Genomic DNA, 64,486 nt, shown 5'->3' with positions numbered 1-64,486 from the left:
TGAAAACTAGAGCCAATCAACAATTTTAAGCATCATTTTCGTTCTCAGTGACTCAGAATTAGTAAAGTTTGACTACATTTATTTCAGAAGCATTTTGGCTGTAGAGCAGTGATCATTTTAAATTTTGTATGTTTTTCAGGATATAAAATCCTGACTTTGAAATCCACATTCTACTAAACAGATAATTGTCCTCCCTCTGCAAAATTCCCTCTCTGGACTCAGTGACACCAAGACACGCTTTTCTCCTGCAACATATTGCTGTAGTTCTTGAGGTCACTCACTCACATCTAAATATTCAAAGTGAGGATATAAAAGGGCTCAAGGTCACAAGCACACTTAATTCCTTTCCTTATTCTCTCATTACTATGCCTTTTCCCTGTTGGTAGTTTTAGCTTAATTTTTTAATGATTTAGTCTATTTTTAACAAAAATATTTTATTGGCAATTTGCTTAGTGTAACTGTGTAGTTTAACTGAGTATCATCATAGTTTAACTTACGGATCTGAAACATGGTGGATCACAACTGAAATTGCCTCAAAGACCTTCCAATCTAATCTGAAATGAGGTAAGACAAGGCCGGTAACAAACAGTAGGAGGAAAACGCGGAGGGCACACTTTAAAGTTACATAGGTGACTCATATAAACATGTAGGTATTTTGTTGCACAACCACAAACATCACCGTTTGGTTGATTTCTTGTAGATGCCATATGTATTCAAGCATTATGCCTCCTGTCCAGTGGAAAAAAGTTGATGAATGCACATTTACTGTCTGAAATGTCTGGGACAAGAGCATTCACCAAGAGACTTTTCAGAATAGGCTAGCTTTATCCTGTGGGCCCACCTGGGACAAACATATAGGCTAATGATCTTGAAAGCCCACTCTCTTGCCTCTGAATCTGAGACTAATCATGCTTGGTTTGAAAACAAGACATTTGAAAATCTAAGGAGTCCGGTCCCTGTGGATTTGTGTTAGATTATACTGCCCAAATAATTGTATCCCCAAATAGGAAACCGTTGTAGAGCTGTTTCCTCTGCCATCCTGGAGAAGCGAAGGCAGTGTACCATGGCCAGGGACTCCAATGATGCATCATAAGAGATGTAGGCTGGCTAGGGAATCATGCTTATAGAGGAGAACTGGGGACATGAAGCACTACAGCAGCATTTCCAAATAGAAATATTTTGGTTTTCATTGGAAAATTGAATTTTTTTGCGGAAAGCAGTTTTTTTTCCCCTACAAAAAGAATCATTTGGTTGAAAACCCTGTTTTCCATAGAAGACCAGTTTTAATGGAAAACTTTTGACCCAGCCCTACATATGGACAATATGCTTCTTTTTTGTGTTGGCCTAAGTCAGCCTGTATTGAAAAAAGTGTTTGTGCACATCTACATCTTGATATTCATCTTCATTTGTAAGACCTAGACACTAGTTTTCATCCTCTCTGCAACATAATCTTCCAATTACCCTTTTAAAAGATCAACACCCCTACCTCAAGATGAATGGAAGCTGGTTATCTCAACACGTATCATGGAAGATTGGCCTATCAAGAGGGGGAAAAAAGGCTTATTTTTTTCCCCTTAGTTATTTCTGGAAGGTAGTTCACCATATCATAGCTCATAATTCTATGCTACCAAAGGGGTAGCAAAATCACATATCTCTTCCAGATTTCCAAGCTAGTACTATTTTTACCCTCTTTCTCTATGTTTATCTTTTCTTCTGCTCCACTTTTTACTCTTCTTGCTCCTTTTAGGGACCTGCATAAATAACCTGCCAAATAGCCATAATGAACACAGGTTGAGCAGTGTGTCCATTGTATTAGTGTTGATTATTTGTGATGTAAAGGATATCCTTATCCCTCCAGGATAAGTGAATTTTTGTTTGTTTTTAAATACTTACTTTTTCTGCACTTGTTTACCTTTCTTAAAATTAAGTACATGCAATTTCATATTTTGCCTACACTTGGCCATGTGTAATTTAAAATATGTCATCTAAAGATTACACAGTGCAGTACAATAGAACTGGTTTATTGTGAAGACAAAGGGTAGCCCTGCCTTTTTAATGGATTGCAGTATGAAAATTTCAGTTCTGGTTAAAATGAACCTATGCTTATAGGGAAATTTTGTGGAAGAGAAGTTTTTGCAATACAAAAGAATTCCACTGTAAATGCACTTATTCTCTTCAACTCTTATGGCTGAGACTCCAAACACACAAGTTTGAACATTTCTGATATAGTACTGTATTAGCATAGTTTTTGTATTTAATATGTAGCTTATACTATTTCCCATGGAGCAGTAGCAGAAAATCATATTACTGTTACTATGACATCATATAATCCTGTTACTATTCAGATACACCATTTAATAAATTGTTGCTCTTGGAATGTAGAATTGTAAAGAGAAAATTTGAATAGAAGTTTTTTCAACTTTAAAAGATAACCCTGACATTCCATTAGGAGGGTGATTTATCTTTATTACGCATTTTGCCTTTCTTTCACTCTCAGAAGATGGAAAGAGACAGATTATAAGATGCTGGACAGTGTATGCACACATTCACACAAAGCACATGCTACATGATCAGCACGGAAGACATTTTGTGAGATACAGATACATGAGATGTTAGAGATTATGGCACATCTTTTTCAATTATACAAGGGTAGTCTCCCTAGTACCTGAACAAAATCTGTTTCATTACAGCTCGGAGTTCAGTGAGTTTTTTTAAGAGTAACACAATTTATTTCTCCATAGTTTATTTCTGAATGTTTTATAGCTTTGCCGTACATACTAGAAGACTGAAAATTAGCTAATTAGACACTACATCTTTTGAAAAGGAAGCTGACGCTACCTGTCTTGACACTTTATTTGGTTTTCGTCTACTCTGATTTCATGTGCTTGTGCCACTCTGCTGAAATGCAATCCACAAACTTCTTTCAGTCAGAGGCAGCAGCTTGCTGATGTTGATAGTTATTGGAGGGGGTGAGAAGGGTGGGGAGGAAAGAGTCTCTTCAGAAGATAGAAAATTGTTAACTCATGACTTTAAACTTTAGACTAATCCTTGTACATCACAATGTGCTATTAATAGTTTCCCCTTGTCCATGTATGTTCAGAACAGTAGATAAAGGATTTTACTTCCGTTACTGTTTGGATGAGGAGAGAACTTTTTCCATATGTTTGGTTCCATGTTCAAACAGTTCCTCTAATATAAATTGGACTTTACTCTGAACTAGAACATTAATTTGTATTTTATTTTCATCTATTCCTCTTCTTTGGTTTGCCTCAGCATTTATTTTTATACTGCCAATTTATTTAGTTTGTGGCACACATGATTGCTGTTGTGAAGGTAAATATTTATTCATGCAATAAACTTGTTAGACTTGCTCTTCCCTACTTCTTACTTTGTATCAATTTACTCTATGGCTCCAGTCTTGGCCCTCCCGCTTGCCTTGACTCGTCATTTGGGAACTGTTTGTCTAGCTTGTCGATTAAGAGGTAATATTTTATTGGACCAACTTCTATTGGTGAGAGAGACAAGCTTTCGATCTTACATAGAGCTCTTCTGATTGAGTTTGAAAGCTTGTTTCCCCCACCAACCAAAGTTGGTCCAATAAAAGATATTACCCCACCCACCTTGTGTCTCCAATATCCTGGGACCAACACCGCTACTACACTGCATATGTAGTCCATATCACAGAAGAGGGAGGGGGAATGTAACTTCCTATCGAAGACCTTAAAATCAAAACCTTCCCTTCTTATGCTAATGACTCCTTAAAATGGCCTGTACTGTATATATGTACAATGTAGGATGCTGTTGTATCCTAATTTTCAAAGTGAAATATAATTGACTACAAGTCATAAATAAAGCTTTTATGGTAATTTCATTCAGTGAGCTAACTTCTTACTTTACACTGAATCACTGTGTAATGCAGATGTATAAAGTCTGTTCACAGCTGAAGGAAAATTAAAGATGAACTACTTAATTGGTTCTCTGCCTTGTATGTTTCATGGTGCTGTTGGTAAGAGGGAGAAGTTCGTTATACAAATTGTTTTAAGTAATAAGTTAGAGAGTATGCACCTACACTAAGGGAATCAGGTTCTTTAATGTTGCCTTTACACATGGGTCTCTACTGAAAAATTGGTGTAATTTTTACCTTAAAATATAGATTAATAATGCTGATCCAGATTGGTAGTCGTAATTGGATATTGTGCAGAAATGCATAAATTTTAGTAATATTTCCAAAACACGCATTTATAATACTATAATATTAAGAATCTAAAATAAAATATTAAGTAACCTCAGTATTTTCTACCAATTGGATGCTGCTGTGTAGAATGCGTTCTTTTGAGATAACAAATAGTAAATGCAGATCCACAGCTACAGCTCGTTAGCATTTGTGATGATTTTATAGCATAAAAGTGCAAAGACAATGTATTTTGTCCTTAGCTTAGATATTTAACATGTGAATTTTCAACCTGAATCTTTTCCTACCATTTCTATTAGTTAAGATGGTGCTTTTAAGCCCTCTTTCTTTATGAAAGATTTTGCAGCTCAAGAACTTTAGCTACACGAACCCTCTAAACAAAATATTTGGGATTTGTATTGCTTAACTGTGGGGGAAACCTTAAGGGCTGCGTGTGTCTATGTAAAATAGGCTCATGTGTCTCCAGTGCTATTTTGGGAGTAAACCATAGGGATGTTTGTGGATATTGAAAGACATACAACCTGTTCTGGTATAATAAGTGATTTCATAACTTGTATTTTAATTGATGCCCTAGTTTATTGAAGTGAACATGTTGTTTGTTTCTTAAATTTATTTTTCTTTATTTATATTTTAGTTTCGGACATTTACTCCCAAACATGGTCAGTTTTTCCCAACTGTTTTTTTGTCAAACAATGCTCTGTGCTCACTCTTGGCCAGCATTTAGTTAGAAAAGTGTACCTGGCTTATTCTGAGAAAAATGACAGATTTTCTGATGGCTGAATGTTAACCTTACCTTCCACTTGACTTTCTTCAATTTTCAGATCAGGTTCTTTGTATCTTTGAATTTACACTGGGGACTCCTTACCCAAAGCAGGGAGCCATGAATGTTGAACATTTGAACATAGCCCTTTCTGCTACATAGGAAAATCTTGCCAGTACTTTTGTAGGTGGCAGTTCCTTTTTCTTTTTACTAATATCTTTGTTAATTTTATTTTCACTTAGCACTCTAGTGTAGTTATTTAGCTTACACTATAAACCTGTCAGTGTCTATTAAGAGAAATTCCACAATACCATAACAGAGCTCTTCCTTGATCCCTGTAGTTGAATCAGCCTTACTCTAGTATTGGCTTTAAATACAATGAAACTGATCTTTAATGACCACACAAATTACCAGCAAAAATGAGTTGGATAGTAGTGTGAATATAGTTAAGGTTAAGACGATCTTACTGCTTTCTAGTAAAGGTGAAGCAAAATTGTACTTGGTATGTGTGGGAATATAGTCGCTTTAGACTGAAAGTTGCCCAAGTCCATTTTTTTTTCAAGATAGTGTTTTGCCTAGGTTTCACTCTGACCATAATCCATCTAAAAATGGCACTGATCACCATGAATGGTCAGTTCCTCTAGCATATGACATGTAGGAGGACAGAGTTGGATTCTAGAATGAGCTTGCCTTCTGGCCCTGTTTCCTATGAGAGTTAGATCAAGAGGATCTTATGAAGAGGTAAGAGTCTCTTAGTAGTCAAGGTTGAGACTTGCTTTCCGTTATAAGATCAGTTTTGCTTCTTCCTCTAAAATCCTCAGAAAACATACTTCAGATTTTGTAGCTGTATTACATGGCCAGAGAATAATTTTTTGGTCCACAGTTGTGATTCAGACAAATAATTGTTGAGATATGAAATGAGATATGGAACTTGCCATCTATTTATTTTGCTAATCATGTTTTGAAAATTCTAAGGTTTGTGTTTAGGGTTTTTGGGGTTTTTTTTGTTTGTTTTTTGGCCATGTCTTATCTCAAAAACAGCTTCTCCTAAGGACTTCGAATGAGGCTTATTCAAAAGGTCTCTGCAAGCTCTGAGAGCATGGAAAACTATCTTAAGTCATGGAAAGACCTATTTAGGAAGTTATTCACTTGTATATTAACATCAGAGTGGCTTGTCAAGAATTCCATAGGCTTTTTAAAAGGTATTAAATGTTTGGTGGAAACACAAGCTTTTTTCTTTTAGTGTGTAATAGCTTGAATCTCTAGTCCTCTTCCTTGCAAGAGAGCCTTCAAGTAAACCTGATTGCTAGGGAGGTCCTCTCACGTTTTTTCCCAAAGGAGGAGGAAAAAAATGAGAGCCCCAGTCATTCTTATCACCGGCAGTCTTGCCCAAAATGGCACCCGCTAGCCTCTGGTCACCCAAAGCTGTTGGTATCTCTTTTTCCTTTTCACCCTTATCCCTAAATCACCTTTAAGGAGGACAGGCACTGTTTGAATCTTCATTGTTGGTTACTCCTTTCTGATACGTGGACTTGGCTTCAGTGGCTGTGCCAGCAGTGGCCTCAGGAGAAACTGTCAATACACTCCTCTTGATAGCTAGAGCAGCTTCTCTCCCTCCTTCCTGCCATTGTACATTCACCCCTCAAAAAAAAATGAAATCCCCACTGAGCGGGATTTTTCCTGAAGACATTTCTGAATGTTTAAAGGACTATAAGAAATGTACTTATCCCATTCCACAATTTAGAGTTGAGTGGGAGATGCAACAGCTCTCTCCTATCTTCCTGTCATTGGGCCTGGTGTGCCCAGCCTTATTTTCTAACAGCAATCTTGTCTCAGTAGGGGGTTTGAAATTTTTTTCCACTTTCTTCCCCCTAAAATTACATCCCCTTCAATGTAAAGGAATAAAATGGTCGTGTATTGTTTATTGTGTGCTATATTTATTTGGAATATTCAGTTGTCACCAGTAGAGTTAATGTCCAGTCTATATTTCTTGTTGCCGTACTAAGGTCACATTGCAAATACTGTGAAATTTTTATCAATAGGGAGACAGCTGGGATTTGGAACAAGAATCAAAGGGAATCTGAGGCAGTATAAAAGAGCTAACTTAAGAGCTAAAACCAATATGAAGACCTTATGGTTCACAGGAGTCCCTGCTTTTTGCCTATTTCAAAACTAGACTGTCTTACTCTTTAATTGTACATTGGTTTTGCTGACTTTTAGGCTTCTCTACAGCTTTATAGGCCACAAAAAGGAACCCTCTTAACAGACTGCTTATTAGATAAATAGTGTTCTGAAAGCAATCATTCCCCCTTTATATTAATGTATTATTTTATTATTTCATGTACTACCAATCATACAAGTGTACTTAAACCTGGAGTGTACATGAACTTCATTGGCCCAGATCAGGTAATCATTATGCATTGGTGTGCTTATGAAGCATTGTGCTTGTTGAAGACCCTACGGGCAAACCATGTGTACAAATAATTAGATGGTAACTGGTTTTGTACAATGTTCATTTTTCAGTAATTTGTCAGCAAGCTAATGCTAGTTCAACATGCTTAAAACAGTAATTGTTCTAAAAAATATCCCTCCTACTTGTAAGTAGGGCAGTGAGCTTTTATAAAGTCATGTTGTTGTGTTTGTATTTAGCTATGTGGCTCAAAGGATAGCTCAGTGGTTTGAGCATTGGCCTGCTAAACCCAGGGTTGTGAGTTCAATCCTTGAGGGGGCCACTTAGGGATCTGGGGCAGAATCAGTACTTGGTCCTGCTAGTGAAGCAGGGGGCTGGACTCTATGACCTTTCGGGGTCCCTTCCAGTTCTATGAGAGAGGTATATTTCCATATATTATTATATTATATTCTTGAGGAAAAGATTTTAAAACAAGCAAGGTACACTGATAAGTTGGAGTAATTTCCCATGACAGTTCTTCTGAGGAGCAGACTGTTCTTCAGACTTGTTTCATAATAGGCAGTTTTGCCTCAGGATTTAGATTTTTCTAATTAAAATGTAGCCTAAATCATCAGGTTTAATATTTTTAAAAATAATTTAATTCTAAAACCCTTTGTTCTGTTTGTTTCAGAAGGAAAAAAACCCACAAAACCTTCTCCACCTCGTTTTTTAAATGTCAAACTGGTTGGTCTTAGAATGTCATGTAAAGCCTTGTAGACTGCTCCAATAAAAACAATTTGTGTAAAGAGACTCTCATTACTCTGGAGAGCAAGCATACCCTGGAAAGATAATGATGAATGAAAACAAATCCTCTCTGCAACTACCATCTTCAGAGGTCTCGTGCCTGGGAAGCAGGAGGGTCCATTGTGTCTCTGAGTGAAGTGAAAAATGTTATTAATCTCAATGTTTTTGTGGCATCTGTACCTTGAGTCGAAGTCTTTCTCACTAAGCATGCGCCAGCCTCAGGGATCCCAGAACATTCCAGCTAATTATTTTCTGTTCACTGTCAGCGAAGGAGCTACCTATAGGAGATATCTAATGATTCTAATTGACACAGTTTTATTGGTTGTAGCTTCTGTGACGCTGGCTGACCAGGTCATGCTAAAGTATATTCAGGTCAATTCGCTTGTGTAGATCAAAGTAATGGTTACATGTATGAGAGTGGTATTGGGCAGGGGTTTTCAAACTGGGTGTCGGGAGGGGAATTGAACTCAGAGGCTTGCTTTGTGAAATGGGTCGCCAGTGCAAAAAGTTTGGGTGTTTAAACTTAATGAAAACTAATGGAACATTCTTTGCATTGTTTTCACTTCTCTGTTCTTGTCATAATGTAATAGCAAACATTTACATTGTAAATACCCCTGTAACTAAATAACTCATCAGACATCAAAGAAGCCTTGGGAATGCTAATGAAGGCCTTTATCAGAAAAGGTGCAAATCCCAAAGAAAATGGGCATTGTGGTGGGGACCTGAGGTCAAAGACTCAAAGTGCATTCCACACTCATCAAAGGAAAAGCCCATGTGGGCAGAGACACTGTCAGTTTGCTTTCTGTGTGAAGATACTGTAAATATGGATTCAAAGAAAGATCCTTTATATCTGGACTGTTTGGATTCTAACAGGGCAAAATATGTGAATGAGAAGATGGAGATTCCCAGATTATTCTGGGTGACCCAGAAAGACTTTGCGAAACTGGCAGTTTTACATCTCTGCCATCATATGAAGTTACAAACTGTGATTTATGTTATATTTTACCTGCTTTAACCTCTCATTAACTCTCTTTTCTTTGCTAATAAATCTTAAGTTAATTATAGATTTGGTTGCCAGCATTGTCTTTGGTGTAAGATCTGGGATAAGTGACTAGTCCCTTGGGAGAAACCTGATGTGGTGTGATTTTTTTTGTTTTAATAACCTTTTATCACAAAGTTCAGTTTGTCTGTGTCAAGGTTCCTTCCCCACTCTGAACTCTAGGGTACAGATGTGGGGACCTGCACGAGAACCTCTAAGCTTAACTACCAGCTTAGATCTGGTTTTGCTGCCACCACCCAAATTATTTGAGTCATTTGGGAAACTTTGTTTACCTCCTCTCCCCTCCCCCTCCCCCCCCCCCCGAATATCTCCCTCCCAAGTACTATAACCCTTCCCTGGGTAGCCTTGAGAGACTTCTCCACCAATTTCCTGGTGAACACCGAACCAAACCCTTGGATCTTAAAACAAGGAGAAATTAACCATTCCCCCTCCTTTCCCTCACCAATTCCTGGTGAATCCAGATCCAACCCCCTTGGATCTAAAAACAAGGAAAAATCAATCAGGTTCTTAAAAAGAAGGCTTTTAATTAAAGAAAGAAAGGTAAAAATCATCTCTGTAAAATCAGGATGGAAAATAACTTTACAGGGTAATCAGATATAGGAACCCCCTCTAGCCTTAGGTTCAAAGTTACAGCAAACAGAGGTAAACCCTCTAGCAAAAGGAACATTTACAATTTGAGAAAACAAAGATAAAACTAACACGCCTTGCCTGGCTTTTACTTACATGTTTGAAATATGAGAGACTTGTTCAGAAAGATTTGGAGAGCATGGATTGATGTCTGATCCCTCTTAGTCCCAAGAGCGAACAACCCCCAAAACAAAGAGCACAAAAAAAACCCTTCCTCCCACCAAGATTTGAAAGGATCTTGTCCGTTTATTGGTCCTTTGGGTCAGGTGTCAGCCAGGTTACCTGAGCTTCTTAACCCTTTACAGGTAAAAGGATTTTGGTGTCTCTGGCCAGGAGGGATTTTATAGTATTGTACACAGGAGGGCTGTTACCCTTCCCTTTATAGTCAGGGCCGGCTCTGGCTTTTTTGCCGCCCCAGGCAAAAAAGCCTCCGGCCGCGCGCCCCCCCCCCCATGGGGGGGGGGGAAGGCAGCCAGAGCCCCGGGGGGGGGGCGGTGAGCCCCGGCGGGGGCTCCGCTCTCCCCCGGCGGCCAGAGCATAGGGGGCAGGGCGGCGAGAGGGGGGAGGGCGCCGGGGGGGGGCGGCCAGAGCCCTGGGAGGAGGGCGGCGAGCCCCGGCCGGGGCTCCGCTCTCCCCCGGCGGCCAGAGCGCAGGGGGCAGGGCGGCGAGAGGGGGGGAGGGCGCCGGGGGGGAGGGCGGCGAGCCTGGCAGTGGCCCCGCTCTCCCCGGCGGCCGGAGCGCTACGAGGCCCCCCTCCAGGTGCCGCCCCAAGCACAAGCTTGGTGGGCTGGTGCCTGGAGCCGGCCCTGTTTATAGTTATGACAGTCTGGGTGGCAAAAAGGATTGGAGGACTGTCTGTGACTCCGTGGTAAGACTGGTATAGTGATCCAGGAGTTCACATTGGTTACTGGCTTGGTGAAATTTAATTACAGAACATACCATCAGTTTGTGGTGTCTACTCTTTTTTCCTGACAATCAGCCCTGAGATAGGCACTCATAGTAATGAGCCACTCCAGACAGCGTGACAGGTTCTGTTCAGGGATCCTTTAGTATCCTTTATCCAGACTTTAGTCAGTCCCAGTGTTCAGTTTCTGTTTTGATAATTTGTCACAAACACCAGTAGTGCATACTGATATGACCCTGAGCAAGCTGTATCAAACTTGAGTTGCTGTGTCTAGGGCTTGTGATAGACTAGGCTAAATGTTTGTGTCTGCAGCAGGCAGATAGATTTACATAGGAGCCCCATCATAAATGGCACAAAATACTCAAAATACTTCAGCTGCATCTACATCTTCTCAGCTATCTGTGTCCTCCAAGCCACAGTTCTGATGGCCTGGTAAAGAGTTTCAATCATCCAATCAATAAGGTTTTACAGCTGCAACACTTTACCCCCCTTCGTCCTTTTAGATGCCACCTCTCTTATTTTTAGGCTGCATGGAAGAACATAACATTGGACAAATAGGTTTGAGAAGCCATAACATCTGGTTATGCTGTCCATTTCAAATCTGTCCCTTCTACCCAATCTCCCTCCCCGTCCCTTTTCAGGGACCCCTTTCATGATCAATAGGAGAAATAGAACCAGTTCCTGTACAGCACAGGGGAAGGGGATTCTATTCACTTAGAAAGAATAGAGGGTGGAGGTCAATTTCAGACCCCAGGTGTCTAAATAGATATGTATTTATAGAGAGCAATCATATCTCCCCTCAGCCTTCTTTTAGTTAGGCTGAACAAGCCAAACTCTGAGTCACCTGCCATAAGGTAGGTTTTTTCCTAGTAGCCCTTCTCTGCACCTGTTCCAGTTTGAATTAATCTTTCTTAAACATGGGAGACCAGAACTTCCCACTGTATTCTAGATGAGGTCTCACCAGTGCCTTGTATAGTGGTACTAACACTTTTTTCGGTCTCTACTGGAAATACCTCCCCTGATGCATCATGGGACTGCATTAGCCTTTTTCACAGCCACATCACATGGCAGCTCGGTCATCCTATGATCAACACCAATGTACCCAGGTCTTTCTCATCTACTGTCACTGATGAGTCCCCAGCTTCTAGCAGAAATTCTTGTTGTTAGTCCCTACCCTGCATGGCCCTCCTATTTTCACTATCAAATTTCATTCCATTTCTATTACTCCAGTTTAGAAGGTCGTGCAGATCATCTTGTATGATGATCTGATCCTCCTCCGTATTGGCAATACCTCCCAACTTTGTGTCATCCGCAAATTTTATTAGCACACTCCTAAATTTTGTGCCAAGTTCAGTAATAAAAACGTTTAATAAGATTGGTCCCAAGACTGATCCTCAGGAACTCCACTGGTAACCGCCCTCCAGCCTACAGTTCACCTCTCAGTATGACCCGTTGTAGTCTCCTCTCTAACCAGTTTATCTACCTTTCAGTTCTCATATTAATCCCCATCTTCTCCAATTTAACTAATAATTTCCCATGTGGAACTGTATCAGATGCCTTACTGAAATCCAGGTAGATTAGAACTACTGCATTTCCTTTGTCTGAAAAAATCAGTTTACTAGAGAGTTGTACTGCTTTAAATATGTCTGTTTCTCTATAGATATAATTCTGGTGATACAAAAGCTGTCTGTAAGACTGTCCCTAATTTTCCCTCACTCCCTAAAACAAACAGCTCCAGTCTGCAAGCAAATACAATCGTGTTTTCCCTCTGACTGGTGAGCAGCAAGGTCTAGAATTTGTTGGTCTGACTGACTTAAGATCATCATTAAGTATATCATAACCTAGGGAAAAGCTCTCCTTAGAACACCGAGAAGTACATTGTCTGTAGTACATTGATGAAGAGGGAACTCATCTTGTGCAGTAACTGGAGTTCAAGATGTGTCCCCCTGTGCATGCTCTACTTCAGGTGCGCCAGAACCCTGCACTTTTGATCAGAGATTTTTGGTAGCAGCGTCCGTTTGGCCTGCACATGTCCCCACACATATTTGTGCACCGCACCAAGGCTGTATAGGGCTGTGCAGGTGAACTGGCCTCAGCTCCTCCACCGCAAAGTCCCACAAGGGAGACACTGAAGCAGAGCAGAAGGAGAGCAGGTAGTGGAGCACCCACAGAGACATGAATATCAAAGAAGTCCAGTTACTGCAGAGGTAAGTAACTGCTCCTTTGAGTAGTGTCGCTGTGGGTGCTTCACATCAGGTGACTCCCGAGTAGTACCCACCTAAGGAGGTGGAAGGTTCGGAGCAGTGTTCAGCAGAGCAGTGTTCAGAAGAGAGAACTGCATTGCCTGCAGCAGCATCTGATCTTGCCACGGCTACCAACGCATAACTAGCAAAAGCATGAACAGAGGACCGAATTGGCACTCTACAGATGTCCGTAATTGATATACCCTTAAGTAAGGTTATAGATGCAGACAGTGCTATTGTAGAATGCTATTACTCTCAAACCCCAAGTTCTGTTGTAACAGATCTAAATACAACTGGACATGCCCTATAACCTTTGTTTCAAAATTACTGAACCCTTGTTTCTGTCTGCAATGGATACAAATAGTCTAGGAGAGCTTCTAAATGGGTTGTTCCTATCTAGGCAAAAGGCTAATGCCCTCTTGACATCTAGGGAATGGAACATGGCTTCTCGACTAGTCCAATGTTGGTTTTTTGGGGGGGGTGGGCAAAGAAGAGAGAAATAGTTTGATTAACATGAAATTCTGGGGACACCTCAGCTAAAAATCTTGGATAGGCCCACAGCAACACTTACCCTGTGGTGAATACTACAAATGCAGGGGTCTGATATTAAAGCCCCCAATTCTCCACTTCTAGCCTCCAGTTCTCCAACCCTTTGGGTAGAAGTGATGCCTGTCCAGAACGCTATCTTCATTGATAAATCTATTAAAGACCATGTAGCTAGTGGCTCAAAAGGAAGTTTCATAAGGCAATTAAGGACTAGGTTCAGGTCCCAGCTAGGAGTAGGGTCTCTGATCTATGGGAAGCGATTTGACAAACCTCTTAGGAATCTTGCCATAGTTGGGCGAGGGAAGAGTGGAAAAACCTCATATGGGTGTGAAGAGCTGTTACTGCCACTAAGTGAACCCTAATGAAATTCATAGAAAGACCCAATGTTTTCAATTCCAATAGGTAACCCAATACCGTAGGAAGAGGAGAGTGAGTCAGCAAAATCTGATAACTGCTACACCAAAGATGATGATGTTTGCATTTCAGGAGATATTTCTTGTAGATTCTTTTCTACTGTTTCATAAAATGTCTTGTACCTCTGACAAACAAGATATCTCTAGTCCTGACAACTGTTGAGGAACCATGCTTGGAGCCTTAGAATATGTAGGTTGGGGTGACATATTCGGCTGGCATCTTGAATCAGTAAAAGAGGACTGATCAGAAGACGTCACAGAGGGCGAGAAGAGAATCCGATTAGATAGGGATACCAAACTCGTCCTGGCCATGTTGGTGCAATCAGTAGTACTCTGGCCAATTCTTGTTTGATCTTGTTGAGAACCTTTAACGGTAATGGTGTCAGTGGATACACATACAAAAGACCCTTCATCCATGAGATGAGAAAAGCAACTCCTAGGGATTGGGGTCAAGACCCCCTTTTGAACAATACCTGATGCATTTTGGTCAGGTCCTTCCATCACTTGAGTGCTGTAGAACCCACTGGAGAACAGACGGTAACCTGCCTACCCTACCTTTGCTAGGTTTGTAAACCGTTCAAAGCTATCCTTGTAGACCTCAGAGATGCAATCTGGCATGCTGTACTACAAAGACAGAAGCTGACATGTGTCCCAGCAGTTGAAGACATCTCTGTTACTTGAGGACTGCCCTGAATATTGGTGATGAGATTTGCTAGTGCAAGAAATCTGCTGGAAGGAAAGCACTCTGCTTCTTCAGACTCATATATCAACAGAAATGGACATGTTCTTTTCCTATTGACTGGAATGGAAGCCTAACAGCATAAAGGAGACTCGATAGGCACACAGTTTATAGAAATGTATTTACCTGAGCAATTTATCTACCTGAGCAATTTATTAGTGATGGGAATGTTTCCAGGTAATGTTTTCTGGGTTGATCACATGTACAAATCCATTTTACAGATTGGGGACAATTTTGCTGTTCCTTATCTTCTCAATATTATTACTGAAATCATTTCTGTAAGTGCAAGGTTGAGAGGATGAGGAAAGGGAAGATGTTTTCATTGTAGATAACATAATTACTATATTGTCAACTGAGTCTTTTGCATCTTGCCTGTAGGTCAGAGTACGCGCGCGCCCGCGCACACACACACCATCCATCCCCCCCCCCAGGATTTTTGACAGGTGGCGATGTGATATTTTTTTTTTTTTTTTTTTAATGAAAGTTTGCAGTTGATCAGAACAAAACACTGTGGTTTACAAAGACAAGCAGAATTCTTTTAGCTTTGAAAGTCATTGTATCTACTCTTTATTTTGTTTCTTCAGGCCACTGAAGAGGTTTCGAAAAATCTGGTTGCCATGAAGGAAATATTATATGGCACAAATGAAAAAGAGCCACAAACAGAAGCTGTGGCACAGCTTGCTCAAGAACTGTACAACAGTGGTCTTCTTAGCACCCTAGTAGCTGACTTACAACTGATTGATTTTGAGGTAAGAAAATACACCTCTATCTCAATATAACGCTGTCCTCGGGAGCCAAAAAATCTTACCGCGTTATAGGTGAAACCGCATTAGCCCCGCCCCCCCCAGAGCACTGCTTTACCGTGTTATATCCGAATTCGTGTTATATTGGGTCGCGTATATCAAGGTAGCAGTGTAGTTACAAAACTTCATGAGCCACACACATGGTAAGTTGCATTCTGACCATCAGAATTCCTATTTAATTGAAGTAAGAGGTTCACTTCCTAGCTACACAATTTTTATTTTTTCAATGCTGCTAATAATAGCAATTGTATTTTAAGATTTAATTAGGAAACATTAATACGAACTACTTGGTAAATTAACCAAATGCGTGAGATTAAATTTCTGAGGAGTTTGGAAGGATAGATCACATAAAAAATGAAAAATAGATGAATAGCTCAAATCTTTATCCCAGAACTCTAACAGAGGTGTTGCTTAATCTTTAATGTAATTTAATTGCTGTGTTCAGAGAGAGATTAAAATCCTAGATTGTATTAATGCCATAATGCCCATAGTCTTATTTAAATCCCTTTTGAGTTATTACAGTATAATACTGAGTCATCTGACTATTCTCATTAAAAAGTTTTCATTAATGCTGCCACTAATTAGCCATTTTTTAAATCTTTAATACTCTCCCTATAGGAAACAAAAGTATATTTTTTTACATTCTCCCTAATCATTTTTCTGTTTAGACAGGAAAGTCAGATTTTATTGATCACTCCAAAATATGAACATTAATTTTATCTTTCTGTAAGTTTTCATTTGTTGCTCAACAGTATTTATTTGAGTACTTCATACACAGTAATTAATATGTCTTCACAACACCACTCTGAGGTGTGGAAGTATTGTCATCATCCTCATTTTATGGCTAGGGAACTGGGGCACAGTCCGATTTAGGGCTTGTCTATGTGGTAGCGCAGTGCAGACTATGGGATGTGAATTGTAGAGTGCACTAATGTGTTGTGCTCTGACTGCTCCATGTAGACCCTTCTGGTGACACACCCATGCCCCTCTGCTATGTAGACAAGCCCATAGTAACTTTCCTACAAGTTGCATAAGAAGTCTATGGCAGAGCTAGAAACAGAGCCCGGAATTCTAGTGTCTTGACTAGGCTATCCTGCTAATTAAGGTTGCTATAAAATTGTACTGTTCATAAAAAAGTTGGCCATGAAGCAAACACAACAGTCTAAAGGGATGTTGTAGTGTTACATTCCAGAATTAAGTTAACTTTCTTCCCCAACCCCCCAGAATATTGTTTGATTCTGTTACCATTTGGTCCTTTATAGCTGGCATACACTGAATTTCCTATAAGGTACATTCCAGAGTAGATTAATCCAGAGACAAAACTGAACACGTCCTACAGAAACCTGAACCTGAGTTTTCAAGCTATAAGAGTCTGCAAGTGATTGTTTTAAAAATGACTTGTCAACGTTTCTAAAAAGAAAAGTCTTAACTAGAAATTGTACCCCATAAAAAAGGGTTTTGAAAATAAAAACTGATGGAAAATTTTTTTCTCACCACATACATGTCTTTATATAACAAAAACCCAAGGAAATTCAGAGTGAAAGCAATTGATATGGTCCCTGCTTATTGAGGATAAGATGCTGAGAAATTAAATCTGGATTCTGCTGACTTTCAAGATCTTTATCAGTCCAGTTTTTAGTCTTTCTGGTTATTTGGAAAGCATTCTTCTGGTGATGGAAAATGGTGGTGTACAAATTGATTTTATTACATCTATAATGGCATGGAATTGCGTAGGATTGTTCTGTATTAAAGGTAGCTGTACTTTTCAGTCTGAGGGGGCTGCTGATTGTTGGTAATAGCCTCCTATTTTTGGACTCTCAACTGCTCTGTTACCTGAGAAGGATGTGGCTTTTCCTTGCTGAGATGAATATTAGAGAGACAAGGTGGGTGAGGTAATACCTGTTATTGGACCAACTTTTGTTGGTGAGAGAGACAAGCTTTCCAGAGCTCTTTTTCAGGTCATGTTAAGAGCCATTCATCTTGGACTAAAGCAATGCTCTTTAATGCAGAATGTGGCAATTTGCTTACCTAATGTTGTGGGCTGATGTCAGCACACCTGTGCACCACCACCAACTTCCCATCAGTTACTGAGCACAATTCAAGATCTTGGTTTTAGTCTCTTAAGCCCTGTGTGGCTTGGACGTTACTATTTTTTGAGACAACTATGTCCAGAGCTGAAAACAGATGAGATGCTTTTGCTGATGTTTCTTTGCTCCTTCAAGTGGTATGACAGAACCTGAAGTCGTTTGTGCATGGATCAGTGCACATTTTTGACTAAGTATTTGTTTGACTATGGATCGTTCCTGAGGGAGTTATCTTTATAAATTGGGATGATAGAGAGGGATTTTTTTTCTGACTGTTGCACTCTGTCTGCAATCTATTTGAATCTAAATACCACGGTGATGGGCCCCCTAACGTAAATGAAATTATTTTAGGTCCTCATTAAGAAATTGCCCTGAAACATCCAATCCTTACTCTAATATTAACATTTGTTTGGAATTGTGTCTATATGTAGAAACATTTTTTCATGTAAGGCAATCAACAAAACTGTTCAAAGAGCAATAACTTGTCAATCAGTTTCCTGCTGACTTGTATTAAAGTATCTTTCAGTGGGGGTAATTGCAGCCTTTGAAAAGTTTAAAAAAAAAGACAGAAACACAAAACAAAAAACCTTTTTGCATCAGGGAGGTAGAATCCGACAATGCTGGCACACTTTTACACTTCACCTCTGAGAATCATGACTGTTGGCATGAGAATTTGTGTGTGTCCTTGTTAAATAGACCATTACATCACTTGGAAGTAATAGATGCTTCTAACAATAACTAGATTTGGAATTACTGTGTACCACTACCAGCTCAATTATATGAATAAAGAGGGGGAGCTGTTGCTGTCGGTAAATAGGGGGAATAATGAGATCCTGGGCAAAATTGTCAGTGTTAGTGGATGAGACTTGATGGCTATATTTCTCAAAACACTGCTCTACTCATTACCAGAACAAAGGGTTCTGATGCTGCTTTGGGCAGGCTTTCAATAGAATTATAAATCAGAAAACAAGCATTTACAAAACAAACTAACACTTATATCCTGACAACAATACTGCAGCAAACTCTCCATGCTAATTAACAAACAAAAATGTCATTTTTTAGAGACTATGATCTTCCTGGGATTTTCTAAAAAATTGGTTTATTTTTTACTCATGCAGCATCCATTGTCACAGCGTCAGGAGTCCAATACTATAATTAATACAAATCTAAAATAATAAGCTATCGTTCTGTCATATTTGTTGGAAGTCTCCATAAAGTGTAAGGTCTATTTCTTTACCTTAAAACTTGCTACACACTGATTCAGATGGTGCCAGAATAAGTTCATTCCACAAACAAGGATCATCAATAATAATGGTTTGCTTCTGGTCTCAGATTATAAAATTCAAGTAAAACATTGAAATATTCCATCTTACTCAGGACTGTGGCATTGTTAAAAATGGGCATAGTATTAACATAATTTTGGTACAAAATGAATCCAGAGAAACTCTAGGAATATCAGATAAAATATAAAAGGGTTTTTATTGTTTTAAACATTATCAGTAGGTTATTCAAGCTATCCAAATGTAAGTTGATACAATGATGTATTGAATGTTGTGACAGATTTGAAATAGGTGTAGAGAAACGAAGTATTTGGGGAACTTTTTTGTGAAATGGTCATGTTTAAGTGTATGTATATTAATGTATGTATTAACTCTTGCTATACATTCTGGTACTAAATGTTATATGCTTAATTGGTTACGTTTTTGACAGGGCAAAAAAGATGTCGCTCAAATTTTCAACAACATTCTCAGAAGGCAAATTGGTACAAGAACTCCCACAGTGGAATACATCTGCACTCAACAAAATATATTGTTCATGTTATTAAAAGGGTATGTCCAGTATTCGGTGTAAATAGTTTTATACAAAGTATTGGAATGGTTTTTTCAGGTAAAAGCAGGACAGTGAGAGTGGTGAAATGTCCCTTCTTCCTTTGCAATTTGTTTAAATAATTTTGCCACAGGGCCTGTAACTTCCCTTAAAGTAACTTAAGTCAAATGGATAATTTAAGCAATAGAATATCAAAATATGAATCCTTTAATGTGAAGGGTGACAGGGTGAGAATTGAAAACTAATACTGCGCTAAAAACATTCTTGTTGGGGTAATGTAATGTTCCTTTTCACTGAACTTACTTCATTGTCCAGAATTTAAACTGTTATTCCTGATCTTAGTTATTTACCGAGTGTTCGAATGATTGTTCTAACCTCTGGCTAAATGAACTTGCCGTCCCATCCTCTGAGTTACTGTGCAGCTCCTGCTTCATAGTTATTGGGTAATACAATTACAGAGACATCAAGCAGCTCCAACTTTTCTAGATATGATTGTGTATTCACTGCATGCCAGATTGCTGTTTCCACCTCTATTCTTGTATTACCTGCATTGTTACATCACAGAATCATGCCATATCAATTATGCTGTAGCAAGTCTGCAGCTGCATACCAAAATAGAGGTGCTCGTGAAAACAAATTTAAGTAAAAAGACCTTTGTTTTTTAAATTAGGGAACAAACATCCCCCCAACCTCAAAATGAACTGTTACATTTCTATTATTCTGTGCCATGAATAACAGAAAATATTAGAGGTTGCAATCCCATTTTATCATTTTGGGGTGGGAAAGTTCACTAATGTCTTGCATAAAACCATTTTTAAAATGTTAACATTTCAAACACTAATTTTATATCAGTAGCTGTAGCATGTATACTGATGGATATTGTTCAAATAAGCTCTCATACATCATGATGTACAGTATACTCCTGATTATCCAGATAGACTGAGGGACACTGATTTTATTTGGATAATTGGGAGTTCGGATAATCAGGATAGCAGGAACCATTCAGCCATTGAGCAGTGGGGTTCCCTCCTCCACAACGGGGGGCTCGTCTTGCTCCTCACAGTACTGGCCAGAGGTCTTTGCTCTATTTTACAAATCTCCACGTTAGCCGAATCCCTTCCTTGTCCCCCAGCATGAGATATGTGCCCTCTGCAGCACGTATCTCATGCTCAGGGACAAGAAAGGGATTTAGATAATGAGGTTTGGGTCAATGGGGGTATACTGTAGTTGTACTCAAATGCTACAGTGATTGGCATGGTATAAGATTCTATAGAAATGATAAAGAATTAGATTAAATAGTTAATCCCTTGGAATAGCTGTTTGCCACATCATGACGACAGCAATAAGATGTTAAAATAACAGGTTTTGTTTTCTGGATGTTTAAACAAAAGATCTGCTCTTTAGTTTTTCCTCAAAGTTTTTGCATTACATAGTAATTAGAGATGTTGCCAAGTCTGAAACCTACCAAATGTGAGATATCATGCTTATGTCACATTGTCTCTTCATTCTCTTTATCTGTGCCACTTGTCTGAGCCAGCAGAGTATTGATACATATAGAAAAATTGTTTTACAGCAAGAGCAGGAACTTGCACATTTTAATCCCTGGCTTCCTCATGAACACTAAGAACCCCATAGCAGTCTAGAGGAGCAACAAAATGTATCTTTGCAATTGTAAAGAAATCCAGTGTTCCACAGAGTACTTTTAATTTTTCCTATTCTACAGTCTCATTTTGACAGAACCCAAGATATCTGAAAGATTCAAAGGGCAAGATTATTATTAACCATCGTATAATATAAAAGTAAGAACAAATGAATGATACTAAATTCTTATATGTGCTTTCTCAAAGTGCTTTACAAAGGAAGTCATAGAAACTGAGGCACAGAGAGGTGAAATAACTTGCCCAAACTGTCAGACTGGTCAGTGGCAGAATCTTCTCCTAACTTCAAGTCCAGGATCGTGTTCAGTGGACCACATTGCTGATTTTTAGGACAGCATAACCTAGGACAGCCACCATGAAACATTTTTGTGTGTGCATGAGTAAAAATGTTTGAAATAGGTGTTGGTTTTAATTTATAGAAGTACTTACTGATCTGTTGTATGTCTTACATATGATGCATCTGGTATAACCAAATTTACATAATTTTAAGATATTATGGTGAATGTGAACCAACCATTAGGATCTAGGCTTTGAAAAGGTATATGATTTGCCAGAATCCTGTTGATTTAAATATGTGGAGCTACAAGAGACCCATAGATTTCAGGTGACGTTACTTTCAAATTTTGACCGTGTACTTGCAGTGAAAATGCTTATTCTTTTGACCAAGTGGAACAGTCTGTTTGTTCACTTATGAAGTTAACCTAAAAAGTCATACTCAGTATTCCATATAAAATGAACAAGTTTGGCAGTATACTGGGAGTTGTGAATTGTCCATACCACTAGAGGACAAACTTCTGCTGTCCCAACCTGCAGAGCACCTACTGCACATTTAGAAAAGCCTGCTATGAGTCACGTTCCACCTGCAGTTATGAGAAGAGGGCATTGATTTTGAGTCTGAACATAAAGTTATGTTTCTTATGCTCCCATTTTATACAAGTGATTCATACAAGCAACAGATTGATCATCTGATTTTGGTAGTCTTTCGTAGAACATCTGAAAGTGGAACTTAATATGCAGATAAATGCCTTTTAATTATTAAAATGTTTAAGTTGACTTGATAACATAATACAGCGTATTGTTAATTATATATAAAGTTGCAGTACTACAGTACCACATTTTAAAGGTATTTATATAGACTTCTCATTTTGCAGGTACGAATCTCCAGAAATTGCTCTAAATTGTGGAATAATGTTAAGAGAATGCATTAGACATGAACCACTTGCTAAAATAATCTTGTGGTCAGAACAGTTCTATGATTTCTTCAGATATGTGGAAATGTCAACGTTTGACATTGCTTCAGATGCGTTTGCCACATTCAAGGTAACTTGCATACCATATCTAAATAGTTACAATAGCATACATTTCTCCAGCATCTCAAATATATAATCCCAAATGTCAGGTGTTAGTCACATATGGAGTCAGCATATGGAGACAGAGAACAAAGTTTGTGACATTCTCTGTAAAGGGGCTGGATCAATTGAACATTGCTGCCTTCTAAGCACATGGCGATTAAGATATTGCTTCAGATACATGTGCTATGTTCAGGGTAACATTTATTCCAGAACTAAAATTTAATCCTTTTACTTAGATTGTAAACTCTTCAAGGCAGGGAGGGACTGTCTTATTTGTGTAGTGCCTTGCATGATTGGTGCTGATTCATGATCGGGACCTCTAGGTGCTAACACTGTACAAATAATGAATAGTGTAAGTGGACTCTTTGGTGCTGTAGAGCTCCTCTGGTGATATAGTAGCTTGTGTCATTTCTGTTGCAGAGAGTAGGCCTGGGTTTCCCTGTGCCCCAGTGATCCAAGCAGTTGTATCTTGGAGCTGTTGGAAGCCAACACAAGTTAAAAGAGCCTTCAAGTTGCTCTGATTTCTCTGAGAACCAGTACAGCATATAGCAGACCCCTTCCTAAGTTATGCTATGAGTTTTCACAGCCACAGCCAAGAATCTACACCAATATTCCAACTTTTTTTCTTTATTTCCTTAGTATATCAAAATCCTTCATTAGATTAATTAGACTCTTCAGAGGCATCCAGAATGAATATTTATTATTTTAATAAATACTTTTTTTTAATCTGAAAATATTGCTTAAACATGACATACTTTTTCAGGATTTACTTACGAGACACAAGTTGCTGAGTGCAGAATTTTTGGAACAGCATTATGATAGGGTGAGTAAATATATTTAATTCCTCAGAACTTTTTGATGATTGATACAGAATAATTTTCATTTGACTGAAAAAGTTAAATACTTTTTCATTCTTTGTATCGTATTGCTTGGATTCTTAGTTAAGAATTACCAAGGACAGTTTATGTATTGCATTAATCAAAGTTAGGTTTGCATTTTTTTGTGCCATAGTGTTTTTAAAATAGAAATTTGTTTTAAAATTCTCAGCATTTCAGCATCAAAAACTGAGATTTTGAAAAGATGAAAATCTAGCTTTGTGAAAATGTATTTTCCACTAGAGGGAACCTTTTCCCATTTTTTCTGTTGTCTATATGAGGCCTTAGTCACAAAGGTATGTTTGATAGTTTTGCTCCATCTGCTGGCCAATTCTGATATTAATAAAAGCTTAAATCATTTCATAGTCTACAAAATTTTATTGCTTAAAGAATAACGTCCTTCATTATATGGTAGTCCAAATATTTAAAGTTCCCAAAATAGCAAAGAAATTAAGTTTTTAAAAAGCTTGTTAGAATTTTAAACACCTGTAATGTAATACTGCAAACCTTGTTTCAGTAGAATTCTAAGTTTTTATTTACATACCTATTAAACATCCCCCCAGTTAAATAAGTTGATTCAAAAGCAGGGCTTGTGCCACTTGGAAAGTTCCTGATTTTTCTCTTCATTCTCCATTCAGTTCTTCAGTGAGTATGAGAAGTTACTTCATTCAGAAAATTATGTGACGAAAAGGCAGTCACTTAAGGTAAGGTAGTTTTACTTTGAGTGCCCTTTTTTCCCCCAAGGGGGAGGGATAGCTTTGTGGTTTGAGCATTGGCCTGCTAAACCCAGGGTTGTGAGTTCAATCCTTGAGGGGGCCATTTAGGGAATCGGGGGCAAAAATCTGTCTGGAGATTGGTCCTGCTTTGAGCAGGGGATTGGATTAGATGACCTCCTGAGGTCCCTTCCAACCCTGACATTCTATGATTCTATGATAATTTCAGGGTGAATTGATTTAAATCACAATGACTTAAATAACTGGTTTGAATTCCAATTTAAAACAGTAAAAATAGTTGATTTCAATAATTATTTTAATAAGATTTTATTTGTGGACTTGCCAAAGAGTTTATTTTCATCACTTGGGAGCATGGTTGAATCAAAGCAATCTGGGGCGCACAGCAGCACAGGGGCCCCTGTGCCACACTCTTGCAGCATCGCCCTATCTTCCACTTGGAGTGATGGTGGCCGGGTTAGGGCTGCAGGGGTGGAGCCCAAGGGAAGCAGGGACAACAGGCAGAACCAACGAGGCTGGAGCAGTGGTAGGGGGCCCCCATTTCCCCCCAGATGTGGCAGTAGGGGCTCCCTTACCTATCCCAGAGGCACAGATTTGGTAGCAGTGGGGCTCCCCCAGTACTTACCCCACAAATAGGCATGGATGTATCTGTACAGAGTGATATTTCTTGACTGAAAATTTTGTAGCTAGAGACAGCTGTCAGCCAGGTGTCTCCAACCACGGTTCTCCAGTTTGAGGATGCAAGAGAGATCTTTCATTGGTTTTTATGGCTATTATTCAAGCTGCTTATATTGCAGAAACTCCCAAAGGTCTAAATGGGATGAGGGCCCCATTGTGATAAAGCACTGTACAAACACACACGAAGACCGCGCATGTACCAAAGAGCTTACAGTCAGGGTATTGGGTGAAACTGTCCAAGGAATGATTTAGACTGGTCTGCGCACAGTTTTTAGACTGGTATAATATATATCATCGGGGTGTGATTTTATAAAGATGTAGTACCAGTAAAGCAATGTGGATGCTGTTACACTGATGTGAAGGTGCCTTAAACTGGTACAGTTTATCCCCTTTTCCGTGAGGGAATAGTTGTACCAGCATAAGTACTGATTAGTTTTAGACTTATTTCCGCAAAACTCAGGGCCCAGGTACATAATTTAATAAAATACACTTAAATAGATATAATTGCTAACCACAGCAACATCAGCATAGATATCTATTAAACATCCGTGCTGGTCAGCTGTGGGATGTGTTAATTTTCCATAGGGAAGTATGAGGTTGGAGTGAAGGTATTGCACAGTTGTCAGGAATCAGTTACAAGTGCGTGTTGGAGGTGTATGGGACTTACTTATAGATGGGTGAGTGCAGTGTGTGGGGATTGATATGTTAAAGACAGACACGTTAACTGGACACACATGCTTGCTTCTAAGTGTTTGAGTCGGCATAGGCGTGGGAACTAGGACTGCCGGGGGTGCTGCAGCACCCCCAAGTTTTATGTGGGGTCCCAGCTGCTGGCTCCGTGCCCGGGATTTCACTCCCCAGCCGCCCTCCTGGGGCCCTGCGCCCAGGGCTTGGGTCCCTGTCCCTGTGCCTGGGGCCCCGTCTGCTAGCTCCCTGTTCCTGGGGCCCCATCTGCTGACTCCCAGGCTCCCGCTCCCGTGGCAGGGGCTCTACTCTCGGGGCCCCGGCTGCCAGCCCCACGCCCGGGACTCCACTTCTGGCCCCATATGCGGGGTCCCAGATGCCCTGCTGTGGCCCCAGCCTTGGCCCCTTAGCCCTGCCTGGATCCCCCGCTCCTGGAGACATGGCCCCTGCTCTGGAGGGTGGGGCAGCATGGATAGGAATAAAGGGGGGCATGAGGTAAAAAATAAAAACTTCTTTCAGCACCCCCACTATTAAGTGTTCCAGCACCACTGTGAGTAGGGGGGTTTCCTGTTAAGCAACCATAACTGTTTTTTATTTTTTTCTCTTTTGGAATTTTCTTTTCTTTTGTTATTTTTTAACTGTGTATGGTGTTAGTAGATTATAAGAGACAGGTTCCTTTTCCCCCACAATGTTGTTATAAATGCTTGCATGGTCGGGTGGTAATTTCAGACTTGGAATATGTATAGAAGGTCAAGTCAGTGTTTTCATTTTGTAATAGTTTTACTAGAGAATTTTTAATATTTTTCTGGGTGGTAAAAAGAACAGATGTGGTAGAAAAGATCAATTTCCGAAGATTAAGTGTGCATTGGGAACCTCAAAAGTGTATCAAAGGACTAAAAAGCAGAGCTGGTCCATTTCATCACACACTAATATAATTGTCATAGTGCTAATTACTGTTTATATTGTTTCATTTTCTTTTTATTTTAGGTTAAAGTTTGCTTTTTTAAAAAGCAAACGTAACCTTTTAAATTAAGACGATGCAAAAATAGCCAAAGACTGTAACCACCTGAAAAGTACCTACCCAACATCACGATGCAGGGATGGTAGAGCCATGGGTTGAGCCTGGTTCCTCCTATATTCCAGTTCCAATGCCTTTACCACAAAACCATGACGTACAGTATCAGGTTTTATAATTAAAGACTGTTCTGTCTGTGTCAGTGCTTTGTAGAGATGGTCATGTAGGGATAATCCTGTTTTACAGACGCCAGAGACAAGAACAGAGACAGATTTGGCCTGATCTTTGTGCAAAGTAGCATGGCTACGTGGATGACTCTTCTTTTATAGCTGTTATATTAGAGACTGAGCTTTTATTACCACCTCTGGTAGAAATGGTCTTGTGCAACCTCTCAGATCCTCTCTTACCTCATTTATAAAATTGGGAGGGAGGATGATACCTTGACTGTGGGTAGCTGACTTATGACAACATCGAATTATCCATTTCAGATACCAGACATATTGAGCATAGATATGGTACAGTAGCTAGTTATCACCTAGCAAAGGGCATTCGTTATGGGGGTACTGAGAGCCCCTTCTGCTGACATAGCACTGCCCACATCAGCACTTTTGTCAGTGAAATTTGTGATGGTCAGAGGGTGTGTTTTTTCACTCCCCTGACCGACAAAAGTTTTACCGACAAAAGTGGTAGTGGAGTCACAGGCTAAGGGGAAACAGAAAGGTAGGCAGTTTTTCAGCCATGCTGAGAGAGAGAATGGAAAAATCACATCAAAATACCCTGGACTGGGAGTCAGGAGAACCAAGAGTTTGTTACACCTCTTTTATTGACAGATGTCAATTACTCAATGTGCTTCACAACCCCTATGATAAAAATTGTATTTGAACTCCTAAGATTTCCGTAGTACTTCATTGTTCTGTCACATTTTTCCACCCTTAGTTGCTTGGTGAATTGCTATTGGACAGACACAACTTTACAATTATGACAAAATACATCAGTAAACCTGAAAATCTGAAACTAATGATGAACCTTCTACGAGACAAGAGTCGCAACATTCAGTTTGAGGCCTTTCATGTCTTTAAGGTATCGTACCAAAAATCATAAAACCATTGAATAGCTTCTGTAGTGTGCCTCATTTACACAGGTAATGAGGTTAGTCGATGATGGCAAACCTCAGATCTGTCTGCTCTGAAAAATTACTTGATTCTTTCTTTTGCTGAAAAGTACTTACTCAGGAAATGCTAAATGGTTTTGTATGGTTATTGTTAGCATAACCTTCCTCTTCTAAAATTCTGTATGAACTGAGAATGATGAAGGGGATGAATGCATGCTGTGATTTCTGAGCATAACTCGACGACATTCTGAGGATTCTAAACAGGTCTGTGTCGTGCTACATAGTACTATGGAGGATACGTGTAGTATTTTAAATCAACTAATCAGTTTTGAAAAATCTAAATCAGGGTTGTCTGTTAAAACAAGTTACCCTTTTTATTAATAGTAGACATAAACTAATGATTAGTAATAGGTTGGGGACTTAGCTCCATTCAGGAATAACCCTGCAGAAAGGTTTTAAACCATCTCTAGTCTCTCTAACGATGATGCTAGATACATAAAATCGTGCACTTGCTACAGGACTCAATCCTATGAGCTGCTGAGTGCCTCCTGCAGGATGTCATGACCAGGCAGCTCCCATTAACATCAGAATTGGGCCCTCAGTCTCTACCTCAATAACATATAAAACTGGTTTTCATTTCAGATTAATTTTCTCAAATATTCCATTTGTTTTTTCATGTGCAGATATTTAGGAGAGAAAACATTCATAATTTTAAACTTGGGCTGTCAATTAATCACAGTTAACTCAAGTGATGAACACAAAACAAATTAACTAGATTTTAAAAAGTCACAATTAATCAGTTTTAATTGCACTGTTAAATGATAATAGAATACCAATTTAAATTTATTATAAATATTTTTGGATTCTGCATTTTAAACATATTGATTTCAATTACAACACAAATACAAAGTGTACAGTGCTCCCTTTATATTTTTATTACATTTTCACTGTAAAAAAAAATGAACAAAATATAGTATTTTTCAGTTCAACTCATGCAAGTACTGTAGTGCAATCTTTTTATTGTGAAGGTGCAACTTACAAATGTAGAATTATTATTTCTTACGTAATTGCATTAAAAACTAAAATAATATAAAACTTTAGAACCTACAAGTCCACTCAGTCCTACTTCTCGTTCAGCCAATCACTAAGACAAACAAGTTTGTTTATATTTACGGGAGATAATGCTGCCTACTTATTTACAATGTCACCTGAAAGTGAGAACAGGTGTTTGTATGGCGTTGTTGTTGTAGCTGGCTGTGCAAGGTATTTATGTTCCAGATATGCTAAACATTCACATGCTCCTTCATACTTTGACTTGTAGGCTCTAAAGTTTTACATAGTTTTGTTTTTGAGTGCAGGTATATAAAAAACAGCAATAATAATTTTACATTTGGAAGTTGCACCTTCACAATAAAAAGATTGCACTACAGTACTTGTCTGAGGTGAACTGAAAAATACTATTTTTGTCGTCTTACCGTACAAATATTTGTAATAAAAAATAATATAAAATGTGCTGTACACTTTGTATTCTGTTTTGTAATTGAAATCAATATATTTGAAAATGTAGAAAAACATCCAAAAATATTTATAATACATTTAAATTGGTATTCTATTATTGTTTAACAGTGAAATTAAAACTGATTGATTGTGACTATTTTTTAATCTTGTGACTAATTGCAATTAGTTTTTTAATCATTTGACAGCCCTATTTTAAACCATTATCATCTCACTTTTTATTAGCTAAGTATAATTTTAACTGAGCCTTCTGTTTCCTGTATCTGTGCTAAAATCCCTCTTCTTTTGTTGCAGGTGTTTGTAGCCAATCCTAACAAGACACAGCCTATATTAGATATCCTCTTAAAGAACCAGACCAAACTTATTGAGTTCCTCAGCAAGTTTCAGAATGACAGGACCGAGGACGAACAATTTAATGATGAGAAGACCTATTTAGTTAAACAGATCAGGGATTTGAAGAGACCAGCACAGCAAGAAGCTTAATCTCCAATAAACCCCTAAAATATTAAACCCAAATTCCGCATTTGCTGTTAGATATTCAGCATCAGGCACTCTTATCAATTCATGAGGAACATTACTGCTAATCTGCTGTTCAGTGAACGGTTTTTGTTTTCTCTTTTCTTTTTTTAGTCCAAGTTGAAAAACATAGCTGCTGCTTTCTTGCACAATGTGGACTTTCTTGATATTTGTGTCATTTCAGAATTCAAAGACACTGCTTGTTTTAGGAGTCCTGGGGAAAAAAAGATACTAGATTCATGAAAGCAAACATAGATGATAGTTTGGTTTAGGAAAGAAGGTATTAATGTAGTTAAGCAACAGGTTGCATGCTTGCAAATCTGATTAAATCGTATGTTTGCACTTACCTTGTTTGAGATATGAGCACAATGTGACCTGTGCATACATGGCACCATAATATAAAATTGTATGCCTTGATTAAAAAAAAATGTGCAGTGCTTTACTTGTAATCAAAGGGGAAATGTATCTAAGATGTGAGCTTATTGGGATAAACAGTTGTCTTGCAAATAAACTCAATTTAGCAACTTTTAAAAGAGTGAAATCTTGAGGTTCATAAGGAAATGTATATAATATGCCTTTCACTGCTTTATAGATTTTTTTTTGACATATGATTTTCTGAGAATTGAGTTGTAAACTTGGAAATATGTTCTAAGGGTTTTGTTAATTTTACTTTGAAGGTATTTCAAACAGTAGAGCTAGCAGTGACACTTCGCATTTCATTTCAACAATGCTTGCTGGTTTCTTTTGTATATAACTCCTAGGCTGCTCATTTCTTTAAAAATATGATTTAATTTGTACAGCAGAGGAATGTTCTTGTATTAGTCTGTAACTATTACTTAATATTGAGTTCTGCAAAATGAATGCTCATATGTAGCTGAATACTTCAGATCATCTGAGAATGCTGATTTAACATTTCTTAAATACTGCAGCATCAAAAGGAAAAAAAACAATTTATATGTATTCATTTATCTAATGGGGTGCCATCAATTAGGTTAGGCTAAAATATAGAACTGGAATCCTTTAATCTGTATTCTTACTGGTTAATATTGGCCTTATTCACTTAAATTAGTGCTGTGTTCTGTAAATGGTCAAGATTATGATAAACTAATATTGATTCCTTTTTCTTCTGGGGAGTCTACAGAGACCACCTTTGCTTTCTTGCAGTAGATATCTCAGTACAATAGTTGTGAAAGTGAATAATTTCCCCTTGACTTCGAGAAAAATAATTTCATAGATGGCCTACTTGTAACAAAATGATTTAATTTTGTCAAGTCCTGTTCTTAAATGCTGCAAACTATCAGTATTTATAAAAAACAAACAAACTGATTTTGCACCATGTTGGCTTTTGTTACTGTGACCATAACAAAAAACATCTACTAAATATTTGTAAACAATGTTATTAAAATTGTATCTATTCATCTTATAATTATGCTAAAATCACAACCAACTTATGAGTTGGAGTTTGAATGTTCAAATTCTACATGGCTGAACCTGATTGAGAATGCCATAAAATTGCTCATTGCTTCCTGTCCTCTTACTAATTAAAATTATTTTCAGTTAGCAAGATGAAACCCCTGATTGACATTTTAGCTAATTTTGAAGCCATTGTGAGGGAAATCAGGTAATAGCTCCAGAAAATTGGGTGTTTTCACTCTGGTAATATAAAATGTCTCTTAACATTGTCATTGATCTCTTTAAGGTTCTTAATCTGTCCATTGCAAACTGATTCATATTGTCTCCTGGAAAATAGCAAATTAATCTTACTGAAAATGAGAGATCTCTATTTTTAAAATAATTTCGGTAGTCAGGCAAAATTGGCCATTAGATGGTATTATAGTTCAGCACTAGCAGTCTTATATTTTGGTTTATCATAGTTGAGTGGAAGAAAACATTATTTGCCAAGTTATTCTCTATAACACACAAGGCTTCCACTTTAGAAAAATGTAGAAATGCTAAAATTTATATATGTAAAGAAGTGAAGAAATTTGGATTGGGCTATTGGTTTTTCTCTCTCTGACTGGGAAACAGTGGATATGATAACTTTTTTAACATATGAAAGCATTTGAATGTTGGCGTTCAAGAAAAAAGTTGTATTTAAATTTAAGATCATTTGACATGTTATTCATATTTAAAAAATTCTGCTGTACTGGAAGTAGTTTCTTCTCATCTGCGTGAAGGCTTAAAGATATTACTAAAAGTTATTTAATGTGAGGTTGTTGTTTTTTTTAAATATTGATGTATACAGTTGTAATTCTACTTCCATGAAAGTATTTCATTTCTCCTGAGAAAAAATGCATTTCTTACCAGAAAATCTGGCTGGCCCCATAATTTAAATTGAAATAAAATTTTGAAGAAAATCCATTATGTGCTTTATTGTGTTTGAAAATGTCAAGTTACATGTGGACCTGAACACTCACCTCTTTAGTGCCTTAAAGGAGTACATTCTGCATCACTTCTGAATCATAAGTTTACAAATGAAACAGAATTACTGAAGGTAGTTAAATCCAAAGCAGACTGTGAAGAGTTACAAATGGATCTCATAAAACTAGATGACTGGGCAACAAAATGGCAGATGAAATTCAGTGTTGATAAATGCATAGTAATGCACATTGAAAAACATCGTCTCAAATATACATACAAAAGAGGGGGTCTAAATTAGCTATTACCACTCAAGAAAGATCTTGGAGTCATTGTGGATAGTTCTCTGAAAATGTGCTCTCTGTGTGCTGTCAGTCAAAAAAGCAAACAATGTTATGAACCATTAGGAAAGAGAGATAGTAAGACCAAAGATATCATAATGTCGCTATATAAAGCCATGGTATGCCCATGCCTTGAATACTGCCTGCCATGTCCAAAATATATATATATATAGAGAGAGAGAGAGAGATCTATATAAAAAAGAAATGGAAAAGGTACAGAGAAGGGAGTATGGAACAGCTTCCATATGAGGAGAGATTAAAAAGACTGGTACAATTCGGCTTGGAAAAGAGACTAAGGGAGGATATGACAGAGGTCTACAAAATCATGACTGGTGTGAAAAAAGTGAATAAGGAAGTGTTATTTACTCCTTCTCATAACGCAAGAACCAGGCATCACCCAATGAAATTAATAAGCAGCAGGCTTAAAACAAACAGAAGGAAGTATACTTCCCAAAATGTACAGTCAACCTGCTGAACTCGTTACCGGGGATGTTCTGAAGGCCAAAACTGAGTCCAAGTTAAGTTCATGGAGGATAGGTCCATCAAAGGCTGTTAGCTAAGATGGTCAGGGATGTAACCCCAGGCTCTGGATGTCCCTAAGCCTCTGACTGCCATATGCTGGGGCTGGACAGAGAGAGGATGGATCATTTGAAAATTGCCGTTTTGCTCACTCCCTTTTAAGCATCTGGCAATTTGCACTGTCGGAAGACAAGATATTGGGCTAGTTAGACCATTGGTCTGACCCAATATGGCTGTTTTTATGTTGCGTTCTTATAAAAGAATGATCCTAAATGGCACTTTCAAAGCCACTCTTGAGAAAGGTGCAAAGGAGTGCTGTACAAAAGACGCAATAACTGATTTGTATTTGCAAATGGCGGCCTGGTTTCTCTGATCCTTTGATTGTTACAAACTTTGGGCCTGATCTAAAGCCCACTGAAGTCAATGGGGGTCTCAGGCTTTGGACCAAGCCTTTAGTGTTAATTTCAGCATGGAGTTAACAATTATAAGCCATGTTGTTCTGTATATTGTTTGGATATTCCCTGTAGACAATTTAGGGTTTATTTCCACTGAACTCATCACTTCTTATTCCTAGTTGGTTCTTTGGTTTTTGTACTCTCTATTCCTAAACATTTTTTGCTTTTGATTATGTCCATTTTTCATGCCTACCACTAGCAGTTAGAGGACGCTGACTTGCCAGTCTACTAAATCAATGCAATACAAATAAAAACTGCAGGGTTTTTGATGCAGATATATATGGCTATTCTCTTTAATTATTGGAAAATCTATTTTATATTGTTTTTTTCCATGTGCAGCATATTCATGTCACATTAAAAGAATTATTCAACATGTTATAGCTCTTGGTCAACAATCTACACACACTTGATCCTTTTAGATTATATTGGTTCAATTTTAGGATCGAGCTTTTCCCTTAAAATACAGTATCTTATAATGCTTTATAGATTAAGATTACAAATTAAAGGAATGACATTTAAAAATGGACAGGTGTCCTCTTAGGTGCTTGGATGAAAATTTCCATTTAAGTATTTGGATGAGCTAGCTAAGGGGGGCGGGAGAGCACAGGAGTTTGAGGTTTTTGTATTAATTTAAAATGTGTGTTCTCCACAGATTTTTACTGAATGAATTGCCTTACGGATTGGAATCACTAAGAATCAGAATAAAAGTTGCATGAAGCACATCACAAATGTGAAGCTTGTTTCTGATTATTTCATAGGTAAGAAACTTTCTAATATGGATGTCACCCAAGTTTTTGGATACATAGTGGTTTTGTGCATTTGTCATACATAGCCTCGGCCAAACTTCAGTATTTACTACTTCACTGGGGAAAAAAAGGCCCTTTCAACGAAGGCCTAGTTAGACTCACTCAGGATTTTTGTTCTAGTCTCCTGCTTTCCAGTCCTTAGCTGTTCACTATTTTTATTAAAGTTCTAGAGCAGTGGTAGTGGTAGCCAAATGGCAAGTCTTTTCTCCCTCAGTGGTCAGTATGTGCCACCGACTGCCACTGCCTCAGTGACCAAAACCTTTTCATTATGTACATTTGCTCTGAATTTGCAGCCTGTGAAAGAGCTCCAGTGTGGAGATTCATCTGGACTTTCTCCTGCTGCTATTCTGGCTCACAGTCAAGGCCATGTTCTGCTTTCTCTGGGTTGTCCTTTATTGTAGACCAGTGGAACCCAAACTGGGGGTGCACCCCCCACAGGGAGTAGGGAGGGAGCACCACCCAGTCCTGCTATGCCCCCAGCTCTGCCCCGGCCCTGGCCTCAGTTGCGGCCCTGGCTCTGCTCCCAGCCATGGCTCAGCTTCCAGCTGTAGTCTGGTCCCGGTTTGTGACACTATAAAGGGGATATAGGCATGCTATTTTTTTTTTTTTTTGAGCACTTAGGCATATTGTAATTCAAGGTGTTAGTAGCATCCATAGGTAAAATATTTGTAATGTCTATTTGAACAATACCTCTTAAAGCAGTGATCCCCAAAATGTTTCTGTCGCTTCCCTCCTTTCCCATAATGGAATCTGTCTGCGTCCCCCTGGGAGCCAAGGTCAGCAGCTGGGAGCGGAGATGTGGTCAGGAGCCTGGGCCGGAGCTGGGGCTGAGAGCAGAGCTGTGGCAGGGAACAGGGCCCACAGCTGGGGCTGGGATCCGGGGCCGGAGCTGCGGCTGGCGCCAGAGCCAGGGGCTGAGGCCGGAGCAGGACTGGGGGAAGAGCCAGGCTGGCCGGTGCTTCCTCCCTGCCCCAGTGGGGGCTGGCTTGGGCTCCACTGCGCCCCTCTGAACGTTCCTCCTCTCGCCCCCCCCCCCCAGTTTGACTATATCTCTTGCCAAGAGACTGCTGCATCCAACAATGTGACATTGTTCCTATCATAAAACACATCAAACGTCATTAATGAGTTAGCACAGCATACATCTGAAGTATGAGGAAGACCAAGTGAAAGCTCAGCTTGTGAATGACAGGATACTGGGTTTTGCTGCTTTACTAACCATCACAGGGAAAGCTTCAAAGTAGAGAGCCAGAAAATACCCTCATAATTTGTGCCCAGAAGCTTTGGTCAGGAGCAGAATGATTGTTTTTAATCTGCCAACTGCAAAGTTCTTTGAAGCAATGAGATTTTAACTCTGCCAAGGCTTCATATACATCTCTACCCCGATATAACGCTGTCCTCGTGAGCCAAAAAATCTTACCGCGTTATAGGTGAAACTGCGTTATATCGAACTTACTTTGATCCACCGGAGTGCGCAGCCCTGCGCCCCCCGGAGCGCTGCTTTACCGCGTTATATCCGAATTTGTGTTATATCGGGTCGCGTTATATCCGGGTAGAGGTGTACTTATAGTTGGAGGATCAGATCTGTTCTAGCATATCAACCTTTCAAGACAGTGTCCTATGGAAAGCACACCTTAGGATCTATATGCAAGAAATTCAAGAAATAGCTCAGCTGGACTCAGTGAAAAGAGAAACATTATTTTCTCAGGTTCTTGCGCAATATTGTCCTGATTGGAAATGTATTGCATTTAGGTGTCTTTATGCATAGGTAGTCCACAGTGCAAGAATATTCTTCTCATGTTATTCTGCATTGCTAAATGATAACCGCAGGAATGTAAAACCAGGCAATTTGTGTCTATGAAGATTGCTAGAACTGAATGAACTTCCAAGTGAACAAAAACTTTCCTGAAGAAGCCATTCCAGAACATTTAACTGGTTCCAAAATACAGCCAATTTTAATAAAAGCAAGTTATTCACAAATTATACGTAGCCTTTTGAAATAGTTCAAAGTAAAGTTCCCACAAGCTAACATTGTGAGTAGAAGTTCTTTGTGTCTTCTGGTGTGCAATGAAAACATGTCTAGCACCTTATAAAGGATTGTTTGGTTGATAGTGACAATTAAAATCCAGCCTTACTTATCAATCAGAACCTATTGGCTCCTATTAATTCTGATTAATCTTTTCTGAATTTCCTACCACGCAGTTTTTGAATTCTATATCTTTCTGGTATTGTGATACCAAGTTTATACTCCAGGTGTGGTCTTGCCAGAGTAATACTGAGAGAGACTTGGTTCTGTTTTCATATTCTGCCTCTGTGTAGGCAGCTCAAAATTGCCTTGGTCTTTTTGTGCTGCCATGTCACATTGTAGACTTATTAGAAGACCAAAAAAATTGAAATCCTATATTACTTGGCATTACTTTCTTTGATATTGCTCTCTCCCATTCAACATATGTTTCATATTATTTTACCCAATATGTTAATTTGTATCTTTCGAAGTTGAATCTTTTAATATTTGTTTTTTTGGCCACATATTTTGTTTAGTCTTCTTGAGAACTAGGTGGTTTTCCTCTGTCCTAACTGATGTTGACAATGTCTCCAAATGTAATTTTACTAATGTCAATTTACTCCCTTTTCTGGATCATTAGAGAACATTTTAAATATGACAGGACAAAGTACTGTATCCTTGCTGTATCCCACTCGATGCATCCCTCCATTCAGTAGTTTGGTGTTTATCTTTACCCTTTGTTTTTGTTCCTTCAGTCTGTTTTCATTCCATGTGACTGTCCTCTAATCCCAAATTTGAATGAACTTTGTGTATAACCTCTCATGAGAGAGTATATCAAATGCTTTATTAAAATCTGCATTTTAATGTGTGTGTGTATTTCCTAATTGACTTCTAAATGAACATTAATGCTTTAAAACAAATCTATTTATACAGTGTGGCTCTCTGTATTTTTCCCCAGTTCGTTATCAAGGACAAGCAGTAATCATTTATACTAACATTGAAGGAATAAAGATTCAATACACACTTGCAGTATAATTCCATGTATGCGTGTTAATTTGCTCTACAGTAACTGAATGAGAAATAATAGTCTCCTCTTGAAATAAGGCGAATGTTATCTGAGTTTATGTGCACACACGGGAGGTGTGAACATCTGAATCAAGCTGTCTGTTTTCATTTGCCAAATTACCCAAAAGAAAGCTGGAAGTGATCTGATTAATAATTTGTGATGTAAATGTCTGATAATGAAAGGGATGATTCCACACATGACAGAATTCAGCTATTCTCCTAATAATACTTTAGTGGGAGGAATCTGCGTACAGTTTTTTTAAGAGCCACAACAAAATTTCTAAACCCAGAGAAGCTAACTGACAGAGTTTTTTATAATCTTCCTTGGATATAAGTAATAGGTTTTGCAAACTTTTTAATTGGTTCATAACATTTATCACGTGGCTATCACCATGGTTGAATGTTCTTTGATATGGCTCTGCAGCTCATCTAATGTCTATTGTCTCCACATATATAGTACATTATATATTTAAATAAATGTCTAAAAAGTTTAATAAAACATCAGTGGTATGATTTCAGTTAAATGTTTGTCTTCCATTTACCGGGAGCTGTAATGACAAACCTATGCGGTACGTTTGTCAGTCCATAGTATTAAATCACATTAGCTTCTGAGGATGGGTAAGTGGAAATAAAAAAATATACTATTCCAACAATTGCTTGCCTGATCTAGATCACAATGTGTACAAAGACCAATCTCAGCTGATGTGAGCAAGAAGATGGTCTATATATCTCAAAATATTCAGCTTCGGGTATATGAATCAATAACCAGTAAAGTGGTGACTGGATCTCTCAGACTAAACGTACTGCAGATTCTACAGGGAAGATAGATCTACGATATGCCAAGTAAATTAATATTTTAAATATGATGCATGTATAGCATGTAACTTTTGATAGTGGAATGGGAGGGGGAGTTTAGCTAGACTCCAGGATCTGAACTTTCTTCTGAAATAGCATATGTAACTATTCTAAGGGATCAAATCTATTTCTAATTTTTTATATTTTAATTAAAAACACATGAAAAGGGGGACTTTAATAAAAGGAGAAATGGGTTGCTATTATGGGGCTTTAATGAGTTCCCCTGCCATTTCCTTTGTCATCTTCTCCTCTTCCTTATGCGAAAAGTGATGTTAAATGGATAATAGTCAGTAAGGCTGAAATTCTGATACCCATCACGACTCTCCCCAAAGCCCAAGTAAACAGGCTTTGCACAGGGAGGACAAATATTGGGACTGAGATGGAATCCTCCCTTCTCCCAGCCCAGAGGCTGGACTTGAAGCACTTGCCTAGCCAGCCTGTGTCCATTACTATATCCTGTGGTCTAGTAGCAGACATAGCTTTCTACACACTCACTCTGCAGGATTTGTGGCCAGTGGCCACTGACCCCTACCACTTACCCAATCCCCCTACAATAATTTACCCTCTACACGTCTATAGGGAGAGCCACCATGGAGCTTGGCTCCATGGTATGCAGGGGGCTGCTGCAGACTGGATATTTTTGACAGTTTTGATATATCCATGACCATATCGAAAACTCACTGCTTATTTTTTTCTTTTGGCATCACTCACACAGGGCTTTCCATGGCCCCATACTAGACCTGGGGAGTTTCACCTTGGAAGAAAAATTTAGAAGGCAATTAAAAATGTGGATAACTTATTTACTACCTTGCTATTTACTACTACCATCTATGTATTCATTCTCCCCCCTTCCCCACCTTGTCCATCGTCTTGGGGACACCTTCATTGGCATATACCATATTCTCTTGCTGAAGGCCCTATTCATGAATGAGCTATGATTTGTGCTTTTTGGTTTTTAAATTTCACATAACAAACATGTTATTCTTATCCCATTTATCAGTGGGATCACTCAGCACCAGGATTTTATCCCTGTGCATCACTGAGATGAGCACAAATGAACAAAGGAGGAACAACTAGAGCCTTGTCTGGCCACTCTGGAAGAAAGACAGTAGGCAATGGATGTGGTTTAATTAGGCTGCAAGTTTATTCTCTTAAAATATCTGGGAAAACCTGGCAATGAATTTTACAGTGCAGGGCATCATCATTCCTTAATCATTTTTACATAATCTGCAAAACCTGGTCCCAGCCATCCCAATGTGGGTGCCCTGCTGCTCTGCCTTTGTCTGAGCTAAAAAGGGGCTCTAAAAGGAGGGAGTCAGCTTCCCACTGTACCAGATGTAGGGCCCCCAACCTCCCTCAACTCCCTTAAGAAATGCTTTCTTTCAAATCCTTTTCTGATCCACTTTCTCTGATAACTATATCCCTTCTACAAGGAGTACCTGTACTGGACATCTGCCATGGGTTTTAAATACTAAGTTGCAATGCTAGAACCTAACCCCTGAGTCCAAGACGTTCTATGGGGAATGTGAACCTTTCTTTCCCCCCTGGCCTCCACCAATCTGACTGTAAGGGGAAAATGTCCTTCCCGGACCCTCAGGGGAAAGGGGTGACTAGGGTAATGCCCACAGTAGGTCATGAGGAAAGCTGGTCCTTTTGCAAATTTCATGGGTGCAAGCCCAGTCCAGGTAAGAGAGGGTTCTTTGGGGCTGGATGGGATATTACTACCCCCCGCCACTCTTCTGGTCAACAAGAAGGACAGTGTTCCTCTCCCCCAACCTCTTCCAGCTGCTTCCTGCTCTTTCTTAGGTTCATAGATTCCAAGGCCAGAAGAGGGACCATTGTGATCATCTAGTCTGATCTCCTGTACAACACAGGCCATAGAACTTAAGATAATTCCTAAAGCAGATCTTTTAGAAAAATATCCGATCTTTATCTAAAAATGGTCAGTGATGGAGAATCCATCACAACCCCTGGTAAATTGTTCCAATAGTTAATTACTCTCTCTCAAAAAATTACACCTTATTTCCAATCTGAGTATGTCTAGCTTCAGGGGCCAGCCATTTGGCTGTTACATGTTTCACTGCTAGATCGAAGAGCCCATTATTAAACGTTTGTTCCCTATGTAGGTACTTATAAACTGTAATCAAGTTAACTCCTTAACCTTCTCTTTGTTAAGCTAAATAGATTGAGCTCCCTGAGTCTGTCACTATAAGGCATGTTTTCTAATAATTTAATCCTTGTGGTGGCTCTTCTCTGAACCCTTTCCAATTTATCAATATCCTCCTTGAATTGTGGACACCAGAACTAGACATAGTATTCCAGTAGTGGTTGCACCGGTGCCAAGTACAGAGGTAAAATAACCTCTCTCCTATTTGAGATTCGCCTGTTGATGCATCCAAAGGTCACATTAGCCCTTTTGGCCACAGCATCATACTGGGAGCTCATGCTCAGATGATTATCCACCACACCTCCAAATCTTTTTCAGAGTCACTGCTTCCCAGGATAGAGTCCCCCATCCTGTAAGTATGGCCTACATTCTTTCTTCCTAGATATACATTTATATTAGCCCTATTAAAATGCATCTTGTTTGTTTGTACTCAGCGTACCAAGTGATCCATATCACTCTTATAGGTGACCTGTCCCTTTCATGATTTATCACCCCAATTTTTGTGTCATCTGCAAACTTTAGCTGTAACTTTTTTATGTTTTCTTCCAGGTCATTAATAAAAATGTTAGGGTCAAGAACTGATCCTTGCAGGACCCCGCTGGAAACAAATCTGTTCGATGAGGATTCCTTGTTTACAATTAGTTTGTGGCCTATCAGTTAGCCAGCTTTTAATCCAGTTAATGTGCAATGTAAATTTTATATCTTTCTAGTTTTTTAATCAAAGTGTTGTGCAGTACCAAGTCAAATACCTTATAGAAGTCTAAATATATTACATCAACACCATTCCCTTTATCGCACAAACTTGTAATCTCATCAAAAAAAGATTGTTTGACAGGATCTGGTTTCCATCAACCAATGTTGACTGGCATTAATCAATTATCGAGTCCTGTATCAGCTGTTCTATTATCTTGCCCGGATTGATGTCAGACTGATAGGCCTATAACTATAAAGGCCCATTTATCCTTTTAAAATATTGGCACATTAGCTTTCCTCCAGTCATGAGCCTTCTATCAATTCTTATTATCTCAATAACTCAGTGAAAGATTTCACTAAGATGATAATATCTGGATTTACATGTTAAACTTCTTTCCTGTTGTTCTGCTTGCATGGCTTTTGGTCTGCAGGAAAGCTGATTATGATAGACATGTTCCTTTCGGTAGATACCTACATAAAGTTTGCTTTTGGACACAGAGTGCATAGCCTCATGATGAGTGCACAAATTAGACTTTCACTTTAGATAAGTTACATAACCTGGTATGCTGCCAGAAATCCATCCCATATTAACAATGCAAATATGCTGGTGATATGCTAAAAATTCTCACCCAGCCCATTTCTCAATAGACCTCTGTGTTTACTAGAAATGTTGCAGGGTCATTAAGGGATGAATGCTCAAGAAATGCAATCAGTTGCCATCATACAGTGATTCAGTAATAGCAGTTGTATAAAGAAGTACAGCAGTGTTTCTTTCTGTAAGGAATTTACAGATTTTCTGAGGCCTAAAATTTCACTGCATTTCTCCTAGTCCCTCTATGTTGTTTTTGGCTGTAGTATATGGTTTCATGTGGTGCTATTCTTAAACTAAATTTTTCTTGTGGCTGATCTTTAAATTTGGCTTCTTCCTTTCCTAGCAAATCATAATCTAAGTTGTACAATATATTAATAACTCTCATTTAGTTAATGTGAAAGAGGAATAAGCTGACAGTTTGGGATCAAAAGGTCTCATTCCTTTCCCCACATCCTATTTTTAGTAGCTGTCTAGCTATGTATTTCTTCTGTGCCTATCACCTAGACATTTTTAACCTGCTGAAGTATCTGGGCAAAGACTAGAGACAGTTACTCTCTAGTCAGGCACTCAGACACTATGAAGATGGGTGCAACTGAGAACCTAGTTGGAGAGAGAAAGCGTAGCTGATTATTTGTCTCCTCTCCTTCCATTAGTTTGCATCTTTTTCATAGAATCATAGAATATCAGGGTTGGAAGGGACCTCAGGAGGTCCTCTAGTCCAAACCCCTGCTCAAAGCAGGACCAATCCCCAGACAGATTTTAGCCCCAGATCCCTAAATGGCACCCTCAAGGATTGAGCTCACCACCCTGGGTTTAGCAGGCCAATGCTCAAACCACTGATCTATCCCTCCCCCCAATGCTTTTGAATGCTTTAGGGGAAGATATCTTTGGGTGAAGGAAGTTCTCTGGCCACGTTGAGGCTATTTTATTGGGAGATTGTCTGTGCAAAGAGGTGTGCTTTGCATTGCAATGTAAGGTTTTTAGTCAGCGTGGTTCAATTTAGTAGGACTACTTGTTTCCTTAAAATTAGGCATGTGTTTAAGTACCTTGCTTAATCAAGGTCTAATGCAGCGGTTCTTAAACTGTGGGTAAGGACCCCAAAGTGGGTTGCGACCCCGTTTTAATGGGGTCGCCAGGGCTGGCATTAGACTTATTGAGGCCTGGAGCTGAAGCCAAAGCTTGAGCCCTACTACCCAGGGCCAAAGCCCTTGGGCTTTGGTCCCCCCACCGAGGGCAGTGGGGTTTGTGCAGGCTCAGGCTTTGGTCCCCACTCCTGGGGTTGTGTAGTAATTTTTGTCAGAAGGGGATCACGGTGCAATGAAGTTTCAGAACCCCTGGTCTGACAGAATTGAGCCATCCTCATTTCTGGTGGTAGGGAGTGTCACAGTTCAGGACAACTGCAACTGTTTCTCCCACACACACACACCCCCAAGGTTCCCAGCTCCTCAGCTGTCATCTCTCTTGGGCAGAGACCCATGTCTCTTTCCCTTCTGACCAGAGTTTTCCAGGCTGCACAGATCCCTGCCTATACTGTGATATTCTCAGCAAGTCAGACTGCCTAAACAGGCCAGGTCTTCACTTTGCTTTCTCTTCAGAAGGCTACAAACAATGCAATTGCCAATGGTTATGAGTTACCACACAGCTTGTTAAAAGCAAGCACATTTATTCTTAAGGTGACAGCATTACAGCAAAAACATATTGAAACAATAAAGAACCTACAACTTACCAGAGATCACAAAGGCTCTGGTGGGAATCAGTCCTTCAAACCCCATATAGGGTTTTTTCTGTGGTTACTCATTCATACAGTCTTAGCTCAGAATAAGCACACACATTAATAGATCAGTCTTTTCTTTATGCAGTTTGAGCCTTTGATCTTGACCTCATGTGACACGTCATCAGCAGACAAAGTCCCGCTCCTCAGAGTATAGCTTAAAAAGGCTGTTTTTTTGCATAACCTGGGGTGGAGAATTTCCATTCACCACCTCCTCGATATTTCCCAGGAAATCCACTTTATGTGTATTGTCCCAAAAGATCTTGTATACCACATTGTTCAATATAGTCCTTTGATCCACTAACCCATAACCTTTGCATTTAATACAATGGACTCCAAAGATACTTAAACTTAATTCAATAAGGTTTTTCAAGGATATTGTAGGATATTGCCATATCTGTCGCAGGGAGTTCCACCAGAGAATTTTGCCCTGTAGCTGTAGCATCAGCTGTAGGATTGGTGGATTTGATGATCTAATAGTTAATTTATACCTCTAACTTCCATAATATTATCAAAACTTCCTTCTTTCTGTAGGCTATGTCAATTCCAGACAGATGAAAGCACATCCTCGCCCCAAACCTACCACATCTGCAAAAGCTCAGCAGAAACCACCTAATTATACAAGCCACATCAGTAGCTTTTGTGAAGACCACTAATGCTTGTAAGTAAAAATCTGTGCGTGCATGTGTTAAGCATATTAATAGTCCATAAAGTTTTTATTAGGGTATGCAACCGGAATCATGTATACATCTTTTTGTGTAATTTTCTTTTCACATTCTCAGTATGTTCCTATTAATCACTTGACCTTCCTTCCCATTTACCTACCTTCCCTTCTGCATTTTCCATGTGCTTCCTCTGTCCTGGGAACTAAAATTGAGTGATAATCAACAGATGCTGAACTGAGAGTTAAAAAGAGACAGTAGCTTGAAGTATCAATAAACTATAACAATAGTTAGAGAATTTGAAGATAATACAAATTTAGACAACAGTAGGGAAGAACAGCAAGATAAAAACAAATATTTTTAAAAAATTAAAGCCCAAACGTAATTTCTAAGCCCATTACTTCCTCAGTTTTTCTTTGTCTTATGTAATATGTGTATTTCCTCTGATCAAGTCTAGTGTGAGGACTGATTCTGGAAGGTACCAAATAACTTTTGAGAGGTGCTGAGAGCCCTTGATTCTCATTGTAGACCCTCTCATGAAAATGATAAGCTCTTTAATAACCAGAAATAGTCAGGACTGTGGGCTTGCATCTCATCTGCAAGACATCACTTCTAGCATCATAATATTTCTTTATAGTGTGCTTGAGCATTGGACCAGTCCTGATTTAGAAGGGGAATGACACCTTCTAAATTGCCAATACTACTTTCTGCAATAACTTTGGCTTTCCTTGGAGGTCTCCAATAAATATTGACAGGCCTGACTACCATCTAAGATCTAACAAAATCAATCCTAAATGAACAGAATGATTTTGGAAATTCAAGGTAGAAATCAATGTCTTGCTGCGGATAAACAGGTCACTTTCCTTTAAAAATAAGTGGTCATTCTTCAAAGACCCATTCCAAGACAGTGGCTTTAATAAACATCTTTTAAAATGTTTTAAAAAAAAACACATTAGAATATTAAAATGTTTTCCTCAGCCTAACAGTGTGGACCTCAATTGAAGGTCAATGAAATGTAAATAGGTCAGTCAAGAGATCCATAAAACTGTACAAGGGTAGGTTACATGCAAACATAACAGAAATATGCTGGGGATATTTCTGGTTCCACAGATTCTAATTGAAAAATTGAGAGTAAGAGAGTTTCCTGTGCTCATCCAAAGAAGCAGAGAAAATGGCATGTTTTGGTGAGTGTTCTTTCTGCTATGAGCATTATTTACCAAACAGCAATAATCAATGCAGATGATTATAAGGACTGGTTTTAGTGAAGTATTTTTGTTTGATTTTCAGGCAGTTGAGAACATCTGAATAAATCAAATCTGTTTTGTCTACTCATAATGCCCTGGGGGTAGCTCCTTCCAGTTCCTGACCAGTCCAAAGAAAAGTCTGCCCTCAGAAAATCTATTCCTGGTGTTGCATTGAGCCCAGTGAATGATGGGAGAAGAGGTTGGATTGGGTAAGTTGGGTAAGTGCCTGCATCAGCTACTTAGCTGCATATTAAACATGCTGGTGTTGCAGAAATTTGAAATCTCTTTTTATACTGACCACAGATCCAGTCTTTATAACTAAAGGATCTTGTCAGCGCACAATATTTCCTCAAATTCATCAAAGCAATAACTGCTCTGTGTTTTTAGTAAAGTTTGTAGCACTTCAATCTGGTCATTTGAATCTCTATTTTCTAATTTGAACAAATTTGTATTGATGTATCTGCTATATGAATAGCAGAATGGTATTTTAGTAATCTATATTTTTATGAAAATTTTCTATGAAAAGAGAGAATTGGAGAGCTTTTATAAGATTGTTTTTTTAATTAAGTTGGTAGGTAATGAAAAGACACTATTTATTCTGCACACAAAAGAACTTATTCTTATTGGTCTTTAGATGGAGAAATTTGTAGAAGAAATGGGGAATGAAGCCCATCTATGGGTATCTTGAATGACTACTCTGGGGAAGCTTTATAAAATATAAGTAACACAGTGAAGTCTAGTACATTCCTAAGGGAAAAAATTGTTCTTTAGGAACTGTGTCATCATGAAGGCTGTGATACCAGAATGCAGTGTTGTGCAGGAGATTTGAGGGTGTATGGAGCCAAATTTCTGCCCATACGGGGCAAAGCTGTGCAAAAGTCATAGGAAAACTCAGCATATAAAATCTTGTCTCCTATACTTTTCCAGTGTAGAGGACAATCTGGCCTTATGTCTGCAAACCATAGGAAGCACTTAAAAAATGAGAGGTAGTTGGTCACTTTCTTCATGTGTCCTCAAAGTGGCTTCAGTGTGTTCCAGGTTGTGTTTCCATCTTGAAGAGCTAAGTAGAATCAAAATATTTCAGATCTGGAATTCTTCTTCTTCTGAAAGTTGTATTGGATAAAGTGAGGCCGGCTAGTATGGGTTTGGCTGATCCTCATTCCTTCTGACCAGCAGGCTAAGCCCCAGATCTTGTGGCCAGCTAACCCAAAATCTACTTGGTTAAAATTGAGAAATACCTGGTTCCGCTGCCTCAGATTGGAAATAGAGGAGGGGAAATAGACTGTTCCCTTGCATTAAAGTCTCTTCTCGCTTTGCCTGCCAGTGAAACAAACAACAAAAAAATGTTCTTCCCTTTAGTACCTGAATCTGATTTATTTATTTTACTGTTTAGCATGGACGGGAATTAGCTGTCCACTAGAGACTGCATTGTATTTGGTAAGCATTCCTTGTATGTGCATGTTGCTTTGATTTGTTTTTAGGAATAATAAGGGTGAGAGGGACCACTCAGTGTGGTGGCTACTTCCTGATGAACTGTGGTTATGCACCTTCTCAGTTTTCCCATAAAGAGCTTTCTCAGGTTACCCAAGTTTGTTACTGTTTCCACTAGCTTGTGAGGGATGAGTCCTTTTGTAAGTACGTTAAAATAGCTAACTAGTAATAATAAAGCAGAAAGAAAGGAAGTTACCTCCAAGGTAACTAACAATTTCAGAATAAAGGAAATCTTTAGTGTATTATCAAAAATATTCTAGCATCGACATCCTGCTCCCATTGAAGGCAATAGCAGCAGAAATGGGTTCCTAATTTCTGTGTCTAACGACAGAGGAGAGTAAATCACTAAAAATGTTTTTAAAGGTGTCTAAAATAAAATAAAAATGAATAATTACCAATCAGTTTGGAAGGTGTCTGTTTCCTACACAGTTGAATTGAAAGAATTGGCTTCAGTGTTTGAAAATGTTATGTCCTGTCTGATGCTTGTCATGCTGCCTTGCAAACAGTATAAATATACAAGCGTAAAGAAAACTGTGAAGACACTGGACATTAGGAAGCTTCAGAGTTATAAATGAAGATCTATAATTGAAAAGAAAATGGCTGATTTAATAATGATTAAATCAAATTCTAAATTAAACAAATAATTTAGAATTGATTTAAATTGCTTTCTAATGGTGCTACTGTGTCTCAATCCTACTGTACTTTCAATTACATAGAATCCTTGCTTAACAGTAGCATCAAAATGGCATCTCTTCCTGAAAGAGAACAGACTCACTCACATACTGAAATTAGAGATGGACACTGCACCAAAATCCTGAACTGGAACAACCCAAACAAGTTCAGATCCAGATCTAAACTTTGTGGCCCAGGCCCATTGCTAAACAGATATTGGTATGAGTGTTCCTAAGAACTGTGGTGCATATTTCTTTTTAAAACACAAAAGCAAGTAAATGTCATAGTTAAGGTTGCAAACCACTTCCTTGCTAACACAACATTTTCAAAGGCCTTAACTTACTAAAATATTCACCTTTGGGGCATACATTTTCCATGTTTGATCTTTGCACAGAGGTGAATATTTTGGAAAGTTTGAGCAAAAAGACATTTTGACCTTTTAATTATGAAAAGGAGAAAATACATTTCCTGTTCATTATTGTGACTTGTATATGTTTGAAATAACTCAGAACAAATGAATCTTGAAACATGGAATTTGGCATGTGACTAGTATTTAATGTGTAGTATCTGTTCTGGTACATTTTAAAAAAATAGTACTACAGTGACAAAACACTGAACATTTGAAAATTCTCTCATACAAATACAGCAGAAATACCATTAAGTTTTAAGATACAATGTTAATTCCTGGAAGCGCCTCACCTTCTTGTAGCACTATTTGAAGGTAAGATCCAGCTCTCATTGTCTTTTCATTGACTTCAAGCAGAGCAGGATCAACCCCTATCTGCATGATGGGATGCTTAGTCCAATAAACTGCTTCAAATTAGCCAGGAGCTTACAAGTTGGTAGTGAGGTCGGAGGGGAAAAGAAGCTTTGGTTTTCTGGACTGATGTATTCAACCTTCTAGATGGAATAAGTTGAGCAGGGTTTGTGCTGAAGGAGCCTGGTAGAGGTAATATATATATATTGCCAAGGCTTTCCCTTTCTCTCTCTGCTGCTCAGCACTGGTAAAGACCAAGAGCAGATGGGCTTCAGCTGTTTCCTATACTAGTGTAAATAGAAACGAATCTCCACTGGCCTGAGTTTGTGGAGATGTGCTAATTCTGGCCAAAACAAAATTTAGCCCATAATGTATATTTGGAGAGGAGAAGGGAAAAGACTCTTTTTCCACGCCCTTACTTGAAATTTGTGATGAAAGTGTAATTATGATTTCACTTGTGATGTATATTTGTAGCCCCACCTGTGTGTTTGCACCAGTTATCCCTTTTATTTTAGTACAGTAGAACCCCGTTTATCCAAGCCTCTATTATCTGGCTCTCTGTATTAACCGAACCACCGGCGCACAAACAGGAACAGTGTTTCTCATCCTTTTTGTTGTAATTGCCCAGGGCCCCACAGCTTCATGGCCCCCTGTGGCAAGTTACAAGCTGCAGTCCGAGCCCTGCTGCCTGGGAGGGGTCAGCTAGTTTTAAAGCAACTCCACAGCTTAAAATAACCTCTTTGCTCATTCTGCTGATTATCTGAATTTTTGATTATGCGATCTGGCCCCTGTCCCAATTACATCAGATAAACCAAGTTCCACTGTGTTTGCATTATTTACGGCATGCCTTGTGGAAAAACCTGACGTATTCATCCTTATTCTCACCATGATCAGCACCACCAGTGATCATCATCATGGTGTCTCCCCCACCAAGGCATGCGGGCCAGGATACAGCTTTTATAATGTGTTACGCTGACACCAACTGGGGCTCATCCATATTTATGAAGTTTTAACTCCTTTTCCTTATTTGAACCTCCACACCTCACTCCTTTTTGGATGCCCCATTTTTCATAGCCTAGCTTGTTATTTCTCTTCTACTCGTTAACAATTATGTCACCTTATCACCACAGTAACAGACTCTGACATTTCACCCCTGCAACCAATAGTCATGTTGTGGTGTCTACTGATCTCTCATAGACATTATTATCCAAACTTAGCTGATATTTTCAAAACATCAGCATATCACAGACATAGACACAAGCGCAGCAAGTTTAATTATTAATTTACTTATGTTAATTTATCTTTGCAATATAGATAATTTATCCTAAATGCTAATTTGGCTAAGGTAAATATTATACAAGCCTGAGCCCTGTAGGCCCTGTGTTAAAACATTAATTCTTATATTTTACCTCTATAACCTAAATACACTGATACCTTTTATCCTTGGGTACAACACTTAGCTTTTTGATTTTTCAGGGCACAGTTACAATAGCTGTCAAGCTTGAGCCCAGAGGACAGCCAGCAAAGGACACTCTCCAGAATCCATCATCATCATTGCCCAAATGAATCAAGGACTGCAAGGGACACAGTAGGGGATGGCATGGCCCTGAAGGAAGATGCAAGATGGGCTCAGTGCCGGGACACAATGGGTGATGGACCAGTCCTTGTAAGTAGAGGCAGGCTGGGTTAGCACGGGATGGCCTAGTCCCAAAGGAAGAGGTGGGGTGGTCAGCTATGCTGGGGCAGTAGGCGATGGCCTGGTTCTCTGCAGGAAGAGATGTGGTGGTCAGGGTCAGCTCTGCCCTCACACCTCTGCACAGGGCTATCCCCGCTCCCACCCTGGCCCAGGGCCCAGGCATGGAGCCCCTGCCTCATCCCCTAAGGATGTATGGACTCAATGAGGTGGGAAGCGCTAAGGCGGGGGAGTACAGGGCTCACATTTAGGTTGGGGAGAATGGGGTTAACGCTGAGGCAGGAAACACTGAAGCAGATTGGAACAGGGCTAGTGGTGAGGAGGGAGGGGAAGGGGCAGAGGGCCAGATTGAGTCAGGAAGTTCTAAGGTGGGGGAAGGGATGGAGACCCAGGCTGGGGCAGGAAATGCTAACACAACAGCAATGGGGGGATCCCAGGCTGAAGAGGGAAAATGCTGACATAGGAGTTGAATGGGGAACCAGGAAAATTCAGAAAACACTGAAGTGGAGTGGAGGTTCAGGCTGGAAAGCATAAATATTGCTTTAGTCACTGACTTAGTTATAGATGTCAGTTAATTCAAAGTTGCCTTAATCACCTGACCTTTACTAACTTTGTATTAACAATTCAGAGAAGCTTAGTGTTGTAGTTGGCAAAGGAAGATCTGGAGATCTTATCTTTGAAGTAGGACTTTATTAGGTAGTGTTCTCACCAGGGGAGGCTTGGGAGGTGGTGGAATCCCAGTGCAGAGTATGAGGACGCCATGGAACTCTCTTGGAGCCAGATTTCCAGGCTATGTGCAGACTCAGGGAAAACAAGGCCGCCTCGCTCGTTCACACTCAGGTTGTGTTGGGGACACGGAGCCTGCTGATCCCTGTCCCAAGGCGGTCTTAACCTCTCTCTCTCTCTCTCTTTTCAGCACCTCCAAGAAAGAGAAGAAGGAAACCTTTAAGAAGCAGCGAGAAAATAGGAGGAAAGAAAGCAAGTCACTGTAGGTGGAGGAGAAGGAAAGGGACTTCGGATAGAGTGCATTCCCCGTAGTTAAGGCTCGGGTCGTGTGGGGCTATTGAGCCTTTTAATACCTTGAGCAGTGTGACCACCCTGTAGCTAGGGTTCAGCTCTGTGCTCTCATGGCCTCTTGGAATTATGCTCCTTTAACTGGCTAGTGTGAATGATTACCCTGTAATTAGAGTGCAAGGCATGCTCCTGTCGCTTATGTGGGGGATATTGAGCTCTTTGGACCCCTGAGCAGTAATTCAGGGTGAGGTCTCTGCCCTCTTGCCCTTTTGGCATTATGCCTTGTTGGCAGTCTAGTCAGCATGACAACCCTGTAGCCAGGGTGCATTTCATGAGCCTCTTTCTCTTTTATGGGACAGATTGAGGCCTTTGGTACCTTGAGGTGTGTGAACTCCCTGCAATTCAGGAGAAGGTCTGTCTTTGGTCTCTTGGCCTTAGGCCCCTGTAGCCGGCTAATCTGAACGGAGCGCCCGTAATAGAGATGCTGGTCAAATCCCTTTTGTTTATAAGGGATTAGGGATATTTTAGTGCCATTGGTACTGAGACCTGCCTGTAATTTCAGCAGGGCCGGCTCCAGCGTTTTTGCCGCCCCAAGCAGCCAAAAAAAAAAATAAAAAAGCCACGATCGGCACTTAGGCGGCAGCTCTACTGCCGCCGCGTCATTCTTCGGCGGCAATTTGGCGGCAGGTCCTTCCCTCCGAGAGGGACTGAGGGACCTGTCGCCAAAGACCTGGACGTGCCGCCCCTTCCCATTGGCCGCCCCAAGCACCTGCTTGGTGCGCTGGTGCCTGGAGCCAGCCCTGAATTTGAGTTCAGGTCTCCACCTTCTTGCTCTTTTGGCATTGTGCCCCGTTGGCAGTCTAGCCAGCATGACAACCCTGTAACTAGGGTGTAGGTCACATATCCTGGTAATGAGGGCGTAGGGCCTCTTTTGTACCATGTCCTGTGTGACCACCCTGTAACCATGGTTCAGGTCTCTCTCCTTTTGTGTCTTGGAATTATGCTCCTTTGTTCAGCTAGTCACAGTGACTACCCTGTAATTAGGGTCAGAGTTGCCATTCTCTTGCTTAGGCAGGGGACATATCTTTGAGCTGTATGACCGCCCTGTAATGATGGTTCAGGTCGGCACTTTTGGCCTCTTAATATTATGCACTTGTGGCTGGCTAGTGAGAGCAACCAGCATGTAATGAGGGTGCATGTTGCCTCCCCCTCACTTCTGAGGAATATTGAGCTCTTTGGTACCTTGAGCTGTTTGACTGCCCTGTAATGAGGGTTCAGATCGGCCCTTTTGGCCTCTTGATATTAAGGTCTTGTGGCTGGCTAGTGAGAGTGACTATTCTCTAAGGAGGCTGTAAATCACTTGGCTGCGGTTTATGGGGGCTATTGAGCTCTTTAGAACCCTGAGCAGTGTGACCCCCTGTAATTGAGGGCAAGGTCTCTGCCCCTTCTCACTTGGCATTAGTGAACCTTTAGCTGGAAAATTTGACTGATTACCCTGTAACTCTCAGATCTAGGTTGCCTCCCTCCTTGATGTACATGGGGGATTAGGGGCATTTTAGTAATTTGGGCAGAGTGACCTCCCTGAACTAAGACTCAAGTTCCTACCCTTTAGTCTCTTGACATTATGCTACTGTAACCCACTAGTTAAAATGAACACCCTGTAAGTAGGGTACAACTTCAGTCACTATTTGTTGTGCCCCTGAGAAACTCTGTCCAGAGTCCCGGCCCATTGCACTCCCTTCCCGGTCGGTCTGAAATTCCGCAGCCAAGCCTCATGGCTTTTCTCCGCTTTGCTGCTGGAGACTAGACGTTCTGCAGCAGTTGCTGGTAAGTTCCAAATGAGAGTTTCCTTTGGCAGTTTGGAATAAAATTGATTAGAACCAGTATGGGTGTGGTGCATTCCAAAGTCAATGATGTTGATGAATTTCATGCCCCCTCCCCATCCAAATAAACTATGTCCAGAGTCCTGGCCCTTTGCACTCTTTCCCAGCTTGCCTGGGACTGTGCAGCCAAGCTTTGTGATTTCTTCCCCACTTGGAGTTGGAGACAAAATATTTTGCAGCAGCTGCTGGTTATTTTTAAAGAGATTCCTTTGGCAGTTTTGGAATCAATCAATCAGTGTAAGTAATCTTTTTTTGCCATTGATCTTGTAATATATGTCAGTTATTTCACAGTGTCTTTAGTGATCTTGCTAAGTTTTGTATTCATAATTTTGAACTGTGCTGTGTATGAGTTGTGATGGGGAAATTTGGACATCTTATCTTTGAGGTAGCGTTTTTTGGTAATATTGTGTGATTTATCTTTCTTGGTAGTGTGCTAATTTAACTAGCTCGTCAGAGATATTTTCTCTAAATTATATTATAGTCGTCATTTATCATTTGCCTTTTACATCCTGGGCAAAGTCCTGGCTAAGCACTCCTTTGGTGTTGCCTGTGATTTTTATAGCTGCTATGTCATTGCTTTTGCCCCAGTTTTACTTTTCAGTGATTGTGTCCATTTCAGGTCATTTAAACCATCTTGGGTTTATTTGAATGAATGAATCTGTATACAATCCTTTTTTCCTTCGATTTTGTAATTCAGTTCTTACTGCTTTCAATAATTTGTTTCTGGCTTTTGTTTTGAGAATTTTCAGCTGCTTTGGAGTTTAGTTATAACTATCTTGCAAACTCTTTCCAGCATCATAGGGACAACTGGACAAGGTGGAACCCCCAACTAAAAAGTAGGAAAAAAGAATAAAAAGGAACTATGGAAAAGCAGAGGGGAAATACATGCTGAGAGCATAGAGTAATTGGAAATCCCCGTAATTATGAGATACTTCCAGCATAATTCATACAATAATCTCACACAGTGAATAAAACTTAAACTAATTTAATTCCTTAATGGAGTTTCTAAAGCAATATTAAGTATTCCTTATGTACCTTCTAGTAAGTATTGTAACAACCACCCCACACTTTTTTTTTTTTAATTTATTATCTTCAGGTTTATAACTGTAGCATCTAAATGCATTGGAAGGATAAATTCAACAAAGTGACTCATCTCTCTTACCTATTAAATGTTGTTAAAAGGCAGTAGTATATAACAAACTGAATCTCAAGTAATTAGTCATAGTAAAAGAAAAATGTTGATGAACCACAGCACTGATGATTGAAGAGTTTCCTGCTGCATCCTTTCAGTTTCTATAACTACCTGTGCCATGTGAGAGAACACTGATAATACATCTTATCTGATAGCATGTATGGCCTCCCAAGAAAAGGCCTTTGCAATCAGCCTATAAAGCAAGGGTGGGCAAACTACAGCCCGTGAGCCAGATCCGGCCCCTCAGGGCTTTGGATCTGGCCCACGGGATTGCCCCCCTTGGTGCTGTGGGCCCCGCGCCGCTCTCAGCAGCGGCCAGCACCACGTCCCTGTGGCCCCCGGGCCCCTGCCTCCAGGCACCGCCCCCCGCAGCACCCATTGGCCAGGAACGGGGAACCGCGGCCAATGGGAGCTTTGGGGGAGGTACCTGGAGGAGTGGCAAGGGCAGCGTATGCGGAGCCCTCCGCCTCCCCTCCCCTCCCCCAGGGGCCGCAGCGCTTCCTGGAGCGGTGCGGGGCCAGGGACAGGGCAGGCGTGCAGGGAGCCCGAACCCCTCCTGCACCCCAACTGCCTGCCCTAAGCCCCCTGCCTGCACCACGCACCCATCCTGCATCCCAACTCCCTGCCCTGATCTCCCTCGTACACCCCGCAACTCCCTGCCCTGAGCCCCCTGCGGCACCCTGCACCTCTGTGCACCCCAACCCCCTGCCCTGAGCCCCCTCCCGCAGTCCGCACCCCCCCTGCACTCCTGCCCTGAGTCCCCTCCTGCACCCCAACCCCCTGCCCTCAGCCCCCTTATACACCCCGCACCCCTCCTCTGCCCCAATCCCTTGCCCTGAGCCCCTTCCTTACACACCACACCCCCTCACACACCCCGCACTCCCTCCTGCACCCCAACCCCCTGCCCCGGCCCTGCATACAATTTCCCCACCCAGATGTGGCCCTCAGCCCAAAAAGTTTGCCCACCCCTGCTATAAAGCATGCTTTGTGCATCATGTTTTCACATTCTGGTAAAAAAGCAGGACAGAACTTTTGGGTTTAATTTATGAAACGTAACCTTTACCATTCCTTCAGAGCCATCTTAGTCTGTTGGCTAGATCCATTTGGAAAGGATAAGAAAGAACCAAGATGCCTTGTGGCCACCCTAAAGAGGGCCCTGAGGAACCTATATTGCCATTGTGCACACTATTTATACTTCTCTCTTCAGAAAGTGGCAGAGTTTTAACTGTAAGATCAGTAGGGACCCAGGCCTGCCAGGTTACCTCCTCTCTGACTCTTTTGACTAATTCCAAAGTGGGATGAAGAGGACTCTGCAGAATTTATATTCACAGAGACCCTCAAGAGTTGAGCACCTGCACAGGCCCCTGAGCACTTTGTTTACTGTCCACAGACCTCTAGTCAGCTGTAGATTTTCCACTCCTTTGGATCTCCTGAGTTTTGCAGAAGCAGAGACTAATTTCTGCACACTTGGTATGTGAGGCCCCTATGTAAGAATGGCAAAAAACAGGGAAGGCCCCCCTGATTTTCTGTAGCATGCCAGCACAGGAAAATTCAAAAGTAGTTAAGTTAATTAAATATGGGGAATAATACTACATTCATCCCTTCTTAATGTTCAGAAATTAATTTATTTTATGGTATTACATTTTCAATACACTTTAGGTTTTTGTACATAAATGAGAATCTGCATTTGAGTGGGAGAGCTGGAGAAAAAATGTTAAGTATCATACCTTGTTCTAATGCAGTGATCAAAATTTGAATTCATTGTTCACCAAGAAAGTTTTTTTTTTTCTTGCCATTTGATCATTCTTTTATATTGCACCAGATGCTTTTTGTCCTATTGAAATATATGGGGATGTGTTAGCGTGGCACTTCTGTTTTACTATTCTACCCCTATGACTTGATATCAAAAATAAGAAACTTGGAAAGCACATACTCTAATATGAGGTGATAGATCACCTGTATAAAAAGCAGAAGCTGAAGGACACAAATGGAAAATTTATACACACAGTGACTTTGATTTACATGGAGGGAAAGAGGTTTGAAGCATTGTTTTCCCAGTGAAGTTGAATCAGTGTGAACCTCAATGCTTACAGGTCTTAATAGGTCTGCTGTTTGCAGTTTACTTTTATGGACTGGTGCTGTACTGCTGTGTTCAGTAATAGCATGTTTTAGGCCTACTATTGCCAACTTTTGCAAGTGTGGGGCTTTAGCCTGTCTCATGATGCTGCGAGAAGCTCCAGCTTTCAAATTTGCTAAGGGCGGGGTGAGGATGGGAGGGAGAGACCCTCTCTGCTTGGCTGCCTGCACCCTTGAACTGAGCAACCAATCAGAGCTACATGAAGAACTCTCTCACACCACATCACACACCCCAGCAAACCTCAAGCCATTCAGGACGGGAGGAGCTAAAGACTCCGGAGTTTAGGGTGGTTTCCATTGCCACTTATGAGGAATAGCACTACTCCTCCCCACTCTTCCCCAGTTGCACCAAGCCTGGGGCAGAGGGTGGTAAACTGCCCTGTGAAACAGTGTGGAAGGGGGAACCCTGCCACCCACCCAAGCCCTGGAAGGAGGGGGATGAAAAAACCTCAGGAGGAGCAGAGATGAGGCTGACATGGCAGTGTTGACTTGATGGTGCTAGGACTTCTTAAACAGATGCTGAGTTTCTCTCGCTTGCTCGCTCGCTCTCTGCAAGTGTTGCCAAAATGAAAAAAGAGAGAGGCTGCTCTCTGAGAGGTAACTAAAATCTGTCTTTGGCCCCTGCTCTTCTCTCCCACCCCCACACTGACCCCCAGGGTTTTACTCAGAATTTCCTTATGACTTCCTCAGTAATTTTTCATTCCCGCTAACTTCAGTTAATGTATCACATACCTACAGTTTGGACAGGAGAGTACAAATAGTTATTTCATAGTCACGCCTCTATGTTTGGACTGTGCTTTAGATTTCCCAGTTTCCTCTCGTTTATGGTCCCTGTACTTATTCGGTAAGAGTCAGGCTGAGTTTTGCACAGATGTTCTGTCTCTAGAAAGCAACTTTGTGTCATTGGGTGAGTGCTCTGAGGAGTAAAGACACATTTGGTGTGCAGCTCCTATACCACCAAGCTTCCTGTTGCCCTCTTAACAGTGGAGATTGTTCAGGGTAGCTTTTACCTTCCATTTCCAATCCTTGTTTCCAACACTTTGTCATCATGAATTTTATGTGTATGACCCATTAGGGTCTGCTTGTCCTTCTTAAGGCTTATGTAGTGGACCCTGAGGCCTGTTCTAGTCCATTGTTTAACTTCTAAAAACAGGTGTTCTTTTTAAAAATCACTTACTTTTAGCTAACTTTTCAAGATCTGTAAATATCCAACACAGCCCCAAGGAATGTACCTCCCATTATGCACATTGGCTCTCCTGTGCTTGACTTTCATGAAATTAGATGATTAATTGTGCTCTTACTGGAGGTGAGTCAAAGCCCATCAACACCATTGCTTTGGCTTCAAAGGGCTTTGTAGAAAGAAATCCCATCTATAAGAATGGCCATACTGGGTTAGACTAGAGGTCCATCTAGCCCAGTATTCTGTCTTCTGACAGTGGCCAATGCCAGGTGCCCCAGAGGGAATGAACAGAACAGGTAATCATCAAGTGATCCATCCCCTGTAGCCCATTCCCAGCTTCTGGCAAACAGGGATCTATGCATTTATTCAGCAAAACAAGACTCTTAGAATTGAGAACTGTAGTGGTGACTTCAGCTTGTCCTTTCAAAAGACCAAAAGAAAAGAACACCTCTGAAGAGATTTGTAAAAAGACTGATGGGCCAGATTAAGGGTATTTAGGCACCTAACCTGGTCCGGTCTCTCCAAATCCAACCTTTTATTCAATTTCCTATTGGGTTTATCTTTTTTATTTACATTACTAAAACTCATTCTCCTCTAGAAATCTGCATTTTGGACATTGCTTATGGACATGGGGAAAAAACAACCAACACCCTCTTCCCAAAATGCCATCCCCCAGTATCAGTGACTTGTATTTTCATTCCAGATCAACATGTCAGAATGAAACTTCGCTTTACTTTGAAATGTTGCTTTGGAAAATTGAAAAGTTTTCCTACAGGAAAGTTTCAATGAAATATTTTGATAAGATTGCATTCAACGACTTCCTATTAATTCTGATCTGTACATACATTGGTAACAATATTCCCTCTTTGAATTTAGATTACAAGCATTGCTATCATTGTTTATATCCTTAGACTCTAATACTATTGGGCCTGATTCTGATCTCACTTAGTTCAGGTTTATAAAGCTACAATGCCATTGAATTTAATGGGGCTACTCCTGATTTACAAGTGAAATCAGAATCAGGCTCATCATAGACTGTAAGCGCCTGAGGGCAGGGACTGTCTTTGTTCAGTATTTGTACAGCACCTATCCAATGGGTTCCTGGTCAATGAGTAGGGCTCCTAGATGCCATGATAATATAAATATACCATATTCTAAAACTTGATTCCAAACATAGGCCAATCTAGACAGACACAGTAACCAGAACAATCAGTTCAATAGACTAACTACAGATACTTCCTTTGTTTAATAAGTCAGTTAGTTTTAAATGCAAAATGTTTTGATAAGTAAAAAAGGTTTGTAACAAGCACATTTAGGGTAGTATTTTTAAAGATGAAAACTAATGCTGTTTGTGTATTTGAATTGAATTTCCGTTTTCATCCAGATTGAGTTTGACACAGATTACAAGTAAAAAGTTCATCTAGTAAATTAGAAATGTATCATTCACCATGTTTTAACATGAAAATAAGAAAAAATTAAGAATCTGAATAAATGTAATATAATTTCTTAATTTGGCGCTGCTATATTTTCACACATTTTAGTATAAAGGCTAAACAGTAGTTTGTGTGCAGAATACACAATATGTCAAACATAAAAGAGACTTTTGACATACTCTGTTTTGATTTTGGAAATGTAAAGTCAACCTAGGCCTGTCAGAAGTTCTTAACCTCTGCAGAAAAGATAATACTGTACCATCATTTTATCTGGAATTTTTTCAAGCAGAGAGGTAACTGTAATGTTACTTGACAAAGTGCTCAATAAAGAACATGGTCGAGAATTTTTCAGTTTCACAAAATATTATAATTCAAGTCAACGATAACATGTATGATATGTTTAAAAACAGAAACATAAATTATTACTGTTATATTTTAACAAACATTTGAAATGCTTTGAAAAGTTACAACAACAATAACAAAATAAAAAGGCAAAGATTTTCCCAAACTGCATTATGCCAGATGTCAACATATTTATAATTTATTTTATTCCTCTCACTTAAAAATGGTATTCGTTTCTAATTTTGGGATTACAGATACCATTTATTTGTGCTTTGTCCATGGCTGGGTTATAAATTTACCCTGCTTGGAATTTTTCAATAAGGTAAGTACTCAAGCAGTATTTCCTTAAAGAAAAATTCTGTCATGTTTATCTTTGATAACTTAGTTCTTGAAAGGTGCCATCTCTCTCTCTCTTAAATTCACTGTCCATGTACTTGCTGTCTATGTACTTGCGCCAGATACCATCATGATTTCTACATTCAGTGAGCAAAGCAAATTATGCTTGAGTTTATGTTCATACAAGAGTGTGAACAAAAATTGGTGAAATGGCATCTATTGTTGCAAAAGGTCAGACAGCCTGAGCAAAATGTCATTAATAATTGATATTTGTAACCAAGAGGCCTCATTGATTCTGATTACATGATCACACTGAAAACTAGATGATACAGGTAGTTAAGTACCAATACATTTTGTAAATTACTATCTCTGGGCTAAATGCTACAGTCCTTAATCCATAAATAGTATGGGCTGAATTCTCTGCGGGTGTAAATGAGTGCAGTACCTTTAAAGTCTGTGGAGCTGCATCCATTTCCTCAGCAGTATGACTGCACGTACATAGAGGGGAAATGATAGTTTAGTGTTTAAGGACATCTGGATTGTGTTTTCATCTGAGCCAGAAATTATCTTGTTTAATCCTGGGCAAATCATTTAACCATTGTGCCTCAGTTTCCCTTTATTTAAAATGGTGATAAAAATTCTTTCTTACCTTACTGGATTGTTCTGAGTAGACTTGGCCAGAAAATGATTCTCTCCCCCTCTCCTCCTCATAGAAAAGGTTGACTTTTTGCTGAAAAAATTAAAAACCAAAAATTGTCACCAAATGTTTTGATCTTGTTGTTTTTTGTTTTTCAACAAAAATTACAATTTTCCATGGAAAGCAGACACTTTTCACAAACAGATTTTTGTAGTTTACAACCCACTTTTCTGTGAAAGAACAGTTTTGATAGACAATTTTCAACCAGCCCTAGTTCTGGGTGTGACGTTGCATTCTATATGATTTTATGAAAATCTGCTAATGAGTTTGAATATAATGTAACTAAAATATGCTTCATGCAAAAGATCTCTTGTAAGATATCATTACAAAGCTTATAATCTACTGAGTGTGGTCATCCTATTTGTATACATGTACCACTCTTGTATCTGAAACTAGAAATATGAAATATAACTCTGAGGGCCTATTGTAATTATGCAAAGTGTGGGCCATTAATGGTGGTTTGGAATCTTGATGACTCCCATTAACCAGGACAATTGACTGCAGATGGCTGTGTTTTACCTGTAAATCTTCCTGTATACGTGTGTGCTGGCAAGTGGGTAATGAAGTCTTACAGTGACATGTGATCATGTCACCTGAACTGGAATCCATCTTTAACCTGGTGCTTTTCCATTGAGAAGGAGGAGATGGGAACCCAGAGAGGGACAAAGGATTCCCGCCTTATGGAAAAGATATATAAGTGGGTGGAACAGAACAAAGGGGCAGCCATCATGAGGAATCCCCTAGCTCCCACCTGAGCTGGAACAAGGGCTGTACCAGGGGAAAGGACTGTGCCCAGACTAGGAAGGCGTCCAGTCTGTGAAGGAGACTTATTGAAACATCTCTCAGGGTGAGATTTTATCTGTACTCAGTTGTATTACTGTATTGGGCTTAGATTTGCGTGTTTTATTTTATTTCACTTGGTAGTTCACTTTGTTCTGTCTGTTACTACTTGGAACCACTTAGATTCTACTTTCTCTATTTAATAAAATCACTTTTTACTTATTAATTAACCCAGAGTATGTATTAATACTGGGGGGGGAGGGGGGCAAACAGCTGTGCGTATCTCTCTATCAGTGTTATAGAGGGCGAACAATTTATGAGTTTACCCTATATAAGCTTTATACAGAGTAAAACGGATTTGGGGTTCAGACCCCATTGGGAGTTGGGCATCTGAGTGTTAAAGACAGGAACACTTCTGTAGGTTACTTTCAGTTAAGTCTGCAGCTTTGGGGCACGTGGTTCAGACCTTGGGTCTGGGTTGGAACAGACTGGTGTGTCTGGCACAACAAGACAGGGTGCTGGAGTCCTAAGCTACCAGGGCAGGAAAGCAGGGGCAGAAGTAGTCTTGGCACATCAGGTGGCAGGTCCCAAGGGGGTTTCTGTGATCCAACCCATCACACTGGGTAATAATTAATTAATAGTTGTAAAATGGTTTGAGATCCTTGAATTTAAGTGGAAGATGCTGAGTTCTGCAGACTGAAATTCTTCGCTTCACTGTAAAACAAGTACACCACTGACATTGGAAGTTCAAGTTTCCCTATTAGTGTCCTAGAAGAGATCTAGAGTAAGAGTGCACATCCATGCCTATTTAATCCTTGGCCAGACTGTACTCACTTTACTAATTCCACATAGTGCATCAACAGGCAAAAGCTGGTAACAGCTGAGAAGCAGTGTTGGTTTAGTGGACTGTACACAGGCCTGGGAGACAGGAACACCTAAGTTCTAAATCTGGCTTTGCCCATGCACCAGACAGGAGCTGGCAGATAGTAACAGATCAGATACAGCTAACATCAGTGGACAGAGCAGCCCGCAACAGCAATTGGCAGGCCAGAACAGATCTGGCAGAAACACATCAGAACTGTCAACAGCAGTCGAGCCAAGAGGCCGCATCTGCACCCACTTGACCACTACCAAGTCAAACAATTTGTGAGTATGGCTTGGATGAGTAAGGATTGTGCTTTACACAACGGTGGGGGGGGGGGGGAAGAGAAGATCCAACATATAATAATAATAAAACATAATTAATAACTGAGGCTCTGAGGACGGCCCCACTTCTCATCTGTTTTGTGATTTTGCTTAATTTCATTTTAAAATGTATTAAGATGAATTAAATGCAAAGCAATGTTTCATATCCTGTTAATTAACTTGATTTTAAAAAGCACCATTTTTTCCCATCTAAACGAGGGTAGGGAAGTCATTACAAATTGTTAAAAATAATTGAAAGCAGCCACCTCTATATCAGCTTTCATTGTAAAGTAACAAGATCTCTCTTATATATGTATTTCCATCTTGTCACATGGACAACTAGGTTATATTAATTTAAATACTCAAAAAGTATGTCCTTTAGTTATGTCTGTGAATTTCATGTTCATATCTTGCTAGCAAAGTTTTGCCCTAAGTGCCTAAAAGTAATTATTAATTGAGACTGAATAACTCATTAAACTAAGAAAGAAAAATCTACTCCGGGAGACTCACCTAACAGTCTGAGGAAAACACTTGGAGGCAAGAGCCATGGCAGTATGTTTGGGGGTGCTGTCTGTGTTAAGTTTTCCCACAGGTATGAGCAAATTGAAACTGGCATGTGACCTGTCAATCTCTGTGGAGGAAAAGGATATCAAGGGGGGAAGAATGGGGATAAAAAGGCTACAGGTAAGTGTCCACCCTTCTTTCCCCTCCCCAATTAGTCTTCCATTGAGTCACTATTCTTTTAGCCTGTTCCTCCCTTCTGTCCCCCTAGCTTTTCCTCCATTGCATCATTGCGCAGACCGGCTAGACAGCAAGTGAGGGAGAGTAATACATGAAAAGGATGTCTCTTATGTTGAGGCACTGCCTGGGGACCCAGGAAAGCACAGTTCTATTCCTAGCTCTGCCACAGGCTTCCTATGTTATGTTGGGTGAAATCTGTTATCATAATGCATAGATGTGTGGGTGGGTGCTAAGGTTGCACAGGGAACCTTGATTCTGGCATTTCCTAACTTTTGAGTGCTTCACTTGTGCAACTTTAACAGTCGTTTAACGTAGTTATTTTTTTGCAGTGAAATAGTAAAAACAATTCAGAAATGTAGCTGTCTATGCTGCAATTAAATAGCCCCTTAGCCTGAGTTCTGTGAGCCCAAGTCAGCTGGCATGGGCCAGTCGCGGGTGTCTAATTGCAGTGTAGATGTACCCTCTCAGGCCAGACTATCCTGTGGCCTGCTCCAGCATTTGAAGTGAGGAAACAAGCCCCCTCTCCACACTCTGCAAATGGGAACCAGCCAGTCCTGACACCATTTCAGGGTGCAGGCAGGTGCAGAAAGAGCAGAGAGGCCCATGATTTAAACATCAGTCTTCCGTGTACACCAGCTGTTTTTAACACTATGCTCTTCCCAGGGCCCCATGCTGTGCCCTTGTGACCCAATCCACCCAGCTGCTGTGGAAGCTGGGGTATATCAGTGTTGTTTCATTGACTTTCAGAGCAGTTTTGCAGCTGAGGATCTGGCCCTACAAACATAAACTTGTCATTTTCATTTAGGGAAACATTTAACTCAATGTAGTCTCCAGTTACTGGTATATTTCAGGCTAATTAATTACATAATGCAATTCCTTATGCAACCTAGAGCTCCACGCTTCTAGATCTTCCACTGAAAACTCAGACAAGTCTGACTTTAGCACATTAAAAAACCTGTCATACCTATTAGAATTCAAAGAAACTTAACAAGTGCAGTGTTTTCAGTAGATGAACATACACATGAAAACCTTATAGCTGTTTCTACTTCATTCTGCTTCATACATATTTGATATGTTTTCCATGATGTTAACTTTGGATTTTCTGTAAACGGTACCTCCCACTCCGACCAATTTGTTTCCTCCAATAGTCTAGGAGCTACTAATGGATGAGAAAATAATTCTTTATTTCCTTGAGAGAGAGAGAGAGAGAGACTATTTCCACTAGGCAGGCCTGGAAGTATTATTCACAGGCCAGACCACAATGAATGTCCAACTATGGATCAGATTATCAGCCAGTGTAAATCAGTGTAGTGCCATTGTAAGTGGCAATGGAAAGAAGATTTTTATTTATCTGAAGTTTTATCCCAAATCCAGAGGGTTGCAAGCCTTTGCCAAAGGATGAATATGAATTTCCGGAGGGCATAATTTCTTTTATTAGAGCACATTACTCTAAAGATGATACATTTTTGCCACATTTTTCTTGTTCAATAACCCGCTCCCCAGTGTTTTGTGGATTAAAATGCCCCAATGTACTAATATTTTAAATTGACAGCCCTGCTAGTACTCTATACAATTTGCTACAACTATGTGCAGCAGCTTTAATGATCTATACAGAGTGGCTGCACACATTCTCCATCTCGTCTTATGCTGTGTGTTTGACACTCTTGCCTTAGCTAGAGTTTTCCATTGTAGACATGACTTGCATTTCTAATATGAAAGACAAGAAGGGGAGCGGGGGAGAAGAGACTTTTTGGAAAAGAAAAACCTTTTGTGCCCACTGTATAAATCACAAAGAAGCAAAAACGGCACAAGTCCAAGTTTTTGTTTTTCTTCCTTTATGGGTCACCTTTGATGCTGTATTTGAGGAATTATGTTATGTTCTGTGGAGTTTTCTGTAC

General features: G+C 39.8%; 1 protein-coding gene across 1 annotated transcript; it reads left to right on the top strand.

The window, feature by feature from the left end:
* Window positions 1–15,265: 15,265 nt before the first annotated feature.
* Window positions 15,266–31,885, top strand: CAB39 (calcium binding protein 39). Its single transcript, XM_026649937.1, has 7 exons — window positions 15,266–15,426; window positions 19,275–19,393; window positions 22,201–22,369; window positions 23,165–23,224; window positions 23,915–23,980; window positions 27,321–27,464; window positions 29,305–31,885. Exons 1-7 carry the CDS (start codon window positions 15,295–15,297, stop codon window positions 29,491–29,493), a joined length of 879 nt encoding a protein of 292 aa, XP_026505722.1. The 5' UTR covers window positions 15,266–15,294; the 3' UTR covers window positions 29,494–31,885.
* The last annotated feature ends 32,601 nt before the right edge of the window (window positions 31,886–64,486 follow it).

This window comes from Terrapene carolina, unplaced genomic scaffold (genome assembly GCF_002925995.2).
Source record: "Terrapene carolina triunguis isolate 2854851 unplaced genomic scaffold, T_m_triunguis-2.0 Scaffold88, whole genome shotgun sequence".
In the NCBI taxonomy this organism is placed as follows: Eukaryota; Metazoa; Chordata; order Testudines; family Emydidae; genus Terrapene; species Terrapene triunguis.
The sequence above is the reverse complement of the archived record's forward strand: the minus strand, read 5'-3'. Positions and strand labels throughout refer to the sequence as shown.

Coding starts and splice junctions, on each gene's coding strand:
- CAB39 (XM_026649937.1), top strand. CDS start 15,295: ATGAAGGAAATATTATATGGCACAAATGAAAAAGAGCCACAAACAGAA. Junction 19,394..22,200: donor TTGTTCATGTTATTAAAAGG/GTATGTCCAGTA, acceptor CTCATTTTGCAG/GTACGAATCTCCAGAAATTG. Junction 22,370..23,164: donor ATGCGTTTGCCACATTCAAG/GTAACTTGCATA, acceptor ATACTTTTTCAG/GATTTACTTACGAGACACAA.